The sequence below is a fragment of the Adiantum capillus-veneris genome, chromosome 12 (genome assembly GCF_014529385.1).
Source record: "Adiantum capillus-veneris isolate H3 chromosome 12, ASM1452938v2, whole genome shotgun sequence".
Classification (NCBI taxonomy): Eukaryota; Viridiplantae; Streptophyta; class Polypodiopsida; order Polypodiales; family Pteridaceae; genus Adiantum; species Adiantum capillus-veneris.
Window position 1 is genome coordinate 108,032,742 of NC_140942.1, and position 72,089 is coordinate 108,104,830.

Sequence of the window (72,089 nt, forward strand, 5' to 3'; positions counted from 1 at the left end):
ACGTAAGTGCCACAAATGAAAAATCTTACGCTGGAAGAGAAATCCTGGCTGGAATTGGTACTTCACTCACATGTATTGTCTATGGTACTAGAGCCCTAGAGGTTCCCAGTGTGGGCGCTTTTCCTTGAGAAGCAAAAAACCCCGGACATACAAAATAAGCACACACGTCACATGATTGTGACCCAAAGTAAAAAAGTAGTAAAAAAAAATAAAATAAAATAAAATATTAAAAGACTTCCATTGAGCTTACAGTTAACATTTCAAGCTTTTGTTTGCAGTTGTGAGAGCGAGTTGGCTATCAAAGCTGAAAAGCATAATTAGGGAATCTTGCATTTAGATAATCTTCTTAGCTTAGCTAGTACTAAAGTAGTTGTTTTAACCTTAGTCATAGCTAACTAATTGATAGACTCACCCATAAGCTCAAAACTCTTGATTAATTAATTTACTCAAAGTGCAATTTATTTGTCCTTAATGGTAGTCTAACATTTCATAAATCTTGCATTTACTCATTTCCACATGTACTTTACATTCCCCTCATGATTTATGGCAATATAATTCCGCTTGCTAAAACAGTGACTTTGCCTTGCAGATTCAAATCTAGATGCTCTACAACATGGACATACCAAGCTTCAACTCAATAGCTTCCGAGGACGGAATCTACATCAGGAAGGGGGGCAATGTTAACCCTCGTGGCTCACGGACACCCTATCGCCTACGACGCACCGTAACTGTATTATTTATTTAAGTAGAGTCAGGCACCGGGCTTGTCGGTCCAATAGGGAAAGGTAGAGTGATCGCCGATGAGAGACGCACTCTAACACGAACATGCTAGGGTTAGTTGGCTAAGCATGGGCGCCCAAGTGTGAATGGGGTGAGCTCACATAAAAGCCAATTAAACCTAAAATTGAGTCATTCTCTCATTGTGCAATAGAAGCTGCTCTTGCTCCATCTCCATCTTCTCCTTCACCATCTCCTTGTGTGTGTGCGTGTGAGAGAGAGAGAAAGAGTGTGAGAGTGTGTGTGCGATCGAGCGTTGCGGCGGCACGACGGCGGCGAGGCGGTTGAGCACGGCGTAGTGGCGTCTCCCTCTTCTTCGTGGCGAGGAATCCACCACAAAGGCGAGCGTAGAGCGGTGAGTGACACACCCTTTGCTCTCTTGAGCTTGCTAGTTTAGGCTTGTTGTGTGCTTGGAGCCATTTGTGGCTCGCACACGGTGTATTGGCAAGTCCCTTGCTTCGACAGTGCGGCAAGGAGCGCATAGTGCACCTCTAGACCGAGGTGTACGGGGATTGGACATGACTAGAGAATGTGAGGTAGTTTATAGTGTGAACAAAGAGAGAGAGAGAGAGAGAGAAAGAGAGATAAAAGACAAAGAATGCCAATAGAAGATTAAATTTGTTGTCGAGGTTATAAGATTTTTACCCTCATTATGAGTAGTGACGAGGATGTGGGGCCGTCCAACAGAAACACCTATCTCTCAACGAGGATCTTATGTCCTTGTAACCATTGCAAGCATGCTGTGCGACGGACAAGACGCGTTTCTTTGCAGCACGTTCGCAAATTTGGCGAGTTCGATCCATCTATTATAGATCGAGTTGTTGCCAATTATAACTCGTCGGACTCTTACGCTGGCTAACAGGCAGCAATCTTGCAACCCAATAGACGTATTCGCAGGCGCTTCGGTCAAGCAGCATATGTGAGCCCACAAGATGTAGCCTCTGACAGCTCGAGGGATGATCATGCAGACCACATTCCCAACGAGGCAATGTTTGAGCCCGAGATTGATGAAATGATCGAGACGATCATGGATTCAGAAAGGTTTATCTATGATGATATGAAAAGTGAAGCCGATACGCCATTGTATAATGGAGCATGTGTGTCTAGATTGAAAGTGCTCCTGGTTCTTCTCAACATGCAGACAAAGTTTGGATGGAGTGACACTAGTGTCACAGCGCTTTTCAGGTGATCTATTACAATTAGTTTACTTTAATAAGACTCTAAATGTATAATGATCTGATAGATTTTTACACAATTGTACCGTATTTTTATGTTGTGTAGATTGCTCAAAGAGCACATACTACCAGCTGATAATGTGATGCCAGATTCGCGAGAGGAAGCAAGAAAGATTTTGCGAAACTTGAGGATGGATTACAATTCGATCCATGCTTGTCCTAATGACTGCATTCTTTTCAGAGGGGAATACATAGACATGGAGAAGTGTCTGAAATGTGATTCCGAAAGATATCGAGTAGATCTCCACGGAACAAAAATTCCAAAAAAGGTTTTGCGACATTTTCCTCTGCTTCCTCGCATCAAGCATTTCTTCGAATGTAAGTCCATGGCCGCCCTAGCATCATGGCATGAGGAGAATAAATCTTCGGATGGTGTGCTACGGATTCCTGCAGATTGTGCAGCCTGGAAACATATAGATGGAACATGGTCGGATTTTGCCAGGGAAGCTCAAAATTTGCGCTTAGGCCTGACTATGGATGGCGTAAATCCATTTGGTCAAAGATCAACATCTTACAGTGTATGGCCCGTTGTCACCGTTAACTACAACATTCCCCCGTGGTTGACTACGAAGAAGGGGCACCTATGGCTAAGCTTGATTATCTCGGGGCCATATAAAGTGAAGAATATGGATGTGTATCTTCGTCCACTATTGGAAGAGCTACAACAATTGTGGATTGGCATAGAGGTGGTGGATATGAGCCGACACACAGGTCGACGGAATGCTTTGATCAGAGGCATTCTAATGTGGACCATGCATGACTATTCCGGACTAACAAAATGCTCAGGTGATCTATTTACACTCCTCACTCAGACACTGTAAATATTGGTTTTTCTCAAGCTGATCTATTATCATGTGTATACATGCAGGGCTTCAAACAAGTGGATACAGAGCATGTGTCACATGTGGACCTAGACTGAATGCACGTAGGGCGCCCTCATTGAAGAAGAAAATCTACGAAGGTCATCAAGCGTATCTTCTAGAGAATCATGTGTTACGCGACGGCTTTTTGAAAAGAGAGCCACCGAGGATGTCTGCACAAGCATGGTTAGAGCAGAAGGAGATGTGTGATGACGGATTGCCCCCAGGGATGAAGATACTATCTCTATGGTACGAGTTACCATACTGGCCCCGACTCATGATCAATCACTTGCTCGATCCAATGCACATATTCAAGAATGTAGGTAATCTACTATGGGACCATCTGACCAACAAGAAAGATACTTTGGGAGCCAGAGTTGACCTTAGGAATGTGGATCGTATGGAGCAATATGGGCCGCAAATAGCGTCCGATGAATCGATAAAACTCCCTAAAGCACCATGGATTTTCACAGGTGCCCAAGAACGCAAAGTAAAAGAGACCATTCGATCTTTGCGGACCCCCACTGGCGTAATGCACTCGCTCCGAACGTGTTTTACTAAAGAAGGAAAGCTTACCGGTTTGAAGTCACACGACTGGCATAAAATGTGTCAGGTATGTTCATAGTGGAGTATATCATAGTGGGAATTGTGTAACAAATTCTTGTGTGGACTTTAATATCATTGTTGCACGTGTTTTGCAGTTTATTTTACCGGTTGCCATTGAGGGATGTTTGTCTCTTGACGTCCGTAACACGATCTACAAACTTGCGAAGTTGGTGCAATGGATCTCACAAAAGGAGATCAACGTAGACTCCATACCATTCGCCAAACTAAACGCTGCGGAGGTTGTGTGCATGTTTGAGAAACATTTTCCTACTACCATTCTAACCATTCAGGTGCATCTTCTTGTTCACATAGTTGATGAGGTGGAAATAGCTGGCACAGTACATTCCAGATGGATGTTCTTTTTAGAACGTTTCATGAAAACGCTCAAGGGATATGTGCGTCAGAAGGCACGTCCGGAGGGTAGCATGGCAGAAGGTTGGCTGGTATCAGAGTCCCTAGTGTACATTGGAGAGTGGCTAGATGGATTTGATAAAGCCCGGGACACGCTATGGCGAACCATAGATGATGAGCGCATATCTGGAATTGTCATGTGCAATCTCGGTGTTGAGAAGAAGATGACGAAAGATTTAGAGGATAAAATCAACCGATTTTTCATGCTTCACAATCCAGTCATGCAGAAGTGGATTTCACAATATGAGGATGCAAAGCAAGAGCGACGAAGGGCAAGGATCGAGTGGAGACGGGGAAGACGACCACCGATGCACTATCCGACGGGTCTGGAGAGCCTACCAACATTCATGAGCTTAAGATGGTTGCACAACCAATTGATAAGCGCACAACAGTGCGGTGAAGAAGTGAGTGAGGAAGAGTGGGAGTACTCTAGGGGTTGCACGACCAGATTGGCTGGCCAAAGAAGATTGGAAGCATGCGAAGAAAGAAGCGCGCGAGAATCCCGACAAGTGGAACCAACAAAAGGAGGCAGCTAGAGCGCGAGTAGAGGCAGGGAGCTCGCACCACTTGGGGAGCGGCGGGTGGGCATCATTTGAGGCCGATTTTTTAAGTGTTTTCGCATCTATGTTTGATAGTTTAGGGTTTATGGGATTTGAAATTCTAACATAATGGATTCTTTGTATGTTTTGACAGTGGTCGTTTACAGGACGTGATCCCACACCGTACGAGCGTGAGTACGCAGGCAGGAAGGGCTTAAATGCCCTTATAGAAATCCTGACTTCTCGCGGCGGCATGGTTAGTATTAGGGTTTATTCTTTTCTATTTATTGTATTGTTTTATAAACGTCGCTATATGTTTATACTTACAAAAATCTATCTTATTGTTTTTCTTTGCAGAATCCAATAGATACGCCGCTTCGACGCGATGAGACGTCTGATTAGACGACGTCAGTTTAGCCATAGCTAGATAGCATTAGTTTCTTTTTGACATAGATATGTATCATGAGACAACTTTTATACGTCTTTTTGAAAACCATGTATAGTTTTTAAATAATGACAATGGTTTGTAACATTACATTTGCAATGATTAACAATCAAGTGATTTTGTTGTTGTGTACAATTGTCATTGATTTACTTTTATCAATTCACGCTTGTCATTTTTGTATCTTTATTTTACAAACAATACGTACTATGGATGATGGAGTTAATGATTATATTGTCTTGTGGGTGACTATTCATCTCGGGCGTTGCTATGAGCGTCACTATATTAGGCTCTGCAGCGTCACTATTGATGGCCCTGCAGCGTCGCTATACGCGTCGCTATGTAGCAACGCCTATAGCTACAACCGTAGCAACGTCCCCGTATCGACACTGATAGCGACGCTCTGGGGTTATAAAAACCAAGTGTATTTCCATCGCTAAAAGCATCACAAGTGCACACAACCTCTTGTAGTGATACAAGACTTTGTGCACAAGCTTGAACCACAATTGCTCAATTCTCTCTCTCTCTCTCTCTCTCTCTCTCTCTCTCTCTCTCTCTCTCTCTCACACACACACACACACACACACACACACACACGTGCACACACACACACACACACACACACACAGGTCTGGTGTAATGTGAGATGTAGTCGGTGTCATTCGGTCGTAGAGAGAGAGAAAGAGACAGAGAGAGAGAGAGAGAGAGAGAGAGTACACGAGTCCTTCTTTCCCTTCCCTACATGCATGTTCTTTGGCATTGGGGATCCTTGGGATTCAGACAGCTTCACCCTTGTGTGGGTGTGGGGCGGAGGAGAAGCAATAGAAGCTCAAGAGAGTCTCAAGAGAGTCTTCATCAGAGGTGGCTGGCTGTTATGTTGAGCTATTCTCCACCTGGGCATCCTGGTGACCTGCGGCTAAGGGACGACTTGCAGCTCAGAATTGTCTCCCCCCCTCTCTCCTACTTGTGGCCCATGTGCCCTGCTTCCCTCCATGCATCATGACTCCACCACACCTTCAAAGTAACATTTCAGCATAAATTTTCAAGCTCTTTTGAATCTCGGTCCATTCTTTAAAAGTATTTATACACTTTATATTATATACTTCATGATTGAGGCCCACACACTTGAAATAAATCATTGTCCTTGTGCTTACAAGTTATGCTTGTTGGCACATGCTAACTAATAGAAAAAGCATGACACATTAACGTGCTTCCACCCATATTCTCTTGCAGTAGGATATTGAGCTTGGGAGCTTTCCATCAGCTTGCACACCCCTAATGTCGCAAGATAACATGATGCAAGTCTATCCATGTCAAAGGGCGAATTTAATATTTATTGGGAAATGATATGTATCTCACATTTCATGCATACAAGACTTTGTGCACAAGCTTGAACCATAATTGCTCAGTTCTCTCTCTCTCTCTCTCTCTCTCTCTCTCTCTCTCTCTCACACACACACACACACACACACACAGGTCTAGTGTAATGTGAGATGTAGTCGGTGTCATTTGGTCGTAGAGAGAGAGAGAGAGAGAGAGAGAGTACATGAGTCTTCCCTACATGCATGTTCTTTGGCATTGGGGATCATTGGGATTCAGATAGCTTCACCCTTGTGTGGGGTGAGGAGAAGCAATAGAAGCTCAAGAGAGTCTCAAGAGAGTCGTCATCGGAGGTGGTTGGCTGTTATGTTGAGCGATTCTCCACCTGGGCATCCTGGTGACCTGCGGCTAAGGGACGACTTGCAGCTCAAAATTGTCTCCCCCCCTCTCTCCTACTTGTGGCCCATGTGCCCTGCTTCCCTCCATGCATCATGACTCCACCACACCTTCAAAGTAACATTTCAGCATAAATTTTCAAGCTCTTTTGAATCTCGGTCCATTCTTTAAAAGTATTTATACACTTTATATTACATACTTCATGATCGAGGCCCACACACTTGAAAGACATCACTGTCCTTGTGCTTACAAGTTATGCTTGTTGGCACATGCTAACTAATAGAAAAAGCATGACACATTAACGTGCTTCCACCCATATTCTCTTGCAGTGGGATATTGAGCTTGGGAGCTTTCCATCAGCTTGCACACCCCTAATGTCGCAAGATAACATGATGCAAGTCTATCCATGTCAAAGGGCGAATTTAATATTTATTGGGAAATGATATGTATCTCACATTTCATGCATACAAGACTTTGTGCACAAGCTTGAACCATAATTGCTCAGTTCTCTCTCTCTCTCTCTCTCTCTCTCTCTCTCTCTCTCTCTCTCTCTCTCTCACACACACACACACACACACACACACACACACACACACAGGTCTAGTGTAATGTGAGATGTAGTCGGTGTCATTCGGTCGTAGAGAGAGAGAGAGAGAGAGAGAGAGAGAGAGAGAGAGAGAGAGAGTACATGAGTCTTCCCTACATGCATGTTCTTTGGCATTGGGGATCATTGGGATTCATATAGCTTCACCCTTGTGTGGGGCGAGGAGAAGCAATAGAAGCTCAAGAGAGTCGTCATCGGAGGTGGTTGGCTGTTATGTTGAGCGATTCTCCACCTGGGCATCCTGGTGACCTGCGGCTAAGGGACGACTTGCAGCTCAAAATTGTCTCCCCCCCTCTCTCCTACTTGTGGCCCATGTGCCCTGCTTCCCTCCATGCATCATGACTCCACCACACCTTCAAAGTAACATTTCAGCATAAATTTTCAAGCTCTTTTGAATCTCGGTCCATTCTTTAAAAGTATTTATACACTTTATATTACATACTTCATGATCGAGGCCCACACACTTGAAAGACATCACTGTCCTTGTGCTTACAAGTTATGCTTGTTGGCACATGCTAACTAATAGAAAAAGCATGACACATTAACGTGCTTCCACCCATATTCTCTTGCAGTGGGATATTGAGCTTGGGAGCTTTCCATCAGCTTGCACACCCCTAATGTCGCAAGATAACATGATGCAAGTCTATCCATGTCAAAGGCGAATTTAATATTTATTGGGAAATGATATGTATCTCACATTTCATGCATACAAGACTTTGTGCACAAGCTTGAACCATAATTGCTCAGTCTCTCTCTCTCTCTCCTCTCTCTCCTCTCTCTCTCTCTCTCTCTCCCTCTCCTCTCTCTCTCTCCTCTCCTCCACACACACACACACACACACACACACACACACACACACAGGTCTAGTGTAATGTGAGATGTAGTCGGTGTCATTCGGTCGGAGAGAGAGAGAGAGAGAGAGAAGAGAGAGAGAAGAGAGAGAGTTACATGAGTCTTCCTACATGCATGTTCTTTGGCATTGGGATCATTGGGATTCATATAGCTTCACCCTTGTGTGGGGCGAGGAGAAGCAATAGAAGCTCAAGAGAGTCGTCATCGGAGGTGGTTGGCTGTTATGTTGAGCGATTCCCACCTGGGCATCCTGGTGACCTGCGGCTAAGGGACGACTTGCAGCTCAAAATTGTCTCCCCCCCTCTCTCCTACTTGTGGCCCATGTGCCCTGCTTCCCTCCATGCATCATGACTCCACCACACCTTCAAAGTAACATTTCAGCATAAATTTTCAAGCTCTTTTGAATCTCGGTCCATTCTTTAAAAGTATTTATACACTTTATATTACATACTTCATGATCGAGGCCCACACACTTGAAAGACAGCACTGTCCTTGTGCTTACAAGTTATGCTTGTTGGCACATGCTAACTAATAGAAAAAGCATGACACATTAACGTGCTTCCACCCATATTCTCTTGCAGTGGGATATTGAGCTTGGGAGCTTTCCATCAGCTTGCACACCCCTAATGTCGCAAGATAACATGATGCAAGTCTATCCATGTCAAAGGGCGAATTTAATATTTATTGGGAAATGATATGTATCTCACATTTCATGCATACAAGACTTTGTGCACAAGCTTGAACCATAATTGCTCAGCTCTCTCTCTCTCTCTCTCTCTCTCTCTCTCTCTCTCTCTCTCTCTCTCTCACACACACACACACACACACACACACACACACACACACACACACACACACACACACACACACACACACACACACACACACACAGGTCTAGTGTAATGTGAGATGTAGTCGGTGTCATTCGGTCGTAGAGAGAGAGAGAGAGAGAGAGAGAGTACATGAGTCTTCCCTACATGCATGTTCTTTGGCATTGGGGATCATTGGGATTCATATAGCTTCACCCTTGTGTGGGGCGAGGAGAAGCAATAGAAGCTCAAGAGAGTCGTCATCGGAGGTGGTTGGCTGTTATGTTGAGCGATTCTCCACCTGGGCATCCTGGTGACCTACGACTGAGGGAGGACTTGTAGCTCAGAATCGTCTCCCCCCTCTCTCCTACTTGTGGCCCATGTGCCCTGCTTCCCTCCATGCATCATGACTCCACCACACCTTCAAAGTAACATGTCAGCATAAATTTTCAAGCTCATTTGAATTTCGGTCCATTCTTTAAAAGTATTTATACACTTTATATTATATACTTCATGATCGAGGCCCACACACTTGAAAGACATCACTGTCCTTGTGCTGACAAGTTGTGCTTGTTGGCACATGCTAACTAATAGAAAAAGCATGACACATTAATGTGCTTCCACCCATATTGTATTAAAACAAAAAGAAAACATATTGTTCACCATGCAGAGACACCATGACAAGGGACTCACAACACAACTAAAACTGGCTTTCAAGAGACTCTCACTCCCTAACATGATTGTCTAACATAGGAGAAGACCATAAAAAATACACACACACACACACACACGCTAACTAATAGAAAAAGCATGACACATTAATGTGCTTCCACCCATATTGTATTAAAACAAAAAGAAAACATATTGTTCACCATGCAGAGACACCATGACAAGGGACTCACAACACAACTAAAACTGGCTTTCAAGAGACTCTCACTCCCTAACATGATTGTCTAACATAGGAGAAGACCATAAAAAATACACACACACACACACACACACACACACACACACACACACACCCCAAAGGTAGATAGAGCACCCGAAATCAAACTAGTGGGCAAATAAAGAAGGCGATGGCTACCACCAAGCCGGTGAAAAGCTCGCACACTCTCTATGCAAAAATGACCAAAACACACCACATCAGCATCCAAGGCCAAAAGGACCAAACGATTCAGCAAAAGTGGGACTTAAACCATCGGCCAACATCTGCACTATAAAGCGGCCAATAACCTACATGCAAGCCAACAGGGAGTTCCGAGCAGTCATGTGCAAAACAGGGCCTCCCCTTACCACACCCTCCACGACCATTGGGCAACGTAGGCACTATTTTGATGAGGCAAGAGGAGCGCCTTCCACTAATCCCAAGAAGGAGAGGAACCAACAAAGAGGCGATCACATCGTGGGATTCTGAACCAATCAAATGAAAATGAAATGATATGAAGTTTTTTTACGAACTAGAATATCGAAGATATTTCACTCTAAGTCATCGCATGTTGGGATTCTGAAATAATTTAATGAAGTGGACACATATGAAGCTCTTTCATTTTTTGAAATAATTTAATGAAATGGACACATATGAAGCTCTTAAATGAAAGGACTCTTTTACAAACTAAAACATCAAAGAATAGTTCAATCAAGTCAACACTTCACATCAAATGAATGCCTAACCGGTAACTCCCTTCTTCAATAAGGCTTGTTTTAGAAAGCATACTAAAGTTATCAATTGTTTAAACTTGGTAGCAATGTTTGGAAAAAACTAAATACACTGATAGTGATTCCCAACTAGGAACTACAAAAAGGTGAACATATAAGAACTAGAGAATCAAGGTTTTTTTTTGTTAATTTGATGCAAGCGATGATGCTCGACTTATTGAGTCTCAAATATTAAACTAGCGATGCGGATGCGTAATTCTTCATCAAACATCTGCTCACTAAACTAGTAAACTGAAGAGGACATTGTGAGTTTTTAGCCAAATATGTTCCCTAGGGTAGGTAAGAATCAAAGGATGCTTTTGATTGTGCTAAAGAAAAAATAAATAAACCACATGTTGAAATTTGAGATAAAATCTTTTTTTTTCCACTATCTGTTCGCAACAATAAATCCACAAATGTAAGTCTCTCAGTAGGGGTCACGATTTTCATAAAAGAAAGTAAGAGGAGAATCGAGGAGATGTTGTCTTCAAAAATAAAAGGTTAAAGCAGTGGCGACAGTGTACTGCTGCGAATAGGAGGTGAAAGAAATAAGAGAAGACGTGGCCTCTCTCTCTCTCTGAATAATATCAAAATTCTCTCTCTCTCTCTCTCTCTCTCTCTCTCTCTCTCTCTCTTCTCCTGAGCAGCGAGAGCAGTGTCATCGCCTCTTTCTCTCTCTCTCTCCCTTCTTGAGAAGCTCTGAGCAGCGAGAGCAGTGTCATCACGCCTCTCTCTTCTCTCTCTCTCTCTCTCTCTCTCTCTCTCTCTCTCGTTTGTGGCATCGCGAGCCTGCAAGTTACCGATTTACTTCATGGGAAGAAAAAATGTTGGCAAGGGCTATTCGAGAAATCTTGGCGATGCTGGTTTGTTTGGGGGGGGGGTTTGCGGGCGATAGGTATGCAGGCACAGAAGCTATGGGTTTTCACATAGGGCTGCTATTGTTGGAGCAAAACCTTGGAAGATGAATATTCGAAACAAATGAATTTCTTTAAAGTAGAGCCAATAGTAGGAGCGGTATTCCCAAAAGATTTTTATGTAGCAATTGCTTGTTAGTATGTAAAATTTGCATTAGATTCAAATGCATGCTAGTCAAACCCCACTTAAATCCCAAAATGGACCTCAAAAGTAGATTCCACCCTAAATGACTCCTCCAGAATGCATACGTCAACCTTTGAAACATTTGCGTGATATGGTACTTTTCTTTGTGATCTGATGGCTACAAGCCTCCTTTTTCATGAAAAGCAAACAGATGTGTTTGAAAACAAGGTCGTGCATTGAGTTTTAGCGCCCCCCTCCCAAAACCCTTAAAAAAAAGTTAAAAGGAGAAGAAAATCCTTTCTCTCTCTCTCTCTCTCTCTCTCTCATGTAGTCCGTGACTCCGTTAGGGTAAAATCAAATTCACAAACATACAAAATTCCCTTTAGAGCAGATTCAAAGAGTAAATTTTGCTAAATAATTGCAATTTTTTGCAATTTAACTTTATTTTTTTAAATTTTCTAAGCGGATTTTCTCCTTCTTTCCCTCCCTTCAACCGATTGATTTGGTTTTTCAACCGGCCCAAGGCTAAGCTGAGGCACACTTTTCCCGAACATTGGGTCACCCCGTCATGAGTCCTCCTCACACACACACACACACACACACGCACTCACTCACTCGTGCGCGCACAAATATGCGCATATTAAAGTTCAAAAGACCCTCTATTACCACGTGGAGAGCATGCACCAATTCAATCCAATCGGCAAGGAATTGCACCAAATATTCCCACTTCCCTCTATGGCCTAATATAGGCTAAAAAAACTTGGTTAAGCAACAAAAGTTGTTACGAAGTCCTCGTAACTAACAACGCTTTCAAACCTTACGGTTTCTTGAGAGGCATCAAGAACACTCTCTCTCTCTCTCTCTCTCTCTCTCACACACACACACACACACACACACACGTTTTTACGCAAATAATAGATATACATTATTATCGCACCTAGGCAAGTCCTCGCTCCTCGATTGAACTTTAAAAGGTTATGAAACGGAGAGAAGTCTGTGACCTATTAGAGCACAAGTTTTTGTAACAAATAAGGTTTGCATCTTCATCATCGTATTGAGGAAGATAGAGGACTAGATTGGATTTTTGAAACAATATGATGTTTGCTACAAAATAAAGCCAAGCATTAAGCAAAACACCTGCTTATGTATCTCAATTCGCCCAGCTAGGTACAATTGGGGGCACGGACCGTTGGCCCGGTGGTCCCTTGCCCCCAATCGTACCTAGCTAGGTATGGGGTGCCTCGTGAGCAAAAGCTCATGATGTTATTCATTGTATGAAAAACACTGGAAAAGACTGCGTTTTCCTACATGAGAAAATTTCTAAATCTTCTTGAAGGGAGGTGGCCACTTTTGCCAAACCTTAGCGTCTAAGGTTGGTTTTGCTTGGGCTCGACTTTGATCTGTTTTACCTACTCGGAGGCAAAGCAGGGCACGAGGTCTTCTAGAAGCACGTCTAAATGATAGCACAGTGATCACTTGAAAAGTGGGCACCTTATGTCAAATGGCCATGGTCATAGCTTGCAGAAGCTCAAGGAGACCTCGTGTGATAGAAGCTTCCACTTTTCTTTTAATGGCACATGCTATTCAAAAGTTGCTACCCCCTTTATAAGAAGCTCCCTCTCTTTGAATTTCAAAGCCGCCCCCAGCACCACCTCTCTCTCTCTCTCTCTCTGTTTGTCTCTGTGCACACACAGAGACGGAGACAGGGAACCACAACACTCGGAGATAGCGAGAAAGAGGGCGAACCCATTTCCCAAAACCTCTCCATTCGTACCTCTGCACCTCCACCTCGAGCACCCATCGCAGCATCAAATCGCTCTCTGTGTACTCAGCTTAGCATCAAGCGTAGCTTGTGGCCACACCCTCTCCGGCCCATCTCGCATTTTGCAGTATTAAGAAAGCAATCCACACTGTGGAACTTCACGGAAGCTTTGGACAGCTGGTTTCTCCAAGGCAAGCGCTCCAATGGCCTTGTCTATGGAGCCTGGCATGCCCAGCTGGGGCACCGATGCTGGAACCGCAACTTTTGCCTCTAGTGAAAACTACATATCTAGAGCTAGCAGCCGGGCTGATGATGACGAAGCTCTCAAGTGGGCAGCTCTTGAGAAACTGCCCACATACTCAAGGCTCCGCAAAGGCTTTCTACGAAGCCTGGACCCTGCAGGCTCTGTCATCCATGAAGAAGTTGACATTGCCAAGCTTGGGTTTGCCGAAAAGCAGCAGTTGTTAGAGAAAGTAGTCCGAGACATAGAGAACGACAATGAGCGCTTCCTTCGCAAACTTCGTGAGAGAATTAACAAGTAAATTTCAGATTACTCCCACTTATTGCATGAACACCAAGGAGAATGACTCTGCATTACTGTTTAAGAGCTATACTCTCTGCTTTGGCTTGAGATATGATCTCTAGACAAAGACAAAGATTTATTGCATGACTTTGCAGTAGCTATAATTTCTACCTAAGGCATGATCACTAAACAAAGACAAAATTTGAGTAGTCTTTTAACATTGCTTATACACAGGGTTGGAATTGACCTGCCAAAGATCGAAGTGAGATTCGAGCATCTCAACATTGAGGCTGACGTACAAGTTGGAAGTAGAGTGCTGCCAACACTTCCGAACTTCATGATCAATTTGGTAGAGGTGAGATTTGAGAGAGAGAGAGAGAGAGAGAGAGAGAGAGAGAGATGAAATGAAATGTTATATTAAACGTCTCTATGAGACCCAAAAAGTTACAACTTGGGGAAACCGATAAAGTGTTTGGAAGGAACTAAGAGTAACTGAAAGCCAAAAAAAGCTAAAATAGAACAGTGCACTATGAGGGGGTGACTAGCATCGGTTTAGGGATGAGGAGGGTAGAAACATCATCATCGTCGCCGGTGTGTTGAGGATGTCTAGCATCGGTCGCTGGCAGATCTTGTTGATGCTGTGATGCTGACTGAGCATCTCCCATGCTGTAGGAGAGTAGTCCTGATCTTCTGGTATAATCTCGGTCTTACCAAGCTTCACAGACAAGCGACTATCCTGAGCAAAATTGTGCAGGGCATCCATGTGATGCTACATTCCCTCTAGGTGGCACAATATCATCAACATAACGCAGCAATGGAATCCACGCCCCTGCCAGCTTTTGCTCCTCTATCACCCTGCCTCTCTATGTAATCTGAAACTGCATCCAGATACATAACAAAAGAGTAGGGGAGAGTGGGACCAACTCAGATGGCCCCTCGGGAGTGCAAACCTGCCCCACACTATCCTGTATCCCCCAGATCAGCTCCGTGGGTACCCCCATCTCCTGTTGTCTGCACATCAATCTGGCTCTGGGAACAATATCAAAGGCTTTGCGAAATCCCACAAAGCTACAATAAATCCTCCTCCCATGTGCCCTGCCCTCCTCAATAATAGCTCTAAGTGTCAATATATGGTCCAGGGTAGAAAACCTCCGTGTGAAATCCGCTTGTCCTGGTGCTAGTATGCCCTCTCTCTGCCCATCTACTCAATTGCTGCTGCTGCTGCTGCTGAGAGAGAGAGAGAGAGAGAGAGAGAGAGAGAGAGAGAGAGAGAGAGACTGACTTAATCGTGAAAACTACATGCAGGGGCTTTTCAGCTTTCTTTTGCACCCAAAGAGAAGAGTTTTACACATACTGAAAGATGTTAGTGGCATCGTCAAGCCCTCAAGGTTGCTGCTCTTACTTGTTCTATGATGCTTTTACTTCTCCTATATGGTTCTTGATTCAATAGCTGTGTTTTGTATGTCTTTACAGATTGACATTACTTCTTGGGCCCCCAAGTTCAGGAAAAACAACTTTGATGCTTGCTCTTGCTGGAAAGCTCTCTACAGACCTCCGGGTACTTTCATAGCTTTGCAGATTCTTTGATAAAATAGTGCAAAGATAGATCAAAGTTTGACTGCATTTTGCTCTAGTATGTGGCCTAAGGGTGAGGTAGAACTCAAAGATTGTGATTTTGTATGTATTGTCCAAACTTGGAGTCCTATTTGTGACATGAAAGGAAAAAAATCTGAACCAACAAGCTGGTGACATAGTAGTTGAAGTAATGGTGTGGATGTAAACCTGGAATGATCTCAAGGTGTTGTCGAAAAGAGACAGCCATGTTTTAGCCGTCAACGACTAGGCTAGAACAAAAAACAGTAATTTGATAAAATGGATATTTCTTTCATTCATTGGCACATTCTGGTCCAAAGGTTTTTTGGCATTAAGACAGAAAAACTTTCCTCATGTAATGAATGATGTAACAGCTGCCAAATGTCATTAAATGATCTGACTATTTTCAACTGCCAGGTTTCTGGCAATGTGGCATACAATGGACATGAGATGAATGAGTTTATTCCTCAAAGAACATCGGCATACATCAGCCAACATGACACGCAATATGGAATGATGACCGTGAGAGAGACACTTGATTTCAGTGGTCGCTGTCAAGGCATCGGTACTCGATATGGTCAGTAAATACCCTTCTTGACCATTTATAAAACCCCTAGCTAAAAATTGGCATAGCCTTTCTCAAGATGATAAGTCTTATTATTTGTTTTCCCCTAGAAATGCTCACTCCTATTATTTGTTTTTGCCTAGAAATGCTCACGGAGCTCTCAAGACGCGAAAAGGCAGCTGGAATCAAGCCAGATGTGGATATTGATGTCTTCATGAAGGTACTAAAAAGCGTTTTGTCCATTTTTCTGTCACTCAAGCTCCTCAACAAGCCTCCAATTTGTTCCCTTGTAGGCAGTGTCAATGGAAGGGCAACAAGGAAGTATAGCCACTGATTATACATTGAAGGTAAAGAATGCCACATGTAGTTTCTAAGTCAATGACACAACTTTTCAACTCTGGGGTAACCAAAATTCTTTGGTTTTACACCCTGGCCTGCATAGTAGTGTCTGATATACATTGGCCATGCAGATGCTAGGCCTTGACATCTGTGCAGACACCATGGTTGGTGACCAGATGAAAAGAGGCATTTCAGGAGGTCAAAGGAAGCGTGTCACGACAGGTAAAACCTGCATTTGCATAACTTTCATCTATTTTCATTTGCTTGAAAGATTGCAGGGAAAAAATGTAGCATAATGGATCCCAAAAGAGCTTATGATATGAATATTTCTGCAGTATCTATGTCCATCATTCAAAGCTTTACTATGCAAATGCCTACAAGTCAAGTGTTTGGTTGTACGTGTTCCAGATTTCTTACAAAAAGGTGTTCATGTTTCTTTGTCCAAAGGTGAAATGCTTGTAGGACCTGCAAAGGCTCTATTCATGGATGAAATTTCGACCGGTCTTGACAGCTCCACCACTTTTCAGATAGTGAGATGCTTGAGGCAGTCCGTGCATGTAATGGATGCCACCATGCTGGTTTCACTTCTGCAGCCTGCACCGGAAACATTTGATCTTTTTGATGATGTCATACTTCTCTCGGAAGGCCAGATAGTTTATCAAGGGCCTCGAGAACACATCCTTGAGTTCTTCAGATCAATGGGATTCAAGTGCCCTGAAAGAAAAAGCACAGCGGACTTCTTGCAAGAGGTGAGTAGAATCTCTTCATATTGGCACAAACTGGATGCAAGCTTAAAGTACTATGCATTATGTTCTCAAAACAAATACCCTTTGGTTCATTCATGCAAGGAGTGCATCTGTCTATTCCAAAGATCCAATTGTAACCAGGCGAACCATAAATGTTAACCCCAATCGTCCTTGCCTGCTCCCTGAAATGGAAACAGATATTTTTTTCACTGGCATGCTGTATTTATTACATTGAAGGAGCTTGTTTGGAAGAGCTATGATTTTTGTATGACAAAAACTGATTCTCTTTGATTAATGAGTCAGCTCCAAGTTAAACCTTATGTCGAACCGTCGATCACATATACATGTATACAGATTATCCAGGGAAAAAAAAGCATCCAGAAAAATTTCAAAATTGACCGCTAAAGAAAAGTTATGGTATCAATGGCATCATGCCCAAGGAAATATAAACATCAGCTGCATCATGCATAGTATTGATGTAAATAGCCTGATAACCCCCTTTATGTTATCAAATACAGGCACATGACCCTAACATTCTGTGCACTGAAACTAATCCAGCTGGAATTTCAAGTTAGACATGCATGATGTTCTCCCTTCGGAGTGTAGCTTTCCTCATCAAGGTGGAAATGTCCGAGTGTCCGATGCTAGTACAGTCCAATGTTAGTGTGGACCATGGTACGAAATGGACGCTAGTACGACACGTACGATGAAAGAAAAGAGAGTCTAGAAAAGTGCTCACGATACCAAAGTTGAAAGCCCCGAATGGCATCTTTGCAGCATATGAGGCTTTAACTTTGACCCCATGCCATTCAGCCTTAAGCCGTGGCCATGAGACAATAGTGGCCTTAAAGGACCCAAATTTGCCTAAAACCAAACACAATGGTCCGTCCATTGGACATGGACAACCTTGTTCCTGATGGATCTGGTGTCAGATATATATGTCTCTCCAATATCATATCCTTTAACTTCAACATGAACTACACTGATACTGTTGTCAACTACAGGTAACCTCAAAGAAAGACCAACAGCAGTATTGGGAAGACAGAAGCCAGCCATACAGATTTGTCACAGTGGACGAATTCGCACAAGCTTTCAAGTTGTTTCATGTGGGCCGGAGACTACAACAAGAGCTGGCCATCCCCTTCGACAAGACAAAAAGCCACCCTGCAGCCCTTGCCACCAGAAAGTATGGTCTCAAAAAAAGGGAGCTGTTTAAGGCATGCCTTGCAAGAGAAGTGCTGATGTGGAAACGCAACTCGTTCATGTATATTTTCAAAACGTGCCAGGTACTTTTGCACTCAATTCTCATTACCATCTGCAGGAGTACTGTCAGTATAATGCATTGCAGGATCGGCATAATAGAATGGCTTTAAACCACATGATGATGCTTTTTCCTCATGTTCTCACTCTAAAAAACCATCCTAGTTGCACTAAAACCCCTCTTTCTTTGCACCATTCTTTGCAACCATGAAGAAATGCTTCCTTCTCAGTAGGGTGCAGTATGTGAACGCACTTCTGACTACGTGCTCATTCTACACCGTGGAAAAATTTTATTTCCTGTAGGACCCAAGCACATCCATCACCAAATTGCATGGTTTTTATTAGCAGAACTTGACAATCAAGCAATCTATCTTACTGTGATTAGAGCAAGCTATTAATAATCCCACTTTGATTATTGAAATTACAGCTAGCTGTCATGTCCTCCATTGCCATGACAGTTTATTTCCAGACCAGACTTCATCAAGACTCTGTCAACGATGGAATCATATATATGGGAGCTCTCTTCTACGGACTGATAGTAATTATGTTCAATGGCATGGCTGAGATGGTTATGGTTGTTAACCGTCTTCCAGTATTTTATAAACAAAGAGACCAGCTTTTCTATCCTGCATGGTCTTTCACAATACCTGCTATTTTATTGAGGGCACCTCTTTCCATAGTGGAGTGCCTAATCTGGGCATGTCTGACATACTTTGTAATTGGTTTTGCACCAGAACCTGGAAGGTGAGTCAAAAATAGGTACTTTTGTCTAAGCTTGAAATCACACAGACAATTTTCAAGTGTTCTACTTTGAATATTCGAGAAATTCTGCAAACTAAAAAGAAGTTCAAAGCAGGTTTTTCCGGCAGATACTGCTCCTATTTTGTGTCTCGCAAATGGCTTTGGGTATGTTCCGGTTTCTAGGCGCTGTTGGGAGGACCCTGATTATTGCTAACACCTTTGGAAACATTGCCTTGGTCATTGTCTTCGTTATGGGCGGGTTTGTGATTTCTCGAGGTAATCTTGCAAAAGCAACAAATAACACTGTCAAGCTTGTAGAACACGGGATGAGAGTTTTTGAGTTGCTTTTAATGTGACAGAATCAATTCGTGGCTGGTGGATCTGGGCATACTGGTCATCTCCACTCACTTACGGGCTACAGGCATTGTTTGCGAATGAGTTCCATGCAGACCGTTGGCGGAAGGTAAAACACAAATTCACAACTTGGTCTATGATCACCAAGAAAGCCAACTTTTAATGAACTCATGAATATTGAACTCTGCTCTTCAGCCCTACACTGGGAACTTGGATGCAGACACGCTTGGGGATGCAATTTTAATATCACGTGGTTTTTTTACACATAAGAAATGGTACTGGCTTGGTATAGGGGTGCTGATTGCCTTTGCTGTCGTGTTCAACATCTTGTTTACCTTGGCAATGACCTACCTCAAACGTAAGAAGAAAAGTTTATATTCGCCAAAAATTATAGCTTTCATAAAGCACAACAAAGCTAATATAGTTCCATGGGGACTGCAGCATTGGGTAAACCTCAAGCAATCTTGCCAGACGATGATGCTGAAGAGAAACATTCAGCTCACCGAGAGAGCCGATCGCCATATTACAACAGAGGTAGTGGAGCTCCTTCAATTGCAGGTTTATTTCATTATTAATAGAAGCTAAATGCATGTAGACAGGGACCCAGATACTTAACAACATATTGCAAGCCAATCCTACTTTAAGCAACTAACCAGAAAGACTTAAGAATTTAATAGGCGTAAGGGTCAAATAAGATAGCTACAACAACAGGAAGGCTTTGCTACTAGGTCTATGCGTCCAATATATCCTTCAAACTTCAAACCAAGCTTTTGGCACTAAAAATCCTATTCTTTGCAGGACAAAATGGTGAACTAGCAGGCATTGACTTACCGACTATAAGGCCATCAATCCCAAGCTCTGGCCAGAACAATGATGTTGAAATTGGTACTAACAATCGGCGCCGAGGAATGCTTCTCCCATTCCAGCCACTATCAATTGCCTTCAATGCAGTCAACTACTATGTTGATATGCCTCCTGTAAGAATTTTCAATTTCAGTTTTGTTGGATGTATTTTTGGCCAATAAAGTTTTGAACTTCTTAAGTAGCACAATCTTAATTTCAAACATAGACAAGAAGAAGTTTACACAGACAAACAGAGGGTTTCTCACCTCCTTTACTCTTATGATGTATTCTTATAGGAAATGAAGAATCAGGGTGTTACCGAAAACAGGCTTCAACTCCTACATGATGTAAGCGGGGCATTTAGGCCGAGGGTTCTTACTGCTTTAGTGGGTGTAAGTGGTGCTGGAAAATCCACCCTTATGGACGTTTTAGCTGGAAGAAAGACAGGAGGATACATTGAGGGTGATATAAGTATATCTGGTCACCCTAAAAAGCAAGAAACATTTGCGCGAATAGCGGGATATTGTGAGCAAAATGATATTCACTCCCCTAATGTCACAGTGAGGGAATCACTTGAATACTCTGCATGGCTTCGCCTATCATCAGAAGTTGACAAGAGAACAAAGAAAGTAAGTTGCCACAAGTTTACGAGTTTCAACCCACAACAATGAACAAAGACTGAATACTCCTCGTTAATTTTCCGTGCAGATGTTTGTGGAGGAGGTCATGGAGCTTGTTGAGCTCTTTCCAATTGCTGATGCCCTGGTCGGGCTTCCTGGAATCAATGGATTATCCACAGAACAACGGAAAAGACTTACTATTGCTGTTGAGTTGGTAGCAAATCCTTCTATTATATTTATGGATGAGCCTACCTCTGGTTTGGATGCAAGAGCTGCAGCTATAGTCATGAGAACAGTGCGCAATACTGTAGATACTGGGAGGACAGTGGTGTGCACAATCCATCAACCCAGTATTGACATATTTGAGTCGTTTGATGAGGTAAGCATAAGAGCCTCAATACTTTGGCCTGTAAGAGTCAACTTGTAGGTCATGAAGTACCTATCAACAAGCTTTCATGCTGCTCAACATTCCTTGCATTATCTAGCTCACGATAAACCAATTGTGCTTCAAACTGCCGTAATATCTTAACTTTGGATAAGTCCTTCATCTGGTTTTTCCTATTGTACTTTATATGCAGTTATTGTTGATGAAGCGAGGTGGCCGAGTGATCTACGCAGGTCCTTTGGGAACCTGTTCTGCAGAACTTATCAAATACTTTGAGGTAAACTCTTTTTTGACTTCACTATATTCATGACTAACGAGGAGCACTAAAAGCCTAGTCCCAATCTCTTTGCAGGACATACCAGGGATCCAACCAATTACAGACGGATACAACCCAGCCACATGGATGCTTGAGATCAGCTCACATTCAGCGGAGGCTCGTCTTCAAGTTGATTTTGCACAAATCTATAAAGACTCTACTCTATACAAGTAAAGCCTAAAACCCACCTTGTGATACACATTTCAGGTTATGTTGTGAACTAAGTGGTGTACACTTGTGTCTTCAGGCGCAATCAAGCACTTATCAAAGAGTTAAGTACCCCCCTGCCTGATTCCAAAGACCTTTTCTTCCCGACCGAGTACCCACAAAGTTTTCCTGAACAATGTTTGTCATGCCTATGGAAACAACACAAGTCATATTGGCGCAATCCTCATTACAATGCCGTGCGACTTCTGTTCACAACAGCTGTTGGGCTCATCTTTGGAACCATCTACTGGAGACTAGGTCAAAAAACGTAAGTTTTAGTGTACAACACTCTGTACAAGCTAATGTATGTCACCATATAAGCTTCGCTGACTCTTAATGTGTGCCTGCAGGAGCACAACCTCTGACTTGTTTAACATCTTTGGGGCTTTGTATTCAATCTCATTGTTCATGGGCTATCAAAATGCAAATACTGTCCAGCCAGTTGTCGCTATTGAAAGAACCGTCTTTTATCGAGAACGGGGAGCAGGAATGTACTCTGCATTAGCATATGCATTTGCTCAGGTATAACAAAGGCAAATTTCACTTTGTTTGTCTCTAGTGACCATCAAAAAGCTAACTCTTTAATCCAATTGCAGGCAGCCATTGAAATACCATACTGTTTTACGCAAACCACCATATACGTGTTGCTTACATATGGTTTGATCAACTTCTATTGGTCAGCAGCGAAGTTCTTTTACTACTACTACTTCATTTTCTTCTCCTTAATCACTTTCACATACTTCGGCTTCATGACCGTCGCCATTACGCCCGATGTTTACATTTCTACAATCATAACAGCAGGCTTCATGAGCTTGTGGAATCTCTTCTCTGGCTTCATGATTCCTCGAGTGGTATGTGTCCTTGCTGAATTAACATGCTGGGCTGGTTGTGTGTGCATACATGTGTGTGTGTGTGTGTGTGTGCACACGCATGCGTGTAAGTGTACATTTTCACCTGAAGGGGATGGCAAGTAGATGTGAGCCCACACAGCCACAAACACAGGCTATGAAAATTCTACATATGGTACATTTGCATGTAATTGAACATAAAATGAGGGCGTCAAGCAAGTCTGTCCTCATGAGTATTTTGTGCACGCGCGCACGTGTGTGTGTGTGTGTGTGTGTGAGAGAGAGAGAGAGAGAGAGAGAGAGAGAGAAATGAAATTTTATGTTAACGTCTTCAAAAGGCCAAAACGATCTATGAGACCAAAAAGTTAGAATTGGTGAATCTGATACCATGTCCCAGAGATTACAAAGTTACAAAGAACTAACCTTAAAACACTACGGAGAAAGGAAATAGGGGGTTGGGGTGGGGGAGGGGGAAGAGAGGGGGGGGGGGGGGGGGGGGGGGGGCGGGGGGGGGGGTTTTTTTTTTTTTTTTTTAATTGTGGGTTCAGATGAAATCTCTCATCGGTCGCTGTCGGATCTCATCTATCGACCTCCTCAATGATCAGTACTCTGGTTGGGCATCTTGCATGTCTAGAGAGAGAGAGAGAGAGAGAGAGAGAGAGAGAGAGAGAGAGCTAAATTTTTGAACGAAATGCAGCGCATACCGCAGTGGTGGAGGTGGTACTACTGGGCCGATCCCTTGTCGTGGTCATTGTATGGGTTGATAGGGTCGCAGCTGTCGGACGTAGACAGCGACGTGATGGATCCGGACGCAGGCAGAATGCTAGTGAAGGACTATTTGAACAGCGTCTTCGGCTTCAAGCATGACTTCCTGGGGGCCGTCGCCGGCGCCCACCTGGGCTTCACCCTGCTCTTCATCTTCGTCTTCGCCTACGGGATCAAGAAACTCAACTTCCAAAAACGATAACAGGTTTTCTCGCCCCCGTTCCCTTTTCAAAACGTCGCATGTTAAAACGTCTCTCTCTCTCTCTCTTCTCTCTCTCTCTCACACACACACACACACACACAACAGTAAATTCAATTGAGCAACGTTGATGTAGGGACACACACACACACACACACACACACACACACACAACAGTAAATTCAATTGAGCAACGTTGATGTAGGGACTGAATTCAGTCAAACAAGTTTAGAAACCAATGGAGCTTCAAGTTAGATTTTTTTAGGGTTTTTACGCAAATCCTCTAAATTTAGCCAATTTCCTTCAAGGCAACTCTCCAAATTGGTCAAGAATTTTCAATATTGGCCATTATTGAACACACTAAAGGCCGGTTTTCTATGAGCATTGTTGGGTATCCCCAAAAAATTGCAAAGATGTTTTTCTCCTCTTTTAAGTCAAAGAATTTCATCAAGACCTCTCTCATGCTTGCCCTCATGGCAACATCAAAATAAGTTAAGGCCTATACATGTATCTAAGCAATTGTTTTTTCTTTAAATTTTTAAAGAATCACCTACAACTTTCGGCTGGGAAGACCCACCTTAAGAGTCGGGCTGCCTCCACCTAGGGGGGGTGGGTACCTAAGCAATTGTTACAATATCTACCATTTGCAATTTGAATCATACAAGATTTCTTTTCCAAGTGAGGTGCACAATCTATGTTATAGTCTTCATTATCCATGCCCTTCCTCACACTCTCTAGTTATCTTAATCACTTGAAATATAATCTGCCTTTTTGTCATACATGCCTTTTTAAATATCCCTCAAATACAAAGCTTATATTCAAAGAGATGCCCACGAAGAAGAGTTTTCTAACAATGGTCCAGTCATAAGTTTATTGTGAAGAAAAAATTGTTCTCTCTCTCTCTCTCTCTCTCTCTCTCTCTCTCTCTCTCACACACACACCCACACACACACACACAAAGTGCTCAACTTTTGCTCACATCTAAACATGCTTCTCTCACATTTTTTAGCCATGACCTAGACCTACAAACTTTCCTCTCCTAGCAATAGTGTGAGCTCTCCATTGTGATTCTCATCACCATGATCCTTGAGCATCGAGAATCACTAATCAACCATATTTGGTCCCATAAATATATTTGATCTCTGAGGACCATAAGAAACTCTCTCTCTCTCTCTCTCTCTCTCTCTCTCTCTCTCTCTCTCTCCTCTTCTATATCCAATGTTTGAATAGAGGAGTCTCTAACAATAAGCGTACTTATACATTTAGTCACAAGAAAAGCTTGGATTGCAAGAGATATATATGATGAGAAGATTCATTAAGAATTGCCATGATACAACTTCATCACAAGCAAATATTAACCAATCTTGTGTTTTGATTATGCAGGCCATTTGCAAAAAATTGGTCCCATTCATCTTGGCACTATAGCATTGTACATTAAATTTCACCCTAGCACATATCAAAACTCATTGAGAATTGCAAAACAGTGCCCTCATTCACTTGGACCGACAAAACATCAATCATGAAGGCCAACAATGGACTTAAACATGCTGTCTATTGAGCATCTTTGGCCGATTCTTTCCTCTTACAATCAATTACATCGTGTACTTTTCCACAAGTTGTGAGATGCCCATTTGTGCATTCAGAGATATATTGAGTTAATACTAACCAATACAGTGTAATTGACTTGATAGCCCAATGAAAAAATATATTGTCAAAATTTTCGATGTACACACACACACACACACACAACAACAACAACAACAACACTTTTCTACAAATTGGTGTACATTAAAAATGGTTTTGAATGTTATATTTTCACCATGTTCCATTGGAGGACCATACCTAGTTTGATTGTGATATCCTTTAGCCATACTTTGGTTTAATCTATCTAAGGGCATTTAAGAGTAATTCTTGCTCAGCATTTTCAACAAAAGTCATTAGATGATAAATGGCATAACCTTATGCTTATGTTGAACGTTTTATGGATTTGTGTAGCCCACATTTGAACTACGTTTTAAAGGTACTTTGGCAGTCAATATATCACTAGTAGTGCCTAATTTAACAGCGTTTATGTAAACAAAAATATTTACTTGTTCTACTACTTGTACTCTTTGCAGAAAACTACACCATTAGCCTTATTATAGTATTATACATCACTCAAAGATGTTGGAATTAGAGTTGTGAAGATGCACGCAAAACTTGGAGAAGATGAACAAGCTCAAGGCACTCAACAAAGTGTATTGTTTTTAGTGCGCAAATAGAAAGATAAATTAGACCTACATTGATGACTGTATATACAATGCAAGGTGGGAAAACCTCCTAGTGAGGAAAAAAGTGCCCCGACAATCTTCATTACCACATATATGGTAACAATCCACATAGGAGTGATGCAGTGAACGAGAGCTGGCACATAGTGTATTGGAACGTGCCATACCCTAAGGACATGATCAATCTTACAAAGGGAGGCAAGCCCAAAGCTTTGCATAAACCTTCAAACTTCTCACAAGACAATGCCTTTGTGAACACATCTACAAGGTTTTGTTGTGTCACCACATAAGCTAAGTTGATCTCCCCTACTGAGAGTCTCTCCTTGACATAGTGAAAATGCACCTCATTGTGCTTTGTGCGATCATGAAAAATTGGGTTCCTCGCAACTGCCAATGTGCTCTGACTGTCTATGTAGACACCCAAATCAATTGTAAAGCATCTGAGCCAAACACACTCAACGGTGGCTGTGAAGACTACCTTGTACTCAGCTTCACAACTGGAAGTGGCCATAGTTGCTCAACCATGATATACATGAAGTGTTGAGCATGAAACAAAAACCACTTGTAGACATATGTGTGTCATAACAACAACCAGCCCAATCTAAGTTTAAAAAAGCATGCAAATTTGGTGGCAATGATCCCCTCTTGGGATAAAACAACTCAAGATGGAAAGTATCACTTGAGTAGCAAAAGATCCTTTTAACATCATGCCAATGCTTAGACCACGGGCTAGCAATAAATCTATTGTTTTGTGAGGCTGCAAACTGAATATATGGCCTCGCATTGCATACATAAATAAGGCATCCAATAGCACCCTAATAAAGAGTGACATCAATAGGGTCTCCAACATCATGAAGACTCAATTTCAAACTTGCTTCCATTGGAGTAGCAATAGGTTTGTAGTCTTCAAGTCCAAACTTACATAGTAATGTCTCTATGTATCTTGCTTGACACAAAGAGATACCTCCATCACATTATTGCTTATATTGTATGCCTAAGTAATGATAAGAGTACCATTCAATTTAGCTTTGGATTCAACAATGTGCATCTCATTTGGACCAATAATCAACAAATCATCTACATACGAAATGATGATGAAATATACTTCACCCTCATGTTAAACATACAAAGTTCTTTCAATTGGACTGTTACAAAAGCCTTGTTTAACCAAATGTGTGTCATCTTTCTCATACCAAGCACAAGGAGACTCCTTCAACACATACAAAGATTTCTTGTATTTCCACACTTTTGTTTCTTGCCCTTTCTTGACAAAATCGAGAGGTTGTGTGTAATGGAAATGGCATATGAACTTTGAGAGTAGCGGAATTAGGAAATTAGGTGAATCACTTTTGTGAGATTACTTTGTGAGCATAGCGGGTGAACTTAATTGATGGTAGCAACATAAATATGGTACTTAGTTAACTTGGCATGAATAATACTTTTGCAAGAGAGAGAGTTTAGAGAACATGACAATAGTTGAGGACCGGATTGATATGGAGCTGGTCCCCCCTCCAATAGGCATTTGTATTATAGTTTCTCCCATCAAGAGACATTTGTTACAATACAATCTTTGTGTTCCTTGTGACCTAGGTGATGCAATGAAGATGGAAAGCTTCATGCATCACAAGCATAACATAAACTTTGTAGAAAGCATTAACTATCCCAAGCCTCAGTCCCAAGGCCTCAAACACCTTTGAAGGTGGAGAGAGCTAGTGTGGAATGAGGATATGGAAGAGGAAGAAGAAACATTCCATAGGAGAAAGAAATAGTTCCTCACTTATCATCACTCTTATTGCTAGCATACATAATAGCATAGTAATGAAGATGAAGAAGATGGCAAGCTTAGCATTGAAGCATGGCTCTTGGTTGGATTTGCATTCCATAGCCAAGAGTGTTAGTGTAGGCTCTTACTTCTCACAAGCTTGGAGAAGGAGGTGGAGTTCCTCTACTTTTACCAAGCGAGAATGGTCCACAAAATGAGTGTGTGTGTGGTGTATATCCCCCTATCATCCCCCTTGCTTGCTTGGGGCGAGTTGCAACTTTTCCACATACTGCAAGCTCATTGGAGCCCTCTCCCCCTAGCCAATCACATGCATCATGCAATCAAGTACATGGGCAGTGTTTTAACAAGTGTCCTCCTTACCCCTTAGAGAGAGAGAGAGCTTGAAAATATCTAGATATTTGTTGGATGGAACTAGAAGCTCATTGGACCCCTCTTTAGCCCAACCAATAGCATTCAAACACACCATGTGGTTAAGCTTAGTGAGAGTCTAACATGTGTCCTATGTGCCCTTTTAGAAAAGGGGTGCCCTTTGGGTGAGTGGAAGGTTAGGTCAAAGATTCCCCTAACTTTGGGACTTTCATGCAGAGGAAGCTTCTCAAGCAACTTCCTCATTAAGTTTGTAGGGTCTCTTTTTGACTCAAGCACCTTACCCCCATGCATAGGAAGCTTGTCATGCGACTTCCTCATTAAGTTTGTAGGGAGCTTCTCAAGCAACTTCCTGGACTCAAGGACCTTACCCCCCATGCATAGGAAGCTTGTCAAGCAACTTCCTCATAAAGTTTGTAGGGTCTCTTTTTGACTCAAGGACCTTACCCCCCATGCATAGGAAGCTGCTCAAGCAACTTCCTCATTAAGTATGACAAGTACCTCAAGTACCTTAGTCATCAAGCATGACAAGCACCTTAGGTGGAGTTCCCACCTCAATCTCATCCCTAGCTTGCCTAAGGTCAAAGGCAAGTTTAGGTCGGGTTCCCACCTCATGCTCAACCCTAGCTTGCATAAGATCAAAGGTAAGTTTAGGTTGGGTTTCCACCTCAAGCTCAGCCCTAGCTTGCCTAAGGTCAAAGGGCTTTTAACACCAACCATTGGAGGTCTTTAATGAAGCTAACCCTAAGGTCTTTTAAGCTCCATTAGATGCACATCGCTCTTTGATAGACTACCTCCTTTTGGACCCCTATTGAGATGTAACCATCTCTCCTCTTGTCCCATGCTGAAATAAGTTTAGAAGCACTTACTGCACATTGCTCTTTGATAGACCATCTCCTTTTGGACCCCTATTGAGATGCAACCATCTCTCCTTTTGGTCCCGTGTTGAGATAGATCTAGAAGCACATGTCTCTATTCTAACCCTTGCTCTCATTTATTCTCCCACATTAAATGATCAGTTTAATATGAGAAATCATTTGGTAAAGTTAGGTATTATATTTTATGACATTGTGTTACATATACTTCCTCAGATATATATCACCATTCAAGAAAGCAATAAAACAATGTTTAATTGACGTATATTCCACGTAAAACAAGGTGCCAATGCACATGGAAACTAACAGTATTCATACAAGTATGAGCAAAAGTCTCTTCTTCATAGTCAATGCCTTTCTATTGTACATAGCCTTTTGCAATAAATCTAACCTTGTAGCAATCAATGTCACCATTTGGATCACATTTCAACTTATAAATCCACTTTCTACCAACGTCCTGTCTGCTAGGAGGCAAATCACATAAAGTCCATGTTTCATTTTCTATAAGTGCATCATATTTTGATTGCATTGTAGCCATCTCATTTTTTGATTTTTATGCTTAATGAAAAGAAAGAGGTTCCTCTTCATCACATAAACTAAAAACAGTCAAAGAATAACAGTTTGAGGCATATGATTTATGGCACAGAATGTGAACGAGCGTCGAGTATGACTAGACATATGTGCATCCAATTTAATATCATGCAAAGTATGCAACAACCATTTTATCATATCCCTAGCCTTTCATTCTCAAACCTTCAAGTGCATATGCATCATTAATTGGCTAATTTGTAATATTTTTTGAAACCCTCATAGGCTATATATTTGCCTCATTGGAACTTACTTTAGCTTACATTACTGTCTGTGATACATGATCTAACCTTTGCTTTCTTGATTGTAGCAAAAAAAAAAGCATTTGATAGCCTTATCATCCAATTTTTTATGTTGCATTTGTGGCACTAAAGCATAATCTAAACAACCAAAAAAGCGCATGTGATCAATAGATAGCTTCTTATCATGCTATGCTCCATTTTGAGTCATAGACTGCAAGGCTTTGGTAGGACGTCTATTAAGGATATAAGTAGCATACATGACAATAGACCTAAGCCATACATGACAGACCCAAGCCAAAACGAATGTGGTAAAGCCTTGGGGTGGTCACTTTCCAATTGTGTATCTATCACATGAGTTAATTAGAGAGAATTAGTAATTATCCAAAATGCATACTTTTATGTACACATTAGAGGAGGTGGGTTTTTTCTTCAAAGGCCCATGGTGTAAATGTAATATGTATATTAAGGTATTATTAATAATGTCTTGAATGCACATGATACAAGGAGCTTCTTATGAGTGATTGCCCTGGGGTTAAAGCTTGACTCTTGACTCTTAACCATACATTGTGCCATCTTTGTGAGCAACCATTTTTCTTCTTTCAGCAACACCATTTTGCTGCAGTGTATAGGGCATTGTACATTGCTGTTTTATCACATGACTAGCCAAAAATGCATTAAATTCGTGAGACATTTGGACAGAGGATGTACATAGAACATTTAGAGACATTTGTAGCCATAACCAAAAAATTCTTGAAATAGATGAACACCCTGGACTTAGCTTTAAGCCGATACACCAATGCATGCTTGGAGAAATCATCAATGAAGGTTATAAAGTACAAGTGATTACCCAAGGATGGAGTTTGCATAGGCCCACAACAATAACTATGCACAAGTTGCAACTTGCATGTAACCCTTACTAAACCATCTTTCACAAACATGCTTAGAAGGTGCTTCAAGAGGCGGTAAGGAAGTGACCATATCAAATTTCTATAAATGCAGCAAATTGACAAAATTTAGATGTCAAAAACATGCATCCCAAAGTTTGGCATCTAAAACAACTTTTGAATTCCCAACTGTATTTGCAAAATTTTGCCCACACTTGCCAATATTATAGAGTGAACTTACACAACATACGACACAAAATGCAAGATGCAACAATTCCATCACCAAAACTGAGATCATGAACTATAAATCTATCATTCACAAATTTGACAACAAGACCAAGTCTTGCAAGTACAAATATAGAAAAAATGTTCTTTTTGATCCCTGGTACATAAAGTGCATCAACATTACTATGCCGTACACATCTACTTAGAATGGAGTTGTTGAGTGCACAAATAAAACTATTCAAGAGAGATTAACTTCCATGTATCTGTGGAAATTTACCTTAAGAGTTTTGGGGAGAAGCTATTATGATAGTGGTGCATATAATCAATAGGTCGCCTGGTACGCTGTTGAACTACAACACTTTGCAGGAGTTGTGGATATGCAAGAAGCTTAATTATGACATATTATGTGTGTTTGGGTGTGAGGCATTCTCACACATGTCTAAAGAGCTTAGAAAGAAGTTGGAAAGTCACACAAATGTATCTTTATTGGCTATGGTGCAGGTGGAGAGATGGGTAATCATGTCTGGCACCCAGAATCTTAGAGAGTTATTTGCAGCTCATAAGTGATCTTAATGATTCATTATGCATAGACATTTGTGAAAGAGTTTATCATAGAGTGAGATTCGAGGACATAGCCTCAAGTCCAGTTATGAAAACAACTTTGTCTACTAGTGATATACCTATCACTAGTAATGATCCATAGAGAGCTATTGATGCTCTGAGAGAAGAAAGTCCAACATTCAAACAATGAGATTCGAGGACATAAACTCAAGTCCAGTTATGCAAACAACTCAATCTATTGGTGATATACCTGCCACTAGTAATGCTCCACAGAGATCGATGCTCTTTAGAGAAAAAAGTCCAACAGTCACGTGGCGAGGAGAACTACACATGTATCGCATGCCCTTGAGAGGTTTCGACCAGGTTTATACTATCTATTGGTTACTAACTGCGGAGAACCTACCTGCTACCAAGAGGCTATTGAGATGCAAGATAGCGTGAAGTGGGATCAGCAAAAGCAATTCAAGTATAGCTTGATTATGGAAAATGAGACTTGGAAATTGACAAGATTTCCAAAGAGAAAACAAGCCTTGCCTTGCAAATCGGTGTATAAGAAGAAGTACACGGCAAAAAATCCCGGGCCTAAGTATAAGGCTAGATTGGTTGCTAAGGTATTTAAACAAAAGAAAGACGTGGATTTTGATGACTACATTGTGGCTTGTGCTTGGACTAGTAGCCACTGAGGATATGGAACTTGTCTAGATGGATGTGAAGATGGATTTCCTTCATGGGGATCTTGATGTATAAAACATGCAGAGGATTTTGAAGTCAAATCAAAGAAACCTACAAGGATATAACTGGTGTGTAGATTGCATAAGGCATTGTATGGCCTAAAGCAAGGCTCAAGGTAACTTCAAATTAGAGAAGCCTACAAGGATAGAACTGGTGTGTAGATTGGCATAAGGCATTGTATGGCCTAAAGCAAGGCTCAAGGTAGTGGTACATGAAGTTTGATAAGTACATGCAATCCCCAAGGGTATGAAGAAGATCCACATCTGGCTTCCTATTTGCTAGAGTAGTAGTGTCATGGGGATCATGTCTCCAAAATTATAGGTCATTTTCCACCTGGCAGAGGTAGAGTATGTGGTAGTTTTTAATGCTAGCAAGGAAGTTGTGTGGTTAGCTAGCCTAGTGGGAGAACTTGGCATTATTGAGAATCCATTGTTGCATTGTGATAGTCAAAGTGCAATCGCATTAGCAAAGAAACCCGTGTTTCACTCTAAGTCAAAACACATAGAAGTCCGTTATCATGTGATATGCAACATATTGGCTAGGAAGCGCATTGAGCTAGTCAAAGTTTATATGGATGACAACCCTGTAGATGCTCTCACAAAGAGCCTAACATCAAAGCGATTTTCACATTGTGTGGAGATGATGGGTGTAGGGGGAAGCGACTTGAATGCTTCACAGTTGTACACATGTACATACTTATTACACCTATCGTTGTCCTTCAAGTGGGGACGATTGTTAGGATTTAGGCCAGCTGGCCGGACACCCATCACTTATCGTACTACTAACCTTACCTCCATTCTTTGCTTATATAGAATAATAAAGAGTAGTAAGAGACTGATTCCAATCCTCACTCAGAGTTGAACCCAAAACTCTCTATGTTCTCCTTTCTTACACAACATGCCGAGCACGCATGCATCCACACACGTACTCTTCATATATATATATATATATATATATATATATATATATATATAGAGAGAGAGAGAGAGAGAGAGAGAGAGAGAGAGAGAGAGAGCTGCCTCTGACACTTGCCCTCCACTACTCCTACCAATTGCAGGAGCAAAACTAAAAGCAAAGACCAATTGATAATGTTTTGGATTCTCGTACAAGATCAGACCAAATTTTGGTAGAGCATTCAATTATCCATTACTGTCAAGTCTGAGGTCTAGGTTTTGGTGCTTTCCCTTCTTGCACTCATAGCAAGGTTGTTCTTTTCTCCTCTGCTACTTTCGTATTTCACCCAATCATGACAACTAGAGAGCAACTACAAAATCTTTCTTGTTGCTTTCCTTTGCCAAGATGAACTTCAAAATGTCCCCTATGATGTCCATTTTCAATTCACTTAGCTTTATTAAATCAAAGGTGTTTTCACGCCCTTTTTTTAATAAAAGAGACTAACTATTGTTGCATAAGCAATAAGAACCAAACCTTTGGTCCAAAAGTAGGATGTTTAATCTTGTTTATGAAGAACTATTGCATGTTGATTTGAATTATAGATGTTTTATTGTGAACAAGATACGTCTACTTTGTGAGTCAAAGTTACGCAATAGAACATGGTGTAACTCCCGTCCTCATTCCACCAGAAGAAGACGGGGAAAGAAGGAGAGGAGGGGGGGGGGGGGGGGGGTAACTTATTTCTTCGGTAAGAATGTTTCTAATGAAAGTTTATACCTAATGGCTTCAAAAAAAAAAAAAAAATCACCAGTCATATATTGCAAGGACACTCTAAAGAGAAGAAAATTATGAAGGAAAAATAAACAAAAGAAAAACCCAAATGTATGAATGTGCACTCAACCATCTCTTCTTTATATGGACATAGCAAGTCTTTTGACTTTCCATATTCATGGTCTTTTCATTTCCTAAGCTCACCCTTCAAATTTGCACTTAAGATGTTTTGAAAGGTTTTTTTGTTTTTTGAGATTGGGGAGACCTAATGGATTAGGTCTCCCCAGTCTCGAAAAAATAAAAATCCTTTCAAAACATCTGGAGTGCACAAGTGAAGCTTGTGTAGGGTGAGTTTAAGAAATGAAAAGACCATGAAGGTGGGAAGTCAAAAGACTTTTTTTGTGCATATAAATAGAGTGGTCAAATTCACCTCATACATTTGTGTTTTTCTTTTAATTTTCTTTCCTCTAGCATTTTCAAGCCATTAGAGCCATTAGGAAAGCCTTTTATTTCTGTTTTATTGAGATGGAGAAGCTATCAACCATCTCAAGCACAAATTCAAGTCAAATATCTACGTCAAATTCTACATTATAGAGTTGATGCAGTATTGCCAATTTGTGGTCTCTCTATGTGCATACGTATTTATAAGGTATGCAGATGGTATCCTAGAAAGTAGCAAGAACTTGAAAGGAGGAGAGTTAAGGTAGATGAAAGAGTTAAATTGCACATGCAAGGCTAGGTTGTGAGAGTTGAAAAATTGCACCACCTTCTCGTCACATTGAGGGTTGAAGTGAGAGCATGAATGATAAAGGCTATAGAGTTCACTTTGTGTTCTTATGTGGTTGAATCATCTTGACTATTTGTGTGAGTTTAGAGAGAGAGAGAGAGAGAGAGAGAGAGAGAGAGAGACTGATTGAATTATCGTCCACGGAGGTCAGATATGACCAGTGGGACTGAAAACAAAGCATTACAACAAATGCCTTCAAATAAAGCATACATACATATCAGTTAAGGGTTGAGGGCCCATCAAAAGTGTTATGTAAAAGAAAAGGGACAAAAACCGAAGGGGGGTCAAGTGAGAGGGAAGCCGGTTTGGGAGTTCGGAACTCTTGAATGACAACTTTACCACCTCGATAGACTGCCCACTTACCATGTTTGCAAGCTTCTTGCATCTTGTTGAGCTCAGTGGCTTTGATCTTGAGTTGATTTGGGGTCAATTCTTTGGCGATCCAAAGTTGCTGTCCATTGAGGAGACGAGACTGGCGTAATAGCTTCCATCGCTCTTCTTTGTCCTTGAGAGAGAGAATACAATGCTCAGTTGGTATTCTATGTGTGTCGTTGATCCAAGAGACGATTTTCGGCTTGATATTTACTGGTTGAAGAATATCATTGAGCTTCGAGACTGCTTCTTCAAGAGTATTCTCATATGTGTACCATGGAGTATGGAGTCCCCCAATCCTAACCTTAAGGCTGAGAGATTCTTGTAGCCGGTTCTCTTGTAATGCTGCTTGAATTTTGATGTCGATCTTTTTATGTGTTTCCTCGTGGAGTTCTTTCCAGGCTGCCTTGACAGTTTCTGTGAGAGAGACTTCGAAATCATGTGCTTTTGCAAGTAGAGATTTGTTGTCTACTTCCCTATTATCCTCAAGTTTGCGTAGGTGTTGCTTAAGTTGAGCATTCTCCTCGATGAGATCTTGAATCTGACCCTCTACTAAGACTGTTATCATCGCGTCTTGAGGAGTGACATGATCCTTCTTTGGTGCACCTGCCACAGCAAGAAAGGACTTGCGGGTGCAAGAGATTACTGTGGAAGACATCTTGTCGCATGGGTGGGAAAGCACCTTCAATTTATGACTTAGGGTTGTGAGGTTTAGGAGGAATGCTGCATGGTCTGTAGAAATACTCTATGGGAGTGATCCCTTGGGCCCAACGAAGATTCAAAATTTAATCGAGCGACCATATCCGCTTTGCACATTGATGGAGAACATATCAACGAAGGTCAAGAGTGAGCATCGCAGGAGCTCCACGCAGGTCAAGAGTGAGCGTCCCACAGGTCAAAGGCACCGCACAAGTCTGATTCAAGGGAGAAGGCTTGTGATGAGGCTAACGCCTCCCCACAGGGTAGCCTCTTGCCTTGGAGGGAAGGCTCGATAGTGAAGCTAGGGTTTAGGCAATTGATCAACGCACACACACACACACACAGATTTATAGATAAATTTTAATATGAAAGCCAACCAATATGAAGATAAAAGTTGTATTTACACTCACTTTATGGAGTGCACTTGAATTTTTACTTACAAATTTTTTTATTGATGTTCGCTCGATTTTTCTTTTCTTGAAAAAACTTGCCCGATGTTTGGTAAAATTCAACTATCTATAGCCACCCATAGCTTATATTGTGGTTACTAGACCCAACATAAAATCCATAGAGATACTTTCCCATTTTCCATTGGGAATCTCTAGAGGATGCAAGAGACCTTCTACCTTTAGGTGCTCTGCTTTGTTAACCTGACATTTTTGGAAGTGCAAGACATAGTCTTGAAAATGCCCATGTAGACCAATGCTTGCGTCCGCTGGTAGACAAACTTCCCCCTTATAGAGTAGGTACCCATCTTCAATGAAAGATTTCTTCTACCTGGTCAATTCATCACTCAAAAGAGGATAACCTAGTGTGGAGGAAATGGAAGCACTACTAGCATTGGAGTGAGAAGGATCCCTCTTGTTGATATGATTCCACACCTTGGAGTATGCGTCACCATCCTTACATCTGTCCTTTAAGATATTCCAAAACTGACTTTTAAGCTCTGTGAACAAAAGACAATACAGAGCAACAACTACAACAGTGTATCATCCTTTGTGATACTAGAGCTTTGCGTCATACTGCTGAAAAATCTCAACCCACCTGGCCTTTTGAAAATGCCCATGTAGACCAATGCTTGCATCCGTTGGTAGACAAACTTCCCCCTTATGGAGTAGGTACCCATCTTCAATGAAAGATTTCTTCTACCTAGTCAATTCATCACTCAAAAGAGGATAACCTAGTGTGGAGGAAATAGAAGCACTACTAGCGTTGGAGTGAGAAGGATCCCTCTTGTTGACATGACTCGACACCTTGGAGTATGCATCACCATTCGTACATCTGTCCTTAAGAGATTCCAAAACTGACTTTTAAGTCCTGTGACAAAAGACAATACATAGCAACAACTATAACACTGTATCATCCTTTGTGATACTAGAGATTTGCGTCATATTGCTGAAGAATCTCAGCCCCTACTTGGCCTTTTGACCCTTCAAGTTAAAATGTTGTGTAAACCATTTATATTTTCATGGTTAAACACAATTTCAAAATGAGCACCATACAAACATACACTATTGCAGATAGTTCTCTCTCATAAGCAAAATCTACTAGGCAGAATTGAGTTATTTTCTCTCAAAAGAAATTGGACTTTAACACTCTTTCAGTTCAAAATACAAGCATTCCTCAATTGTAGTTTTGGCCTCTCTAAAAAAACACCAAAATGCAAAGAAAATGGCTTAAAAAATTTTTTGTTACATGATTTCTATTTGTACGTGAAAAGTGTCTATTTTAAAGGTTTTTTGGAGCCATTTGTAAATTGTGTTGTCAAATTTGAAGGGTGTGAATGAGTTGCATCACACTCACAATCAAAGGAGTTATAAATAGCTCTTTTGTCACTTATATATTTTCCCAGGGAGTCCACTATGTAAAAATTGCATATAACACCTGCAAACAAGAGGTATGTAAATAATCCCTTACCTGTATATTTTCAAGTATTATATGTTACCCTTATGTATGCATTTTTGTTAAAAAACTAGCCCTTATGTATGAAAATTTTCACTTTAAAAAACCCTTTATGTATTTGTAAATGTACCTAATTATAAACCCCTTATTTTGTTCACATGTGATTCTTATATATTTCTTAGTGGACGCCCCGGGTATATTTTATTATAACATAATTTTCATAAATTATCAAATGCATATAAGTATTGTGAAAATATTCTCTAAAACATTCTTTTATTTTCAACCCAAACATACTTCCATGGAGACACACACAATCTCACCACATACACCTAATCACTTTCACACTGTTGGGTTTTCAAGCCATGGTCACTTTGTCTAACCGCTTAAGAAACTACGCTATGAGTAAAGTGACACATATCACCATTTTAGTGGAGTTCTGCATGGTAAAAGGGTGGCTAAAATAGGCAAGCATTTTCTATATATATATCATGTATAAGGATTTTCAATAATCAATCAATAAAATATAACGTGGAGTTCTTTGTGCTTTGCTCTGCTCTCAATCTTATGCTCTTGTTACCCTTCTCTATTGTCGTTCTCTCCTTGGGCCATGTCATGCCACCATTACCATCCTCCATATCATGCTAACCTAATAGTGGTATCAGAGCCAAGGCGTGGTCATTGGCAAGCCTAGGTGGTGCATGCAACATTCTAAAACACTCCAAATAGTGAAGCAGTGCCAAGGGTGGCATAGGAGCTCTATGAATGATGTTTTGAAATGTCTCACTCTAAATTCCCTAAGGGAGCAAGCTCAACATGCGGCATATCAAAACGTTGCTTCATAGCTTGGGTAGGGGTCTCAAAAAGCGGCATATCAAGACGTTGTCGAGGGATATGGGTTTGAAACGTGAGCCAGGGGCTGCAGGTTGTGGGAAAATAAAGAGCTAAGAGTTGTCGTACCGCACAATAAGGTAGTTATACTTACTTGGTAATGCTAACGACGCACAAAAACCGCTTGAAAACTGATAACACTAACGAAACTGATGCACAATTATTGAGACAATGTCGTTAACGACACCTATTACTTAATTCAAATGATGGTTTAGGAGTTTAAACTCCCCTTCCCGGGGCCTTAATGGCTCCATGATTCATCAAAATGGATTAATTAAACCTAAGTTGACGTTGATGATCAAAATTTCTTATGTGTTGGGCTTCCCCAGATTCATCCCTGCTTAACTTTGTCCGATCTTCTTGAGCCTTGGCTTACCGAGCTCCCTTCAACTTGCTTAGACTGAGTGGCCTTCCACTTGCTTCTTCAACTCTCTTACACACCTAGTCGCGGTCGAGATCGAGATGGAGAGAAAAAATTCCTTGCTAAGCTTTGAAAACGAGGGAGAGAGAACCTCCTCCTTAGCTTCGAGAAAGAGAAAGAGTCTCCCCTAATTGCTCCTCCACTCCGTCCTTGCTTAGATCCGAAAGCGAGAGAGAGAGAGAGAGAGAGAGAGAGAGAGAGAGAGAGAGAGAGAGAGAGAGAGAGAGAGAGAGAGAGAGTTATCTCCTTGCTTGTGTCTGAGAGTGAGAGAGAGAGTTATCTCCTTGCTTGTGTTCCGAGAGCGAGTGAAAGATTTATCTCCTTGCTTGTGTCCGAGAGCGAGAGAAAGAGTGGCTTCTTCCTTGCTTGTCCGAGAGCGAGAGAGAGCGGCTTCTTTCTTGTGTCCAAGAGCGAGAGAGAGCGCGGCTTCTTGCTCCTCTACGAATCCTCAAGCTAAACCTCCTTCCTTGTTCAAGCAACTTTAGTTGAATCCCCCTTTTTGCATGAACTCCCCCTATAAATAACCTCCTCCCTGCCTTAGCAACGATGGCGTCGTCATTGCTAGGGACCATCAAAAACACATCTTGGTGATGTGGCAATCGGTTTCTGAACCAGTGCCAAATTTCACGGGAGTAAGACCGAATATGGTCGCCATGGCCTGTTGATCCTTTCATGCTTCATAAACATGCTCATCCGAGCCCTCCACAGCCCATCGCGAGCTCACCTTGCCCCCCCTGTGCTGCTCGCTACCTGCCGCCATCTCTCTTCTCATTTTTCCCCTATTATTTCCCCCCCTTCACACTCATTTACCCTATTGGGCGGCCTTTGGCCCTTTTTGGCAGCTATTTAATTGGTGGGCGGCCTTTTCCTTAGGGAAACCGGCTATTGACTCAATTGGATGGCCTAGCCACTTCGTAAGAGCACCACATTTTGTATACATATCGTACAAAGCATTGCCAAGCACAACATCTTTCTCCAGCAGCCCCTGTCGAGCAATAACATCATGAGTTTTGTTGCATGTATCAAGGTCTTGAATAGTGCCACATGCCCTCAAGATGCAAGTATAGGTTATTGCATTCGGTGAAATGCTTTCCCTTTTCATTCGGTTAAAACTTCACTCAGGTTCTTGGCCACAACCATATTAGCATCTGGCAGCCCCAAAATGACAATATCGTCTTGAATTTCATTGCTCATATCAATGTCTTGAATAATGCCAAAAATTCATCCAGCTCAGCAGTGTGAGCAACTAACATTGGCTTCAAGCCTTATTATCTCATCAATTCGGACTCTGTCTGACAAGCCGTAAATTCCTAAAGACTTCTCAAGCTACATAGAATGCATACAAACCTTGCTGAGGATGTAAAATTCCCAAATGGCACACTGATCGAGGTGACCGACCTCACATGGAACTAGCCCCGAGGAAACTTAAACTGGTAATAACTTAGCAACCCAATCTTTGATTGCTCATCTGAAAATACCGACGTGCTCCACAAAGTGAGCACTTCAGGTCCATGCATTCACTTCATCTCAAACCTCTCAGGTTCAGTTGCCCAATCCAATACGGATTTGGCATCAACTTAAACTTCAAACTGCCATAGTTTCTTCACCATAGCTCCAATCGACAAGCCATAAAGACAGGCCGATAGAGCACTTCAAGCACTGCAGTTCTAGATCATAAACTCCCATATGTGCTCACTTCAAGCATACTATTTTTTAGCATCATTAAGGTATCTGTTGGCCCTTTAAAGCCATATCTGGAATACATTAATTGTAAAACTAGCTTGTTATTAGCAAGCCTTGAACACTGATCATTAATCAGGTAAGCTTCAATTAAGCTCGATGTGCATCTTTTTGGTATATTTCTTAAGGTATCTGTTGGCCCTTTAAAGCCATATCTGGAATACATTAATTGTAAAACTAGCTTGTTATTAGCAAGCCTTGAACACTGATCATTAATCAGGTAAGCTTCAATTAAGCTCGATGTGCATCTTTTTGGTATATTTCTTAGTATGGGAGCGGAGTTGCACGACATCCACACCCTCTGAACCTGTACAGCCTTTGGTTTGTGCCAACTGCACTTAAGAAGCATCATCAACAGCATCATCAGACTCATCGTCTGATGCATACATAGCATTATCTTTAGGAGGTTAATCTGTGTTGAAATCTTCAATATTAATCTCATCTTCTTGTTGCTTAAACAACTTAACTCCTTTCCCTGCAATAGGCACCTTAAGCTGAGTGCCATCTAGCTCACATAGCTTAAATGTTGCATTATCATAAACATAAGTACTACATATGGTCCAAACCCAATCCCCATCTTTAATAGCATAAGTCGTAGTCTGTGCTTACCATCAAATGTTGCTTTCTTATTTAACCTTGCTTCCTTAAGCTTCACTTTAGCCTGTTCAATATCTTCCTGACGCCTTTCAAGTTGGAGAATGTGCAAAGGAAGCAAATATTCTATAGACATACCTTCTTCCCATGGCATTATGGTCCAATAAATAACTGCTTCCTATGTAGGCATAATGGGTTTCCCATACATTAGCTCAAATGGCATAAAATCTGTAACAGAACTATGTGTAGTTCGATCAGCCCATAAAGCAAATGGTAGGAGTTTAGGCCAATCACAAATATGTCCCTGGCATGCCCTTGCTAAAGCTTTATCAATAGGCAGAGGTACTCTTTCACTTTTACCATTACCCTCTGGATTGTATGTTGTAGTGGGAGCCAATATTATGCCCAAGCGAGCAAAGAAATCTGTACACTTTGTTTGCTTGGGAGCTTTGTTTGCTTCCATAAATGTCCATCCTTCAGAAAAAAGCCGTAAGCCTTCTTTTTTATCCTTCTATACTCTTGATCATTCCACTCGTCATGCTTAGTAAGAGTGCTAAGGTAGCGCCCGATCAAAATCCACTCTCAATCATAGAACTCCTCAGAAAATACCTCAAAAAATGAGCAATATTACCACAATTTTCATGTAGATAAGAAGACATGTAGAACTTCAGGCCAACATCATCACTTGTGGTCAGTATCTCTTCTTCATCTTCAAACCTAGCTCTTGATAACATATCTGCAACAGGATTATCTCTGCCTGCAATATGACAAAATTCAGGGTTAAGAGACTTAATATTGGCTATCCATTGCAGCATAGCAATATCTGGAGTAGAGCACTTTGCAATCATCTCTATCAGTGGCAAGCAATCTATCTCTACCACGACTGAAGCTCCAATGACAAGCATTGAGAACCTTTGCTCCAAATCGATCTGCATACCTATGTCCTGCATCATTATCTTGCCTATAACCCACCCAATACCTGTCGAGCTAGTGTGAACTACTAAAATTACTGGCCTTCCACATTCGTAGTCGACTTTCCTCAAGGCATGAGCCTTGAGAAGCATCTTCTTTTATTTCCTGATAGCTCGTGTGTGAACTTCTTTCCAAAAAAATCTTTTACCTTTTCTCAGCAGTTGATAAAGCAATTCTACAATATGAGCAAAATGTGGCAGCCAAATAAGATAGAATACACATGCACCCAGAAACCGACAAACTTGGGTAAGCAAAGAGCACATTTCCTTCATCTTTTGGATAGCTTCAACTTTAGTTGGAGTCGGCCTTCTACCTTTTGGACTGCACATATGCACCACAATTAGTACCTCTGTAGCACCAAAAGTTGATTTTTGCCATGGAAGTGTTAACTTCTTTAGGCTTGGACAAAATAGCGTCACAGTCAACAATATTTTGAGCAACAAACTGTCGCCACCCCCTCTGATCTTTTACCTCATCTTTTGAGCCTTCCTCACATCCTTTAATTGGTAGATCATCAATAAAAGGCATAGTAACATGAGAGATAAAGTCCCTTGATATCTTATTCATTCCATTCATCATATGAGCTAGAGAATTAGTAGCACCCTGTGGCAGAGTGCACATCCTTACAAACCCGAGAGGTGTACACATCGTAGTAAGATCCCTGCTCTCCAAAGGTAACTACAATTGATCGTATCAAGAGTAAAGTTCACCCATAGAGTAAATTGATCTACCTGCAAAGGCCTCAGCAAATTCATCCACGATTGGGCCAGTACCCACATTGCGGATTGTTACCTTGTGAATCGGCCGCATGTCCTGTATGAACCTTAAAGTACCATTTTTATTTGTAACAGTGAACCATCGATTGGAGTATGGTGCACATGATGGCTCCAAAATTTCCATTTGTATCTTCTCATTAAGCAAATTGATAAGCTTTGGCAAGTGAGCTTTAGGAATTGGAATGGGATGTAAGCTCCATGGCGTGTGAGGAACAATGAATATAACCATAGGTGAAACAAAACTTGGATCCACACACCCAACCTCACTTGCCTCAAAAGAAAAATCTTTACCGTGTTTTTCAAGCATACCTTGAAAACACTTGATTTCCTCTTTGTTGAGAAAACCATCTTCTCCAATCTTCAGCTCCTGCAATGTCTCCTTAGTAAATTTATGCCCAATGTTCTTTGGATTTCTGAGCATAGGCTGTCGAGAAGCTTCTTTGATCACCCCATCACTTCCTTTTGGTAGAGATGTAGCCTCTGGTCTCACTTTCTTTGCAACAGTCTTGTACTTCGTCTCTACCTGTGCTTTAACTACTTTACCCAAGTCATTTTCAATATGCATAAGTGCCTCGTATACGTCCAACTCTTCATACATGTCCATTGAATGCACTTTAACAAATTCAACTCTACTTTGTAAGTTGTATTGCCTGATATCCTCAAGTTCTGACATAGTGTCAACATAAGAAATCTCTTCATTCCTGAAATCACATCATCTGGTTCAAGCACATCATATCCCTGTGATTCACTTTGAATACTTGAAACATATTGTTTCTCCCACTTAGGTAAATCATTAAATTTTTTGTAAGATACTGAACCCTCAGATGTCAATCCCAAAAATCCTGAAGAGAAGATTTCTCTTTGCCAGAACTTCTCCTCACTTGTGCCACCATAGTCCCGCTTTATAGTGGCATCTCAAGAAAATCCAGAGAAAATTTGTGTTCTTTGAACTCTTTGCGAATCTTTGGCATTGGATGATCATGTAAATTGTCTTTGTTCCTGGCATGGTCAACACATATAGTAAAAAATTGAACCGCTTTCTTACCATCTCGACTACGAACCCTCGCATAGGCTAAGCCATCATCTAGCACCTTTGTTTCGATTTTCATAGCCGTAATGTAGGGCTGTCCCAAAATCAGTGGTGAGTAGGAGGAATGCTCCTATGTAAAGGAGTTTTGCTCATCACAAACATCCCCAATAGTTACCTTGATGTTTGCACATGCACCATAAAGATCACCTGGAAGCATGTTGGCAGCTCGTATCCGCCACCCGTGGTCCACATCAATAGGCCACTTCCCCTTTTGGGTGCAAACTCTTTGCCATAAGATTGATTTTTGAACCATGGTCTATAAGGGCTAAGACCGGCTCCTCAATGTCGCCAAGCTTTACCAGAGTTTCAATCGTTACTCTTGCCCAATGAGTCCTTGAAAATTGAATCTTAGGTATAGTTTCATTGTCTTTACCATCATTAAAATGCACGTTTCTTACCTCGGGTACAATCGGGTTTGAAACCACCACAGACCTCAACTCTCCTTCTTCAAGATTTGCCAAAATTTCTTCATAATTATCTAGAATTGCTTCAATGTATTGAACCACTTGGCTCTTAACTGATTTTGGCTCTTGCTCACTCGGTATCTTTCGTTTCCTTTTGATAATATCGATGATCTCCTCATGGAACTCGTACTTGGCAATTCCCAAAATATCATCCAATTTGAGCTCCACTTTACTCTTCGGGATACGCTCTTCAAAAACATTCTTCAGATCTTAGCCAATTCAATATCAGATTTAAGCTTATATGAGGGTCCCTTAGACTTACCTTGCTTTTTGTCCTTTGGTGCCTCCTCCATAACCACTTCGGGAGCGGGTTTAGGAGCAGGCCCTTCCTCTTTCTTACTACTGGATCTCGTTGGCCTTTTTGATGTCCCGGCAACATCTTCATCCCTTTTTCGCTTCTCTTTCACCATAGCTTCATTGGCTTGAGCATTAGCAATAAATGCATATACTGAAAGAGAATCTATTGGATCGATCCACCTAGTAGTTTCCCGAATCGAATTCCCTACCTGTGGTAACTTCCCATACATTACCTTACCTGCTTCTGCTGCCTTTAAAGCATACGGCCACAGTTGGCCCTTTGCACATCTACCTTCATCATCTCCCTTACTACAACCCTACAGCCCATATGTAGCCGATTCCACAACATTATGTTGTATTTCTTCCATTAGCTTCTTCATGCCGCCCTTGCCAAAGTTTAAGCGGAGCATCTCTCCTATTGCCCTGAGATGAATCTTCTTGTCTTCCTAAAAAACCACATTCTTCTTGTAAGCTTCATCAAACTCATCACACTCTTTTTCACATACCTATGGTCTTCACTATCACACCACATGCATTGATTATCCCAATTTTTACGTGGTGGCTGCTATTGCTTAGGTTCAGAAGTAGACGCCTTTGCAGCTAACCTTCAAGTTTAACATTTTGCAATTTAAGTTTAGCTCTTGAATATCAATCCCAGTTCTCCTTCCAGGTCCTCCAATAATTGCACCAAATTCTTTTGAAGTCGTGGATCAACAACTTGAATAAACAATTCCAACTTTTGATCCTTCAAGGAACGTTGTTATGCTGATGACAACTGATCAAACTTCTTTTCAAATTCTTGTAACAACTCTCGTGCAGATAAATTTTTACTCTTCCTCTGCACCCACTTCATAAAACTCTATCTGGTCACCCTCTGAGAATCTTTGAGAAAATATTCCTCTTGTAACGCCTTCTTGAAGTCCTACCAATTTGGTCCACCTGAGTTTCTTTAATCGGGCCCTAAGTTCCGACATTGCAATCAGATAAAACTCTTCCACTAAGTTCTGGTCTTCAATTCCATCATCTTCCATAGACTGCTCATAAAGATTGCAAAATTTTGAAATATCTCGGCCTTCAAATCACTGCAACTTATCTGTAACAGTTTGTCGAGCTTTACGAATTTGCTCTTGCAAATTATGTTGCTGTTGGTCAGCTTGTTGCTGCTGCATGTACGCTACAAACTACTGCATCATTTGCTCCATGGCTTCCTCTTGCGGTGTAGACATATTCTTCAACTATTTTCCCACCCCGGCTCGGTTTCGCGTCAGGTTCACCAAGTTGTCGGGGGATATGGGTTCAAAATGGGAGCCAAGTCAGCGCCGAGCTACTAGCTGTGGGGAAATTGAGAGCCAAGAGTTACCGCACCGCACAATAAGGTAGTTATAACTTGGTAATGCTAACAATGCACAAAAACCACTTGAAAACTGATAACGCTGACAAAATGGATGCACAATTATTGAGGCATTGCCGTTAACAACACCTGTTACTTAATTAAAATGTGGTTTAGGAGCTTAAATTCCCCTTACAGTTTTCCTCGGGCCGTTAATGGCTCCGTGATTCATCAAAATGGATTAATTAAACCCAAGTTGATGCCGATGATCAAAATTTCTTCTGTGTTGGGCTTCGAGATTCAACCCTGCTTAACTTCGTTCGATCTTCTTGAGCCTTGGCTTACCGAGCTCCATTCAACTTGCTTCGGCTGAGTGCCCTTCCACTTGCTTCTTCAACTCTCTTGCACACCTAGTCGAGATCGAGATCGAGAGAGAAAATTCCCTACTTAGCTTTGAGAACGAGGGAGAGAGAACCTCCTGCTTATCTTCGAGAATGAGAGAAAGCGTCTCCCTTGATTGCTCCTCAACTACTTCCTTGCTTAGATCCGAAAGTGAGAGAGAGAGAGAGAGAGAGAGAGAGAGAGAGAGAGAGAGAGAGAGTTATCTCCTTGCTTGTGTCTGAGAGCGAGAGAGAGACTTATCTCCTTTCTTGTCCAAGTGCGAGAGAAAGAGTGGCTTCTTCCTTGCTTGTCTAAGAGAGAGAGAGAGAGAGAGAGAGAGAGAGAGAGAGAGAGAGAGAGAGAGAGTGGCTTCTTGCTTGTGCCCGAGAGCGAGAGAGAGCATGGCCTCTTTCTCCTCTTCGACTCCTCAAGCTAAACCTCCTTCCTTCTTCAAGCAACTCCCGTTGAATCCCCCTTTTTGCATGAACTTGCCCCTATAAATAGCCTTCCCCCTCCCTTAGCAACGACGATGTTGTGGTTGCTAGGGAGCATAAAAAACACCTCCTAGTGATGTGGCAGTCGGGTTCTGGACTAGCGCCAAATTTCACAAGAGTAGGTCCAAACATGGTCGCCATGGTTTGTTGATCCTTTCACGCTTCATGAACATGCTCATCCGAGCCCTCCACAGCCTATTGCGAGCTCACCTTGCCCCCATGTGTTGCTCGTTTCCTGCTGCCATCTCTCTTCTCATTTTTTTCCCTATTATTTATTTTCCTTCACACTCACTTACCCTATTGGGAAGCCTTTGGCTCTTTTTGGTGTCCATTTAATCGGTGGGCAACCACTTGCTTAGGGTGACCGGCTATTGACTCAATTGGGTGGCCTAGCCACTTCCTAAGAGCACCACATTTGGTATACATATCGTACAAAACATTGCCAAGCACAACATCTTTCTCCAGCAACCCCTGTCAAGCAATCTCATCATGAGTTTTTTTGCCCATATCAAGGTCTTGAATAGTGTCACATGCCCTCAAGATGCAAGTATAGGTGATTGCATTCGGTGAAACGCTTTCCCTTTTCATTTGGCTAATACTTCACTGAGCTTCTTGGCCACAACCATATCAGCATCCGGCATCCCCAAAATGAGAATATTGTCTCAAATTTCACTGCTCATATCATTGTCTTGAATAATGCCAAAAATTCATCCAGCTCAGCAATGCAACTAACACCGGCTTCAAGCCTTATTGTCTCATCAAACCAGGACTCTATCTAACAAGCCGTAAATTCCTATAAACTTCTCAAGCTGCATAGAATGCATACAAACCCTGCTAAGGCTGTAAAATTCCCTAACGGCATTTCGATCGAGGCGACTAACCTGGCATGAAACTGGTCCCGGGGGAAACTTAAACTGGTAGTAACTTGGCAACCAAATCTCCGATTGCTGATCTGAAAAGACCGACGCACTCCACAAAGTGAGCACTTCAGGCCCATGCATTCACTTTATCTCAAACCTCTCAGCTAAAGTTTCCCAATCCGGTACGCATCTGCCATCAACTTAAACTTTGAACTACCATAACTTCTTCATCGTAGCTCCAATCGACAAGTCGTAAAGATAGGTCAATAGAGCACTTCAAGAACTACAGTTCTAGATCATAAACTCCCATTTGTGCTCACTTCAAGCATACTTCTTTTTAGCATCATTAAGGCATTTGTTGGCCCTTTAAAGTTTGCATCTGACATACATTAATCGTAAAACTAGCTCAAACATTGATCATTAATCAGGTAAGCTTCAATTAAGCTCGATGTGAATCTTCTGGGTATATTTCTTAGCATGGGAGTGGAGCTGCATGACAACACTCATATTTATTGGTGTAGGTAAGAATCGGCAAGCTCTTGTTGCACATACATCTTTTTAAAATGTTGTGTAGAGGTACATCAACATATACAAATTTCAAGATTGTTTTTACCTGTCCCATGTCATATATTTTTATGGTTTTGCCTGTCATCAACACCATTATCTATTTTCTATCAAAGCCTTGTTTTAGGTTGCATATTGTCAATTACTATTGTGTCAAAATTGTATGGGTTATAGACACTACCATGATAAAAAGTTGTAAGACCTCCCATTATCTATAAAGTTTGAGTTCTTGTTGTTCTCACTTTAATATTTGTTCGAGAAAGGTACACACACCCCGATGTTGTTGTCGGGGGGGGGGGATTGTTGGGTTTTCAAGCCTTGGTCACTTTGTCTAACCGCATGAGCAACTACCCTGTGAGTAAACTAACACATATCACCCTTTTAGTGGACTTTTGCATGGTAAAATGGTGGCTAAAATAGGCAAGCATTTTTTATATATATCATGTATAAGGCTTTTCAATAATTGATAAGTAAAATATAGTGTGAATTTCTTTGTGCTTTGCTTTGCTCGTAGTCTTGTGCTCTCGTTACTCTTCTTTGTTGTTTCTCTCTTTCCTACGCCATGGCATGCCGCTATTACCATCCTCCATAGCACGCTAACCGAACACACACACACACACACACACATTCACATGTATACAATACATATACATACTTGCACACTCACATATATGTACACACCACACAGACAAGCAAATATACACATGCCACAATAGGCCCATAGACATACACATACATGTCCATATGTTGTTTTTTGTCCATAGACATGCCCATAGACACGACACAACATGGATACACGTACCTCCGCATATTACACACACATAAATACACATGCATGTCACAAACATGTACTTGTATAGACATGCATATATAGACACAAATCACGTCCACAAACAAATATGTACAAACACATACATCCTCACACGCACATATGCACATACACACACAAATACAAATCACCTCCAACCGCACACATATACACACGTATGTACACACACACACACGTGCACGCGCGCACACACATTGTTTATGGACAAAATTTTAACTCATTTTGCCTAACATTATGTTTGGACGTTGGACTAGGGAGTTAAATTACAAGAACTTACTTGCTAAGTTTGGATCTAAAACTCTTATCACTAAACGATGACTGAAAACCCACTTTAGCCAAGAAAAAGTCTCTAAGTTATTTGGAGTCAGTATGATTGTTACAATTATCGATAGATGAGAACATTTTTTTTTTGTAAAATAGTTCAAAAAATGTATTTTTTTAAGAGGGGAAAACTACAAGGAATTTTCCAGACATAACTTGCATTGAGGAATCAAAAGTCGTCTTTTGCCATTTATTATTTTTTGGCAATCCTCTAAACCACGGCAATTAGAAGTCACAATTAGACACATAGTTAATATTTCTATGGGCTTTGACAAATTTCCTTATGAAATACATATTGCGGAAATTTTTTCCCGCTTACGATGGGAAACAAAACTATATTGTATAACTTAAGGATACTCAAAGAAAAAAAGAGAACGAAGACTTAAAGGAAACAATACGAGTTCTACCAAAAATTGTTTTATAAAAAAAAACGCCTAGCGTGTGCTCGTGACAAGCCCACGAGCTAGGTTCTCTCCCCCTCTCTCCTCATTTTGTGCACATATTCCCTCGTGTGCGCGCATGCGCACACACACACACAAGTGCGGTACCGTGTGATATGAATCCACAAAGAACTATAAGCTGGAAGCATACAAGTGCTCAAGAAAGCTTTGCAAACTCTCAATTTTGTTCTTTCGCATGCTCTTCTTGTAGTTTTGTGCTACTTTGGAGACTCTCACTCGTACCTCATGCAGTTAGTCTGCCAGCAGGTTATTGCATGAATTTAGAATAGGGTTACACTAAGCACTTATTCAAACACAAGCTAATGCTTAGATGATTGCTCTACTGACAATGCATTAAAAAAATCAAGTATTGAAGAAGGGCAATAAACATACAATCTACTTCATACAAATGACGGAAAATTCAATTGCCTTTGATAACAATGATCGGCCTCACTCAATTCAATTTTCCTCATTCAATTTTTTGAGGTTAATTTTGATTAGATTGCAGTTGTCATATTAGTACAATTTTTAAGCTAAGAGAGTCATGAGCGCTTTCAACACCCTTCTGTATGTGAAAATGTGATAAAATATAGAAAAAAATAATCCCTACCGTTGAATCCACGTGATAGGTATCTCCTCGAGCTTGAATGACCTACAATAGGAATGTCATGAGCTTCTTGCAATATCTAAAGCTTTATTCCTTTATCATTATGGATACAAAGACAAATTTTCAAGTAGAGATCGTCATCGTCAACATGAAAGGCTTTGATTTGTCATTCCTACTTCTCCATTCCATTATGTAAGCCTAACAAATATTGAATATCTGTACACTCTCTTGAATAAGACTAATAAATAATTATTATGCAAGCCTAATAAATATTGAATCCCCTTAGAAAATGGATTTTGAGGCACACACTCCTGAATAATGTCAATCAAAGAAGTAGTAGAGGTTGTGATTGCCACCACTGTACTCTTTCTACTTAAAGCATCGGCTGCTAAGTTTTCCTTTTGGTTTATAGTCAATCCCAAAATCATATTCATATACCAATTCATCCATCTTTCTTGTCGCATATTTTGATCAGGTTGACGGAGGTTTTTATGATTTGCATGTAGTTAAAATCACCTTCCAAGAAGATAATGTCACCATACCTTGAGAGCATGTACAACAACTAACAATTCTCTGCTTGTGGATGTGTACCTTATGAGATTTATAAGCTAATGGTCTTTCTTCTTGAGACAAAACATCGCCAATTGTTTGCCCAATTGCATTTACAAGGATAGTCAATGTCTTTGTGAAATTTGGAAGTTGTAAAAGAGGAGCATTTACCAAAGCTTCTTCCATTAGGGGAAGTTTAGAGAGAGAGTGCTCTAAGCCAATGAGAAAAGGGCTTCTGTTATGAAATCTTCTTTTTGACAATTGCTTTTGATTTTCTAAAATGATAATTTTTCAAACCACAATTTGAGGTAACTTTCAAGTACGTGGTCTTTTTACCTCAAGAAGGTCCCTTTCACCGATCTATTTTCTTTTTTTTTTGAATCTTCTCACGGCCTTATTTTTCCTTCTATTCCCACCTCTCTCTTTATCTCACCATCTCCTTCTCCCTCCTCTTTGTGTTACCCTCTCTTCACCTTCATGTGTTGTGCATGCTATTCTCTTCAAGCAATGGAGTCCACCCTGTCTAAATGCCCTAGTACATCCATTGAAACCATCGCCACTTATGCTACGTTAGACGAGCACAACCAATGGATCCCAATATCCATAACCAAGGGTAGTTGGAATTATAATGCAATAAATCAGAATAAGAAAAGCTTCAACCAAAAATCTATTCTTGTCATATTAGAAAGGAAGAGTAAAAGACTTCTGACTTGCTAGAGCCAAGAAGATAGTGAAGGAGATTTCAGTGCATCATGTTTACATGCACAAGGAGCTACATCTTTCTCTCGAGATCTGAAATTGTACAATGCATAGAGCTAATTGTAAGTGGTTCATATGTACACACTAGAGTATTTTCACTTTGCCTTCGCTTGTTTGTGGTTCTCTACTCCTATTATTGTTATATTTTTTGTGCTTGTTTTGTGTTCTTATGCTCATTACAAATATGTATCTCTTATGCATAGAGGAATGGCAGTCAGTGGAGCGTGTCATATATATTTTGGATGTCTAGCATGGATTCATTCGTGAAAAACTTTACAAAGAAGAACTCATTGTTCTTTGTAAAAAACATGATATTTTTTAATGATCATTTTTATGTTCCACCAAATTCCATGAAGGATTGGGTACCATCTTCAAGCTTGCCCTACTTGATTTTAGGAGTGGAGAGTGGCCACTACCAAGATAAAGAACAAGTGAAAGCTATAGTTGCAAGATCTTATATGAGATCCTGAAATGTTTAAAAACCAATAGTGCAAGTAAGTAGAGCAAAGTTTCAACTTTTATGCCCATCATTGTATTTGTTGATTTTTTTGGCAAAGGTAGATGTGAAAATGTTTAGAACAATGATGTTACTTAAGTGCTTAGATAGTGACGATGTATCAGAACTTGTGGATAAAGCTTGGGCTCAAAAAATAGTGAATGGAGTCCTTTTCAAAGAGCAATTTAGCTCCATTACCTGTAATACATGATCCACACCCAAAACTTCATTATATAATTTTTTAACCGTTACTAGCATCATGTGGGGGGTAACTTTGTCCCTTTAGATCAAAGCATGGATGATTTTAATGAGAAACCCATCCAAGACATTGATATATGGATGAACAATGAATACTTGGCAACATTGAAGATAAGAACCAAGTGAACATTGCACCAAGTGAGGCATGACTTACAAAATGAGGAGATACATTTTCCTATAGCTTTTGCTTTTCAAATAGCTAGAAATAAAGTGTATAGATAATGATTTGTTCTTTCTAACATTCTTTGCTTATGTGAGACATAATCTTACTTTCCCTATTTTTTATTATGGCTTGCAAGTCTAGAGGAGGATTGAAAAGAAATTTCTATGCCAAGAAGTGCCAAGAAGGATTGAGCACCTTCTTCCAAGCTAAAGCATGCTCCCTACTTAGAGCCATGTAGATTGTATCAATTGTCGCTTACAACTAACGATTTGTACAAAATATTTTCATATCAATTACAAATACTTGTTTGGTGCAAATGTTTCGTCTTGTTGGTTTTCCTTTTCATTTGATGCCATTTTCATGCCCTCAATATTGCATAATTTTTGTGTCTTCAAAACAATAAAGTGTAGTCTTGTGATCCAATTGCTTCACAACACTAAAAACAACTCAACTTGGTTTAGGATAGGCAAAGAGATATGGGTAAGGATGTTGGATCCTCTTCCTCACTTCCTATGAGCAAGAAAGAGAAGGACAAAGATAGAAAATCCCATGAACAAAAGCCCAATGAGTAGGAGAAGGTAGAAGAAGAAGTAGAAGGAAGGTTGAGGTAGACTCTGAGCCAATTTTCAATATCTACAGTTACTTCAAAAAACTTCCCCCCATGGTTTGCATGTGCGCAACCTCACACACGATCCACACACAGCTCCATGGACCTTTGAGAACAAGCAGACACCGTTCATGATCCGAGAATGCTGGCTACCATCACAAAGTAGTTTGACTGAACGATCGCAATCCTTAATGGGATGGATCACAATCCAAACTCAATGCTTATGAAAAAGACTGCCAGGTCTAAGAGCGTCAATGAGTCGTGTAGGAGGAGACAGACAGACGCTGGGCACTTCTCTGAAGCATAAGTACTCTCTCAACCACAAACACCCACTCACACTCACCCCACACACCACATCCTTGATTAGAGGCCCAATTGCAACGCTCGGGAACAAATCCCACGAAGACGAAAAATAATCTTCAGAAGACTCATGCAGAATAAACACACAGTGCAAACACCACGCATCCCATTACCTTGCTCTTGCCGTCGCCATCGGCATCGCCACACTTTCTTCTAAAGTTGTTATTCTTGCCCTATGCATTGTTAGCTAGATTCTACTCTACTCTCGAGGTCTCTAAAAGGTTTCTCTATCTCCTACCTCCATCCTCCATTATTTGTATATTGCTTCCTACTTTATGTCTCTACTCTATTAAGTTCATTCTTGTGGCACCCTCTCCCTTCTTTATACGTATATGATGTTGGTTGTTGAAATCTTGGGTACTATCTCTGTTCCAATAGCTTGCTCACTTCAATGATTTTTGCACTTTATCTCGGCACTCCCTCAATTGCTCTCACTTTCTCTCTAGATATATCAATCTCTTCATGTTCCAATCTGCACCTCTTGCCCAACCTTCCTTATTTCACTAATCCTTCTACTCGTGCTCGCTCTCTTATTTCTCCCCTCTTTCTGTTGTCTCGGATCACACCTATCCTTCACTCATCCCCACCACTTTGTTGTCTTAGCCTCCCACTTGCCCATGGATTAGGCTTGTTGCATTTTTGCCCTAATTGAACTCGCCCTATTTTATTAGATACTTGCCCTAAATCGCCCCTCTCACTCTCTCCCTCTCTCTTAGGTGTTGGTTTTCTTATGCACCCCTACACTCTCTCACTCTCTCTCTCTCTTTCTCTTTGGCCCTACTATCTCGCTCTCTCTCACAGACCTCCTACTCTCTCTTGCTCTTTTGCCCTATCCTCTATCAAATTATCACCCTATTCTCTAGCTCTCTCGCCTTCCCTTTGCCTCTTACCCTTCCTCTACCGCCCCCTCTTACCCTTGGATGCCCTCACCTCATCCGCCCTTTGTTCTCTAACCCTTACACTCTGTCATTCCCTACTGTCGGCCCCCTATTATATCGCCCCGCCACCTAAAAGCTGCTCGCCCCACTCGCCTACCCAACTTATCCATGCTTGCCATCCTTCTTTTCTTCATGCACCCTATTCGCTCTCGTCCCTTCCTCAGCCCCCCTCACCCTAACACCTAAACTCGATAGCCCAATGGGACTACCTAACCTACCCACTCACGACCTTTCCTTCCACCCTTTCCCTCTACCTCTCTCGCTCTCCATTCCTACCTGGCCGCCTTGCCTTGCCTCTCTTGCCCTCGTGTTGGAGGATTACTCACCCATGGCCCTCGCTGCCCATCTAAACTGCTCACCAGCCCAACACCCTCTCACATCGCCCTGCAGCCTGGCCCTTGCCCCACCTCTCTCTCGTCTCTCGCCCTCCTGTAGTCGCTATTCGGCTGATAGCCTAACAATGTCAATCTCTCGCCTGGCCTACCAATTTGTAGGCGACTGCTGCTCGCCTGTCCTTTCAGCCGCCCCACTAGCCCGACCACTCCTCCGCGTTGCTCGCCCATGACCGTGCTTTCCCTCACCCACTCCGTCTCGTTGCCGCCTCGCCACAATAGTGCTCGCCTAACAACCACTTGGCCACCCTCTATCACGCCGACGCCTGCCTGCCCCACCTCCATTGACTCGCCCTCGCTCTGCTTGGGTGCCACACAGCCATCTCTCTGCCCTTGTCTACGGTCGCCCGCGTTGGCCCATGGCTTGCCACGCTCGCCTCACCCGTGGGTTGCCAACGCTCGAAATTCCACGCTGAATCAGGCGACCAGCCCTTGTCCCTCGAGTTCGTTATTCACTTCCGCGCTCACCCAAATTAACATTCTCTCCTGCTGCGTCTCTCGCTTCTCCCGCTTACCCAAGAGTCCCACCCATCAACTCTACCCATGGCTCGCCCCGCCCTCGCGTGCCCTGTCGCCATCGTTGGTTCACCATCCTTGCCCTTGCTGCACACACGCTCGGCGCTCGCCCGCTTTAGCCCCTATGCTTGCCCTCACTACTGGTCATTGTCGCCCACTCACCTCCCCGCTCGCTCTTAAGCAGAACATAAGAAGAATTGCAAATGAGGTGGGCTCAATGGCTTCCGAACCTTCGCAATGTCTGTGCCGGCTATACGAGAGATCAATCTAAAGCAAGAACTGCCAGACGACAGGTAGTTGAGGCAGAAGCAATCGCCATGGAAAGAGAGTTGGTGGTTCTACAGAAATGCCTAGAGGAAAAGAATGGCCAAACGACTGCAACTGCCGCTGTTGCAGAATAGTATTTATGAGAATTGGTAGATGGAAGGGCAAGACTACAATGCCTTATCTGCGGCCACAGCTCAATCACAATACAAAGTTTTAAATGAAAGAATTGGAGATGAAGAATGAAGCTTTGATCGAGCACCTTATCATTCTGCCTCCAACTCCCCAAGATTGAACTCGATCATAGAAGTACTTGGAATCCTTGAGAATGTCCTCTTTTGTCCGGTATAGAGTGATCTGGTCTTTGGTGATCTTCATGTCCTGCACATTGATAGAGGAAGAAGGGTTTTCAGACTGGGTGTCTGGTAAGCAACTTTGAACATTCATAAGAATTCGGCTATAGACTTATTCCAAAATACAGAACTGCTACATAATCCCCTAAGAGAAGCTATCTCCACGAGGGAGAGAATGCTAGGGTGTGGGTCAGAGGGGTGAAGAGTTGCTTATTGTTAGGGAAGGCAAGAAAGAGATGGTCTAGATCTTCAATGACTGTTGCATCTACAACAGATTTCGGAGCTAATGTTGGCTTTGAAGGCCTTTTTTCCGGAGCTTGGATAGGTGTTCAGGTCCCCCCTGTTTTGTGTTCAACATTTTGTCCGATTTGTATATCTCCCCTCGGTATCTATGGCCTGATGGTCATGCAGTACTGATGACTTGTAATATTTTTGCTCTTCTAATTCACAAGAAGATTTAGAAATTTTCTCATGTAGGAAAACGGAGTCTTTTCATACAATGAATAACATCATGAGCTTCTGCTCTAAAGGCACCGCATACCTAGCTAGGTACGATTGGGGGCAGGGGACCCTGGTCCTCCCCATCGGGCCGGCGGTCCCTGCCCCCAATCGTACCTAGCTAGGTATGCGGTGCCTCTCTCACCGAAGCTCATGATGTTGAGGTAAGTCACAATTTGGGAATTATTGTGAGAATTTGTCCAAAACTTCTTGTGATTCAATTCCCCGCACTTATGGTAAAAAAAAGAAAGCTTTGATCGAGCAAGATGCATATGCAAGGAAGCGAAGCTTAGTCAACAACTTCTGGACTTACGACGGCTCCGAAAACATTTGAAAGATGAAGTAGAGAAGATGGTGATGGTGATGAAATCAACATTTGCAAAGATGATCAACCAAAAAGATTCTAACCTTCAAAGCTCCTTTCAAGACGTTACCATGAAAAATGATGAGCAGCTAGTGAAAGCAATTGAGTGTGAAAGCTGAGGAGATTGTGCAGCAGAGAGAATAGCTGTGACTACTTGCTGCTCAACTCAAGTTGAAGGCTAGGGTACTCACCCATGGCTAGCCTAGCCGGCCTTTGCCCTACGCACTCGCCCAACCTCCTGCCTGCACACATTGCCCCCCTGGATTGCTGGGCTCGCCCCTCTCCTCTTCCCCGCCCTCGCCCACGCTGCTGTCTCGGCTCGCCCTCCCTTCTTCCATGCACTCGCCCTCATTGCTGCACGCCGCCGCAACTCCATCCGCTCGCCCCCACCCTTTCCAACTGGCCGTCCAATGCATCCACTTGCCCCCGACCCTCTTTCCAATTGACCCTCGCCCTTTCCCCATCCACCCTCGTCACTGTATGGCATGGCCATATGGTTCAAAGGGGATCTAGGGCCCAAATTTGAGGGGGGGGAGGCGGTTTTAATCTCAACCGTTAGATCATGCAATGAACTAGGGGTGAATCAGGGTCGGTGAATTGGGGGTGAACTAAGGGTCAATTAGGGGCAGGAATATTAGGGTGTGATCATGTGTAATGACAACATGTACAACGACACACACTAGTGTGATGGTAGGACATCCGTGTGGCAACCGCGAGGTCTTGGGTTTGACCCACACCCCGCAAAGCGGATAAACTAGGGGTGAACTTGGGGTGCCATTGCCCCGAGTTCACCCTTAGTTCATCGCGTGATCGGACGTCTGAGATCAAAGCCGCTCCATGCGCCCAAATCTAGACCCTAGATCCCTCCTAGGTGACCCTGTGTGAGATAGTGACGAGGCCTGCCCACCCTTTTCCCACTTGCCTCGCCCTGCAAACGCTCCAAAAGTATCTACTCTTCAAAAGGCCACTTGCCCCAACCCAAGCTCAGTTCGATCCAAAGAGCAAGACTGGCCGTCCCACATCACCTATCACCTAATGGATATCAATCAGATGCTATAGAGTGTGACACAACAAGTCCTTTTTCAAAGGCTATAAGCCCTTCCATTGAAGTATTGAGCCCTCCAAATGCAATTAGCATTGCCAACAATTGTACTTTTGCATATGATGATGTACATTTGATAATGACATGAGCCTCTTTAATAAAGATTTGAGCATTGAAAAGGATGATATCGGCTTGAAAAGCAGCTGGAGTGCAACATGTTGCTGTTGACGAGCATGCTGACTTCAGTTTCATAATGGAGAGGTGGTTGAGCCAAAATCGTCAAAGTTCTTGATTGTGGAGTCTTCCAAGGACCCACATTTAAAAGCGGAAGATCTTCTCATCAATTATGGTGATTTGACGCCAAGTGAAGAAGCTGATGTAGAGGATCTATCTGGTCATGCAATAAAACTTACCCAATTCAATGCCCCCATGACTGAGCCAATTGATAAGCTTTTGCCATCAAATGAATGCGAGAGGCCAACCAAATAAGTTGTGTGCAATTGGACACTGACTATGACAAATAGAGGAACTTCCAACATCTGATATTACAAAAGTAGTCGACAAAATTACTATGATGGCAGCTTGGATTTCAGGCGCCTAACAGATGACAATAATGGTGGTTGTTTTGATGTTGGCCTAGAAAGCATTCTCTCTCCAAACAACCGGTACTCAAGAAGTAGTAGAGTATAGTCCTCTCGATCGAGGCATTCTCTGTCTTTAGCTTCGTTGTGCGTAGGGACATGTTGTTCTATCTCTTCATTTCTGTCATTTTCATCAATTCTCTCTCTCTCTCTCTCTCTCTCTCTCTCTCTCTCTCTCTCTCTCTCTCTCTCTCCCCCCCCCCCCCCCCCCCCCCTGGTGGGCATCTGTAGCCGGCGGGCTATAGGGTTACACATCTTCGATTTGTACCACACTTGGTTCGGGCACCCGAGCACTTTTGGACCATCCACGGGTGGCCACTCAGGGTGGACACATCGGCCGGCTAGGGGGAGACTCGAACCACCTTGGCCAGAGAGGTTGCATTCATCATTTAGAGTGTGGCCTACCTATGGCCACCCCCTTCAGAGCATTCAAGAGCTACCAGATATTACTTCTTTAGTGGTCGGGCGATGGTGGACCAGGGCCGGACTAGGGCCATCTAATGGCCAACCAGGCGACTAGTGGTTAGACTCACCAGTGGCTTCACTAGGCCACCAATAGCACATATTTTTAGTTGCCAGGGGTTTCCTTGGCTAGATATTTTTAGTAGCAGCTGATATGTGGTGGCCTTGCGATGGCCTCGGCTTGTGGATATATACAATGTCATGTGGGCAGCCTTGGGTCGAGTCAGAGTTTCTAAGAGTCTTGACAGTCTTTCAAGTCTTTGTTTTGTGTGAGATTCCACTGTGTGACACACTCCACTTGCCTTGTACTCTAGGACACTAGCCTTGGAGCACTTTACCTTGGTTGTCTGCAGTTGACATGTCAGCCTTGTATCTTGTTTTCTAATCAGATTGTTCTTTTCACTTGTGCACTTCCATTGCACCTCAGTCTCTACATCCCCATTGTACCTTGTTGTGTAGTCGTGAACTGGGCAGAGTTGAATTCAACCAAACTAGTATTGTATGGTCATTTGGTTATGTACAAGGTGTTGCCTTGGAGGGCTTGTGGTTGTCTCAACTCTCTACTGTTTAGTTCATTGTTCATTGCTCACTTTTGTTTTCATGTTTCACTTTGTCTGTCAATTTTGAGCTAGCTTGTGAGTCCGCATGCATATTGCATCCAAAGCACCCCACCATTAGAGAGCACTATGGACAATTTCCACCTACATCCGTGATCATTCTACAACTTTTCTCCACCTTGGTTCCTCCCTTCCAATATGAAGGTGCCTCCTTAAGTCTGTGTCTCCCTTTCAATATGAAGGTATCTCCTAAAATAATGAAAAGTTTGTCTCTATGTTGGAATTATGGTTACAAGGAAACATACACATCTTTGAGAAGACGAAGGAAGCGCAAGGCACACAACAGAGAGTATATTACTTAGTGTGCAATGGAAAGATAAGATAGCCCTAGAGTGATGGGCGTATATTCAATGCACGTAGGAAAAAACCTCCTAATCACTACCACATGTATATGGTAGCAAATCCCCTTGGGAGTCATACGGTGAACAAGAGCTAGCACATAAAAGTATAGGGAAGTGCCATGCCCTGAGGACATGATCAATCCACAAAGGGGAGTAAGCCCAAAGCTTTGCAGAAAACTTTGAACTTCTCATGAGACAATGTAACAGAATTAAGATAATAACTTTGAGTGTAGAAAAAATAGATTAGCCATAGTGAGAATTTCATTAAGAAGATTCCTAATGAAGATAGAGAGAGTGCTAGATTGGAGGTAGCAACTATTTACACATTCCTAATTAACATGGCATAAGCAATAACTTGCAAAAACATTAACTTGTTCCCGGCCTCAATCCCAAGACCTCTGTGCGCGTATGTCGCACGTGTCAATGCAAGGAACTTGCCGATACACCGTGTGCGAGCCACAAACGGCTCCAAGCACACAACAAGCCTAAACTAGTAAGCTCAAAGAAGGCGATGGTGTGTCACTCACCGCTCTACACTTGCTTCGTGGAGGATTCCTCGCCGCGAAGAAGAAGGAGCCGCCGCGCTCAACCACTTCGCCGCCGCCGTGCCGTCGTCGCAATGTTCGATCGCACACTCTCTCTCTCTCTCTCTCTCTCTCTCTCTCTCTCTCTCTCTCTCTCTCTCTCTCACGCATACACACACACACACACACACACAAGGAGATGAAGAAGAAGAAGATGGAGATGGAGCAAGAGCACTCTTCTATTGCACAAATGAGAGAATGAGTGAATTTTAGGTTTAGTTGACTTTTATATGAGCTCGCCCCATTCACACTTGGCCACCCATGCTTAGCCAACTAATCCCTTGAATGTTCCAGCTAGAGTGCGCCTCTCATCGGCGATCACTCTTACCCTTTTCCTATTGGACCGACAAGCCCGGTACCTGACTCTACCAAATAAATAATTCAATGTCCGCCGTAGGTTACAACGTCTGTCGTAGGTGATAGGATGTCCGTGAGCCGTGAGGGTTAACATGCCCCCCTTCCTGATGTAGATTCCGTCCTCGAAAGCTATTGAGTTGAAGCTCGTTCGTTGAGGTGGAAGAGCATTTGAGATGAATGTCCTTAGCCTTCTTCAGTCACTGCAAAATCAAACAACATTGGCACAGTAATTGCATTCTCATAAGTGATTAAAAAGCATATGCAGTTTTAGACAGACAAATTGATTGGTAACAGAATTTTAAACAATTTGTCAGCAATAAACATTAAATTGCAATGTAATCAAATGCATAAACAGATGTAAAGGTAAAAACTTAAACAAGTCTGGGGTAGCTAATTTAACGGTCGAAAGGCACTAGAGATCAACTATTAATACCATGGGTAAGCTTCTTAATTTTCTCTGGTCAATTAAGTTGTTTAATCGCGAGAGCCAAGTATTTCATGTTCGAGGGCTGACTAGAGGCTATACCTAGAAGACTTGTAGTTAAGCTACGATAAAAGGAATTTCTCATGAAATCATCGCCTGATTGATTACCTTTCCTTTGACCCCCCAAAGTCTTTTCACAGTGATTCAATTTTGATGTGTGTGCTTATTTTGTATGCCTTGGGTTTTTTGCTTTTCAAGGAAAAGCGCCCACACTGGGAACCTCTAGGGCTCTAGTACCATAGGCGATACATGTGAGTGAAGTACCCAATCAAGCTGAGATTTCTCTTCCAGCTTAAGATTTTACATTGTGGCACTTTGATTTTTTGTTTGTTTGTTTTCAACATTTTAATTTTGTAACTTTGGGGGGTCATATAACACTGATACACCTCCCCAAGCTCATCACACTAGTAAACTCCCTTTATAATACTTAAGCTAAAGGTCAATAGGGTCAAGTCCACTAGAAAGCCGTAGTACATTTCACACAATGCTGCCTAAATCGGATTAGAACCTAAGTAACCATTGATTATTAGGAAGGCATTCCCCATGGTATTAAGAGAAGATCTCTAACACCTAACTTGGTCAAACTAGCTTAGTCGAACTTGCTTGATTTTTAAACCTAGACAAGTGATTATGACAAAAAATTCATCGAATTTAATGTTTGGTACTAAGCAAATGCGCTGAATATTATGCTACCAATCACAATCAAAGCAGACAAACATGGATGCAAAAAGATAAGGGGCAATGCTAATGGATAAGAAACACCTTTTTGTGTCGATGGTTGCGCTTGATTTGAAGTGTGAATGAGAGAAAGATCCCATGAAGGTCCAAATCCTAACCACAGCAACACGTTCCTGTACACACTAGGAAACACAAGGAATACCTCTAGGAGGCACATCAGTGGGAAAAAAGAACTTTGGTAATCACTCAACTCTAATACAGAAACACTCTTATTGTACTAATTCTACCTACCCTCCATCACTCGAGTGATGAGGATCAAAGGTGTTTGATGACACAGGTTTCTCTTTCAGTGTACCGAATGTGAATGTGTAGGTCTGGGTCAATGTTTTGACTTTTATTGTGCATACTCGTTTGCTAATTGCTCTTGCTCTTTATTATTTTTGTTTTTTGTGAGTATCAGGCTATATATATACATTCCCTAAGATTGGGAGATTGAGAGATCAGGGAGGAAGGTTGAGAGGGAAGCAAGTGAATGATGGATATCAGCAAACACTCCCCCCTTCCTTGGGTAGATCATACCGTTTGAAATGAGGTTGTCACCCTTTGAAACCAATTGTTCCAGTTGGTAATAGGCGGGGATTTTTGCCAGTAGTTTTCTATTACCTTAGGTGCCTCGTCGAGTTGCAAGGGTGGTAAGGTACTCTCCCAGTATCGAACTTGAAGTGGTTCATCAGGTGATTCTTGAACACTGGGAGGTGTGGATTCCTTTGTAGCTTCATGGAGGTCCACTATTGTAGGTGGAGGCTGTGGAGAAGCTTTTACCTCTATGGATGCATTACATGAGGAGCTAGAAGCTTCATGGGACTCCCCTCTTCCTGAGCTAGGTGGAACAAATCGTTCTTTCCTCGGTACCCAAACTAGCTTTGGAGCGGGTGTGTCACATTCTGTGATTTTTTCCTTTCCATGATCTTCAATTTGTTTTGGAGCCACAGGATTGAGCTCACATTGGTTCAGGTGACATGTAAGAACACAATCTACGTTTTGGCACCCAGATTTGATCATTTCCTTGATAGTAGCCTTGGGCTTCCAATAGTCGTTTAGGAATCCAACGCCACATTTTCTTACTTTTCTTGGAGCGAGTGGTACGTTTCTTACAAGGCTTCTGTTTTTTAGCACTAGCTATGGTCGCTAAAGAAGCTTTAGGGACCCACTTGTATGTTCCCTTTGTTATATTAGGATGAGTCTTGCCAGAAGCTATATGCATTGCTTGTAGCATATTTAAGGGTACAGGAATTTCATCCCCCTCATGTGTTACCCAAGTCGGCCCCCTGTTTCCCCAAGTGTCTATGGTTGCTGCTAGGTGGACCCAATCCACATTGTCCAACTCAGTCATTGTAAGACCGCGGGGGACTGGACCATGCAACTCTCCACCCAACCGTGCCATATATAGACTCCTAGCCCCTAAATCATAAGTCAAGGACTTAGTAGGTGTGCTGACAGAGTATGTTGGCATGTAACCTTTGTTAGGGGTGAACATGTGGTTCTGTGTGTTCCAAAATGTTCAGAAGTCTGACATGAGGACACTCCCTATTCTATCTTTCAGTAGCTATGAGATTTTCAAGATACTCACATGAGTTATCATGAGTTACCATTTAGATACGGGTGGTTGCAAAAGGACAACAATGTTGAAAATCAAGATGTTGCTCTTGGTTTCATTGAACCTCCTCACTGCACCAAGTATCGGTCATATGGACAATTGGCCCGTGTAGAGGATGCCAATAAGGAAAACATCAGTGTTCTTACGAAGATACTACCACTTGTGTTTTCGAGGACGAAAACGCTTCTCCAAGGGGGGAGTAATGTCAGGCCAAGGGCAGGGCCAAGGGCCAGGACGGACATGCGGTCAAGGGGCGCTATATTTAGGGGCTAGGAGTCTATATATGGCACTGTTGGGTGGAGATTTGCATGGTCCAATCCCCCGCGGTCTTACAGTCATCCCAGGTAGTACATCCATATAAGGAGAATCTTCCCCAACAGCAGTGTCCACTTTACACGTGTAACAATACTGCAATGGGGCCGAGTGAACTGTGGTGTCAGATCTATGATCAATTATAAACCTGTTTCCTAGAGGATGTGCTCGACCAGTCACAAGATCCACTCGAATGATAGAATCTTGGAACTGCAAGTAGACATGGTTTTTAGACCAGTCATGTACCATTTTTGCTTCCCTCATGAAAGGACGTCCTAAGATAATCTCCGATGCCATAGTGTGCTTGGAGAAATCCATAACAATGAAGGTAATCCTTATTTTATGTCCAAAGACCTTGATCTTGAGATCTTCTAGCATCCCAATAGGTTTAACGATAGACCCATTGGTCATTTTCACTACTATGGTTGTGGTCACAAGGTGAGGTCTTCCCATAGTTTCCCAGCAATTTTTAGTCACAATGCTAACCCCAGCGCCACCATCAAGGATTCCCTTCACAGTTAATCCCTTAGTAGTGATTGGTATGGTCGCATTGGATTCATCACCCTCAAAGTATTGTCCCAACTTGTTAACAGGTATTTCTATAACAAGGTTCTCATCTAGGTTGGGTTGTGGATCTATGTATTCCTCCTCTATTGGCATCTCCCCAGCTCCATCCATCTGTGCAAATTGTGGTAGCCCAAACTTTAGTTCTCCATTGAGGAAGGCTCGAAGAGCTGAGACTAGCTCAGGGTCTTTATATAGTTTGGACATGATGGTGGTTCTAACTTCTGAAGACATGAAATCCATCAATTTGCAATGTTTAACGGCACCTTTTGGCCTTGAGTCCCTTGACGTGGGGAAGATGGGATCTCCATTTCTTCGATAGGATCAGGTAGTCCCTCTGTAAACATTCTTTCCATCAAGAAGTGAGTACTCCCACTTTCCCATGACTTTAAGTCACTTTCTTCTTGGATGACACTAGGTATGTCCAAGGGTCTATGGACTTGGTGAGATTGTTGTTGCGTAGGGAACACGGTGTTTGTAATCTGGATCTTCCTAGGTGCTGGTTCTAGATCCCTTTGGGTATCTTCTACCAAACTCCTTAATTGCTTGACTCGCTCAATTTCCTCTGTAGGGTTTGGGTGAGTTCCTATCTTCTTTTTGGATCGTGGCCATTGTGGCTCATGAAGATCTTCCTTGTTGGTTTCTATGTGAGTGGTCGTTTTGGTCTCCATGGTTTCACCTGAATCACAATCTTCTTCAGCGTCGTTCATATATACGGGGTCATCACTAGTCCCTATGTTGGTCTTTGAACTAGGGTCTGACTTCGCTGCTTTTTGCGATCTCTTTCTTCGTGTTTTCTTCTTTTTCTGAGATTGTGCAATTGATGCCGTGTCTCTTTCCTCAAGGATATAGTTTTGTTTTTGGAGCATCGATCGTGTGAGTACGTTTATTGGTACCACGGGTGTACTTTGTGATGGCTCCTCGGTAACTTCAATCAAGTTTAATGGCGTGATCTTTGGTGCATTTGGATTATTTGGACATTGGGCAATCAAATGATCTATGCCACATCGATTACACATGAGTATCGGCATTGTAGACGTGCTCGCTTGATTGTGTGCATTAGTGTGGCGTTCTTTTGTAGCCTAATAGGACACTCGGCTACACGATGTGGACCTCCACACTCATAGCATTGAAGAGGTGGTCTCTTAGCAGTGTAATTGATATTTTGGCCTCTTGCCGCAAGAGCAGCTACTTGATATACAGGTTTGACTTGTCCCCAATAGTCCTCCATGTAGTATTGTAGACTTTCTTCAAGCACATCCATCCCATAGGCGATATTAGGATCTATATCTTCCTCATAGCCTTCCAAACGAGAAATAGATGACTCACAACCCACTTGATTCACAGAAGTGATTCTCGGATGTGGTGGTTGCGGTCCTAGCACTGGAGGTGGTAAGGGTGTTGTTTGAACAACATTTTGGGCCCTAGGGACCATATGTTGTGATGTTTGTTCAAGAGGTGGGGCCCGCATCAATGCAGGCACTCGAGGTGTGTCTGTCCATGCTAAGGTTGGTCTATTGGCCATCGCACCCTTAAATACTATGCAATCCTTAGCTTGATGACCATATCTCCCACAGGCATTGCAATTCCCATTGAATCTTCTTTGATACATATGATTGTTTTGCGGAGCACGATTGTCTCTAAGACTCTCTTGAATAGCCTTGGTGAGATCTGTTAAAGTCATCTCAAATATCTTTGGCTCCTTAGCAATAGGCTTTAGGGTCATTGGCTGATGCCCCGATGCTTGTGAGCTAATAGATTTAGACTTAACAGACACTCTTTCTCCTTGAATCATTAAATTATCCTCCAATTGGATCGCATTGGTGGTGACTGCTTCCCAAGTGGTGATACCTCTAATGACTAGGCCATTGTAGATATCCTCATGTCGTAATCCCCTAATGAATCTATCAAGCAATTGGTTATTGTTGAAGCGCTAATTTGGATTACAACGAGAATTCAAATGCTTAAAGCGACTGATAAAGTCTCTCACCGACTCTCCTTCCTCTCGTTGGGCTTTCTGGAGCTGAGAGGCTACACCCCAAAGCACTCCCTCTCGTATGTACTCTTTTAAGATTATTCTCCTAAGAGTAGGGTAAATCATTTTTTCTTCCACCCTTAGGGTTCTATACCGATCCCCAGCCTTTCCACTTAAGGTTAGGCTTAAAGCATTGCTCTTATGCAGGTCATTGTGTTCTCCTAGAGAATCGCATATTTGTTCAAACACTTCGATATGCTTTCTCACATCCCCGTCTCCACTAAATTTTTGTGTGAGCTTGGCTATTTGTACTGCCTTACTTCTAGGCTCTCTATCAAGCGTGTTACGCATATTCTCAGCAATAGATCGACCGATAGCTTGAGCAAATGTTGCCAAGTCACCTAAATGAGCAGGCACCATGAGTGAAGGCGCTCCAGAGACTACATGTGGAGTAGGTATTGGCATTGGGCTTGGCGCATAGGAAGCCCTTGGGTTCCACGTTGGGTACGATGTTGTGCCATGTGGTGGTCCATAGTTCATATGGGTGGCCCTAGGCATAACAAACGTCGGATGTGACATGCTAATGCTAGCCGGTATAGTCCCATGGAAATAAGAACTTGTGTATTGTGGTTGTGGAGCATAGGTAGTTGAAACAATGGGAGGGGTAGGGACTACATGAGTGTGATGACCCATAGGTGCATACGATTGGTACACACTTGTAGGTACTGTTGCAGGCATTGAGCTACCATGTAGTGGTGCTTTACTAACAAATGAGGTCCATGGCGTGTTTCTCGGCATGCCCATCATTGGGGTAGGCATGGTAGCCGTGGTGTCATCAAGGGAAAGATGAGCTAGACTTGGAAAGGTGAAGCTATCACTTGTGGGCTCAGATTGCACTGAGACCCCTGGAGAAACAACATATGGGGGATCCATCGGACTTACCAAGGGAGTCTCCATTTGCGATAAGGTCGATTGTTTAGCCTTCCCTGTATCCAAGAATCTCATGAGACCCGTCAACCACACTGGGCCCACCGCCTTGCTTTGTCTCCCCAATTAGCTTACCCTAATCAAACCGAGATTACCCTAATCCAAGCAGCCAACACCTATAAAAGGGCACTAAGAGGTCACTATCGCGGGGTGGGCAGTTCATGAGAGGTCAGCACTTGGTAGAGTTTTAGTGGGAGGAATTGGCACTATTGGCATTATGGGGGGGGGACTTGTGTGATGGTTTGTTTTGGGAATTGCACCATGTGAAGAGAGCCACGTCCACCTCTCGACTCCAATGGTCGATGCACACACACATACACGTTCTTGGTAGCAAGTTTCACATCATCGAGTCGTCTTTAGAGAACGCACCAAGTAGATCACCATCTCTTCTCCCTACCTCTCTATCACCACGGTATGCCACCTCGCTGGAAGGAAGGTTATTGTAAATACTGCAAGAAATAATTCTCCCTCACACCCCCGAGGGTTTTCATCATTTGTCAATCTGTGTGTGTGTGTGTGTGTGTGTGTGTGTGTGTGTGTGTGTGTGTGTAAGTTTGCGGTGTTCACATCACCGTGGTCTGCGTCCTAGCCGCTCAAAGCTAGGTGGTGCCCCCCCTGTTCGCTTTATCGTGACCGGCTCGAGGCGTGCCATCGGCCCCCGGCGTTTTAGAGGCCGTCAGGGTTTAGGTATCGCTTTGCTCCAGTCAATGCGTTTAACTTTTGAAAGCATAAACCTAGGGCTAAGTCACTTGGGAGATACCCTCCAAATTTCCTATTATGGCCCCAATTTTTCACATTTGAAATTCAGCCCATAAATACAATCAAACAGCTTGTCAAACATGTAGAATCACAGTGACCAAATGGCTACAGTTCAAAACGCTAGGCGATTGCTGTAAAAATGCAAAAAACGCCAAAAATTATTACACCTCTCCATGGGTTGCTGGTGCTAACTTTGATCGGACGTGCAACGATTGGTGAGTATTATAGGGCAGAGAGCTGGAAGCTAAAACCTATGCCACTGAGCCCCTATTTGGATGAGCTTTCCATTTGCGAATTGGTCTATTGGAATGGATTAATTGCATGATATGTTTAAAAGTGAAGGGCTAAATAGGTGTTGATTGTTTGCAATGTGAACGTTTATTTGTAGAAGCTATCACTATCTTGCATCTTGAACCATGTTGACCTATCCACAAGTTGATATAGGCAAAATTTTCATGATAAGGTGTGAGTGTATATTCATGCATTTGTACTTCTACCCCTCTCTCTCTCTCTCTCTCTCTCTCTCTCTCTCTCTCTCTCTCTCTCTCTCTCTCTCTCTCTCTCTCTCTCTAAATTGACTCCTTTGTAGTGGGAAGGTCGGTAGGCTGGTCTGAACTACTAGTTACTACAATAGCCTAAGGCTAGTTACACATCGCCTGCGCAAGCTTGGGTGTGCTGGCGTGGATTCCAGGTGGCAAGCGATGGTTAGGTGCGCAAAAAGCAAAGCGCCCAACAAGAGGGATAGGAAAACTCCCCTATCCATCATTGGGCAGGGATGGAGCTCATGCCACGATAGCACTAAGAGTCAGGCACAACCAATATGCTACGCTGCAGACGCTAAAACGAGTAGCTTTTATTTAATACTTCTTTGAAGCTGGGCAGGTAGGTGTGTACAGCTCACCCACCCACCCCAAAGTGAGGATGAGTGCCTGTGCTTAGAACCGGCCTAAATCTAGGTTTTCTAGAGCAGTGCCTCTACGTGCGTCCCATGCCACGTGAGAACCCCAAACAGGCAGAACTTGGGGCTGTCTTAACAAGTGACAAAATCACGAGGCCTGCCACTTTAAAATAAAAAGGAAGAGGGAAGAGGAATGTGTGTCACAAATGGGAGCAGTGCTCAAAGAAGAAACCTGGTTGATAGATATGCAAGTTGTGAGTACAATAGGCATGTGTTTTATGGGAAGAATGAAGCACCAAAAGAAATCTAGACAGGTTTTTTGAACGGGTATTTTGAGGGGGTGTTGTTTAGTTTGGGGAGAGAGGGAGGGTGGCGAGGGTGGGAGAGGTGTAGGGCCGAGGCTAGGGGGAGGGGGGGGGGGGGGGGGGAATTATTTTGGAAGTAGAAGATGTGTGGAAGAATGGTCTGACCAAAAACAAAATCTTGTGCCTGCGATTGAAGACAGGGGAGGATTCTTAAGCCAAATGTGATCAAGTTTTGAGTTATATACAGTTGTAATGTCGTGGATTTGTTGTTGATAACCATGCTTATGGAGTTGCTCTTGTAGTTTTTGGTAGTGTTCATTTGTTGGGTCGTTGTGGGTATTGAAGTCTCCAACAATGAGGCTTGTTCTTGTGCTTTTGGAGGAGTCAGCCAAACTATTGAGAAGGCATATCAATGAAGTTGTGGAAGCTTTTGGCGATTTGTAGATTGAAATTACATGCAATTCATGGTTGTTTGTAAAGGATAGGACGACCTCTATAATTTCGATGCCAACGGATGCAATTGTCTTTACGGATTGCAATGCAATGTGTGTCTTGTAGTAGATTGACATTCCAAACGTATCACAATGGTGAATGTGGTTGAATTCAAGAGCAAGAAGATTGGAGGCAAGCTTTTGTCTTGTTTCTTGAAAGCATAGAATGTCAGATGTTGTGAAATTGGGATCTGTTTTGATTTGATGAATGTATTTTTGAATGGAAACGATGTTTAGCGATTGAATAATGTAATGTGTTTTGTTGAAAGCAAACGGAGGAGGCCTTAAGTATTCCCATTTTGCATCCTTTTCAAGTCTCTCAAGTTCTGCGAGCACGATGTTGTCGATTTTTATTTGGCTTGGACTTATTGGGTTAAGAATGTAAAGGTTCGCTGGATCTTTAATGCGGGAGAGGGCTGTGTATATCAATCCATGTGTCTTGATAGTCCTCGGATCAAAGGCGTCTGCAAGCATTGTTAGGCCTTGCGATCTATGGATTGTTCTTGCATTTGCGGCTTGAATGGGGAGTTGTGTTCTTGTTATGGAATTCAAGGCGTTCTTTCCAACCTGAAATTCTTTAGATGTTTGAAAAATTGGTGTCCACAAGGGGTTGATGTAGCTATCAAAAAAGTGCAAATTTTGTTGTCGTTGTTTTATCCCTGTGGTTGAATCAAAGAAATGAATCCATGCAATATGGGAAGTTCGTATGCTTTGCACGTGCTTAAGAATACCATCTGCACAATTTACAAGACCGTCACCAATGTCAAGATTACCACCGCAGATTTCAACAATCATGCCTACTTTTAGCTCGAGAACTAAAGCCAAACCTGCAGTTGCCTGTGGGTCGTGTGGTATTATGAGACTTTTTGAGCATGTTTTGTGGCGGGTGTCTCTTGCATGTATGACGTATGCTTGTGTATCGAGGTTTTCAAAAACCATGTGGTTATGTTGATTTTTCAAGTTATTGGTAAAAAACAAATGCGGCGTTGTGAATTTATCGAAAGCCTTGTTGCTGTGGTTGGTGTTAATGAAGTCCACATCTGCATTTGTGTGTTTGGCCTTCCTTATTCTATTAAGGATTGCAATGAATTCTTTGTTTTCTTGACGCATTATCTGCTTCAGCTCGTAGCATTTCACATGAGTGTGCCAAAAAGACGGCGCAAGTAAGTTAATCGCATCTTGTGCGTTGCTAAATATCCATCGATCTCAAACTGGGCTTGCTTGACAAAGGTCTCCACAAAACAAGACATCCAAACCACCAAACGGCTGTATGTGGTTATGCTTGATTGCACGGAGTCTTGTATCTATAATATGTAGCAGTCTGTTCCCAATCAAAGAAGCCTCGTCGAAGACAACAAGCTTTAGGTTTCTGTATAATTGTGAGAGTTCGGCTAAATTTTCTGAGGAGATGTTTGCGTTGGTTTGTGTAACAAGCGGCAATCGCAATGCAGAGTGTATTGTAGTGCCGCCAACATTGAATGCTGCTTTTCCTGTATATGCCATCAACAATGCCGCAGGGAGCTCAACGTCACCCTTGATACCTAGGTTGTAGTGACGAGTCAAGCCTTGAACTATAGCTTTCAATGTGAATGTTTTCCCTGTTCCCGCACCTCCAGTAAGGAAGAGGTGAATGGGTTGGTTTGGTTGCAATCGTTTTCGAATCATGATGTCGTCATAGAGGGCTCGTTGTTCTGTGTTCAAGGTTGCAACAAGTTTGTAATACTCTTCGTTTGGCATTGCAAGGTTTCTGAA

General features: G+C 42.2%; 2 protein-coding genes and 1 long non-coding RNA gene across 4 annotated transcripts in view; 1 reads left to right on the plus strand and 2 right to left on the minus strand.

Annotated features, from left to right (window-relative positions):
• Positions 1-13,205: 13,205 nt before the first annotated feature.
• Positions 13,206-25,489, plus strand: LOC147446291 (ABC transporter G family member 39-like). Of its 2 annotated transcripts, XM_086525545.1 has the most exons (25): positions 13,206-13,884; positions 14,104-14,224; positions 15,175-15,257; positions 15,343-15,427; positions 15,880-16,039; positions 16,171-16,247; positions 16,321-16,374; positions 16,498-16,588; positions 16,814-17,115; positions 18,117-18,398; positions 18,800-19,116; positions 19,229-19,389; positions 19,473-19,576; positions 19,663-19,825; positions 19,909-20,001; positions 20,266-20,444; positions 20,607-20,939; positions 21,019-21,309; positions 21,509-21,592; positions 21,668-21,801; positions 21,879-22,106; positions 22,189-22,360; positions 22,435-22,689; positions 23,384-23,656; positions 25,034-25,489. In XM_086525545.1, the coding sequence occupies exons 1-24, from the start codon at positions 13,550-13,552 to the stop codon at positions 23,651-23,653; spliced, it is 4,374 nt and encodes a 1,457-aa protein (XP_086381671.1). In that variant the 5' UTR covers positions 13,206-13,549; the 3' UTR covers positions 23,654-23,656; positions 25,034-25,489. The 2 variants fall into 2 exon arrangements, with proteins under 2 accessions (XP_086381671.1, XP_086381672.1); XM_086525546.1 differs by lacking the exons at positions 13,206-13,884; positions 14,104-14,224 and adding an exon at positions 14,385-15,049.
• Positions 17,158-23,530, minus strand: LOC147446292 (uncharacterized). The gene is made up of 3 exons (XR_015189858.1): positions 23,391-23,530; positions 20,299-20,442; positions 17,158-17,294 (listed from the first exon to the last, which is right to left on the minus strand). It is a non-coding gene; the product is annotated as an uncharacterized LOC147446292 (long non-coding RNA).
• A 46,054-nt stretch (positions 25,490-71,543) lies between the features above and the next one.
• The window catches only part of LOC147446293 (uncharacterized), a 3,922-nt gene continuing 3,376 nt past the window's right edge, over positions 71,544-72,089 (minus strand). The window contains exon 3 of the mRNA XM_086524688.1: positions 71,544-72,089. This exon is cut by the window's right edge and continues 1,284 nt beyond it. Coding sequence (XP_086380814.1) covers positions 71,544-72,089 — 546 coding nt within the window.

Coding starts and splice junctions, on each gene's coding strand:
- LOC147446291 (XM_086525545.1), top strand. CDS start 13,550: ATGGCCTTGTCTATGGAGCCTGGCATGCCCAGCTGGGGCACCGATGCT. Junction 17,116..18,116: donor CAGCGGACTTCTTGCAAGAG/GTGAGTAGAATC, acceptor TGTCAACTACAG/GTAACCTCAAAGAAAGACCA. Junction 19,577..19,662: donor ATGCAGACCGTTGGCGGAAG/GTAAAACACAAA, acceptor TCTGCTCTTCAG/CCCTACACTGGGAACTTGGA.